This window comes from Vombatus ursinus, unplaced genomic scaffold, assembly GCF_900497805.2.
Source record: "Vombatus ursinus unplaced genomic scaffold, bare-nosed wombat genome assembly UNPS02014818.1, whole genome shotgun sequence".
NCBI classification, from domain to species: Eukaryota; Metazoa; Chordata; class Mammalia; order Diprotodontia; family Vombatidae; genus Vombatus; species Vombatus ursinus.
The window spans coordinates 24,608,883-24,680,971 of record NW_020954596.1 but is presented as its reverse complement, the minus strand read 5'-3'; the positions used below and the strand labels follow the sequence as shown (position 1 = coordinate 24,680,971).

Sequence of the window (72,089 nt, the reverse complement as noted above, 5' to 3'; positions counted from 1 at the left end):
GGATATATGAGAATCTGGGTTTGTGTGTAGGGAGAGCAGGATAGATGGATACATATAGGTACAGTGTAGCTAGGTGGCGCCATAGTGCAGAGCACCAAGCCTGAGGCAGGAAGATTTATCCTGACTTCAAATCTGTCCTCAGACACTTAATAGCTGTGTGACCCTTGTCAAGTGACGTAACCCTGTTTGCCTCAGTTTCCTCATCCATAAAACAAGCTGGAGGAGGAAATGGCAAGCCACTCCAGTATCTCTGCCAAGAAAACCACCCCAAAGGGAGTCACGAAGAGTTGGACACAACTGAAAAATGATTGTATATGTCTATGTAATGCCTATAGTATTATAAATGGAAAACACAAAAAATTGAAACTAAATGTTATGTTATAATATAGACCATGCTTGGCCCTGGAGGAGAGTTGAAACAAGGCACCTCCCTTCCTCCCTTAGCAATGGCATGGTTCTATGGGTGTGGGAAATGGCATAAATTCAGATTTAGTTGATATGCTTATTTTAGTGACCTGCTCTTTCCCCTTTATTTTTTTTTTTTTCGTAGCAAGGGATAGCTCTCAGGTTAGAGGAAACGTTCAAATGATGTAAAATAAATTGATATCAGTATTAAAAAAAAAAAGACTTCATGGTCTAATATAGGGGTGGGGAACCTACGGCCTCAAGGCCACATGTGGCCCTCTAGGTCCTCAAGTGTGGCCCTTTGATTGAATCCAAACTTAACAGAACAAATCCCCTTAATAAAAGGATTTGTTCTGCAAAACCTGGACTCAGTAAAAAGGCAGGACCCGAGGACCTAGAAGGCCATACGTGGCCTCGAGACCATAGGTTCCCCACTCTTGGTCTAATACAAACCTAATATGAAAAGATGCTTTGCTAGAGCCCTTACTGAGCACAGCACATAGTTGGAGCACAACTGAATAGCTCTGTTCTCATCTTGTTTTGTTTTACTTTAGCTCTCTTATTCCTTTTGGATCATCCTTAATGTTTTCTCTAGATCTATTTTTTCTCCTGTCTAGTCATCACTTTAGACTGGACCTAACTGGTGCTGCCAGCCTCCTACTCCTATAATATTCATTCTTATGGCAACTCTCCTCTCCAGTTCTGACTCTTGGTATCATCGATTGATACGCACTTCATTTATCTCTTCCTGCCTTCCAACACAAACTTCCTTTTTTTTTTTGCATGTAGAATGAACAGTTGACTGCTCTGAACTGCCAGCATCTTGGCTCCTAACTCTAGCCCTGATAACACCAACTGTCTGGATAGGGTAGCAGCTACTTGCCAAATAAGTGTACGTGTGAGATGGGAAGGTAATGCCTTTAAATACTTAAGTGATCACACATGTAACTTGAGCAATATTTCCTGTAAAAAAAAAAGGAAGCAATGAAATACAAGGAAAAAGACTTTAAATATGTATTTCTTTTATATCCAATACAGTGATTCAATCATACACGGTTGGTTGGGTTTAAAACCTCTATCCAGTCCAGAATCAGTATTCCCACAACCATTGTATTCTGTTGTTCTCTTGTGTAAGGTATAACCATAAGGAAATGAATGACCAGGAAAGTTTTGCCACAATCAGGAAGGCCCCAAAATCGAACTGTGGGGTACAAAGGCAACATTCCTAATTAGGGCACCATTCCTATAGAATCAAATGACTATAATTGGAATTTATACAGGACTTTAAATGTTATCTCATTTGGTTCTCTCAAGAATTTATAGGTGCTTTTATCTGCATTTTACAGATGAGCAAATTGCTTTTGAGAGAGGTTATGTGACCCAAGGTCATGCAACTAGTGTAAATGCTTGTTTTATTCCACAAATTAAAAAGAAAAGAAATTTAAAAAGAAATTTGAACTCAAGTCTTCCTGATTCCAAGTCCAACACTAAGCACTGTGCCAACTGGCTTCCTCCAATATAAATCTAAACTCTAGTTTGACTTTCTAAAAATGTATTTTATTTTCAATTCATGGAACAAAACAAGCATTTCCATAACAGTACAATAAAAACGGTGATTGCACATGAAACTACAAATCTACCATGTACAACTTACTATTCCCTCCAAATATACAACAATGTTTTTGTGTAAATTTCTTTTTTTTTCCTTTTTTTCTTCTTTCTCTCCTCCTACCCTAGAGATGGCTACCGTTAGACACAAATAAGAATACATCTGTAGAGATAGATAGACATAGATATGTAAAATTATTCTATATATAGTTCTATTTATCAGTTCTTCATCTGTATGCAGATAGGGTCTTCATATGTTCTTTATTTTTTAAATTAATTTGTAGTTTTCAACATTCACTTTTATAAGATTTTGAATTCTAAATTTTTCCCCTTCCCCCCTCCCTAAGATTGCATGCAATCTGATATAGGTTATACATGTACAATCATATTAAACATATTTCCACATTAGTCATGTTGTAATGAAGAATTGGAAACAAAGGGAAAAACCATGAGAAAGAAAGCAAAAAAAAAAAAAAAGAGAGAGAAAATATTATGCTTTAATCTGCATTCAGACTCCATTGTTCTTTCTCTGAATGTGGATAGCATTTTCCATCATGAGTCTTTTGTAATTGTCTTAGATTGTCGTGTTGTTGAGAAGAGCTAAGTTTATCAAAGTTGATCATCGTACAATGTTGTTGTTACTGTGTACAATGTTCTCCTGGTTCTGCTCACTTCATTCAGCATCAGTTCATGTAAGTGTTTCCAGGTTTTTCAGAAATCTGCCTTTTCATCATTTCTTATGGAATAATAGTATTCCATTATATTCATATACCACAACTTGTTCAGCCATTCCCCAATTGAGGGGCATCCCCTCAATTTCCAATTCTTGGCCATCACAAAAAGAGCTGCTATAAAGATTTTTGTACATATGGGTCCTTTTCCCATTTGTATGATCTCTTTGGGATACAGACCTAGAAGTGGTATTGCTGGGTCAAAGAGTATGCACAGTTTTATATAGGCATAGTTTATTTGGGCATAGTTCCAAATCGCTCTCCAGAATGATTGGATCAGTTCACAACTCCACCAACAATGCACTAGTGTTCCAATTTTCCCACATCTCCAACATTTGTCATTTTCCTGTTTTGTCATGTTAGCAAATTTGATAGGTGTGAGGTGATACTTCTTAGTTGTTTTGATTCACATTTCTCTAATCAGCAGTGAGGTAGAGAATTTTTTCATATGACTATAGATAGCTTTAATTTATTCCTATGAAAACTACCTGTTCATATCCTTTCACCATTTATCAATTGGAGAATGACTTGTATTTTTATACATTTGATATGTCCTTTATTTTTAATTTGTATTTATAATAGTCAAAAATATTGCTGTTACTGTTTGGTATTTAAGGTCTTTCACAACCTACTTTTCTAGACTCTGACATATTATACTCTTCACCATATACTAAAATCCTGCCAAAATTGCCTCACTATTCCTCACACATGGCATTCCATCTTGTCTCAGCCTTTGCACTGTCTGTCCTCCCATACCTAAAATGCCTAAGGTCTTTATTACAGAACCACCAAAGTTATAAACAGTATTAATTGTATGTCACAAGGTCAATCACAAATATGACCTTGAAAACACCTCTAGATTCTCAGAGAAACTTTCATTATGACACCCTGACACAAAATACACTGTACAATATTTATAAATAAGATAATGGGAAGTATTTTTAAGCAGATATACCAGACCTTATATTTCCAAATGAGTTGTCCATTTTATAGGAGTGACTTCTGCCTAGTCAGTGTGATGTAGTAGAAAGAGGGTCCTGGACCTGAAGTCAGAATACCTGGACAACTTCCTAACTAGCAGATGATCACCAGCAAGTCCCTTAACTCTTCTGAGCATCGTGTTCTTCATCTGTAAAATGGGTCAATAATCTTTGCACTATCTACTTCAAAAGACAGTGTAATAAAAATATTTTAGAATCCTTAAAGTGCTACATAAATGTGTGTCATCATTTAAAAAGTCCGGAGGGGTTTTTTTTTTGTTTGTTTGTTTTTTCCTAGAGGATACAACATGTGCCCAAATGAGTGTGCTACACAATACAATGTGATGAGGACAAAGAAAAGATCTAAATAAAGTAGTTGAGAAAAAATAGAGGAGGCTATCAAGGAGGACATCTGAGCTGGACTTTCAACCAGAGAAGAAGGCTTTCACCCCCAGAAGATGTAGAGCTCTCAGGGACCTTCAAAGATCATTGAGGTCAACCCTTCATTTTATGGATGAAGAAACTGAGGAGTCCTAGAAAAGTTAAATGATTCAACCAAGGTCACAGAGAGGTAGTAAGTAGAAGAGCTCCTACTATTCAAATTCAGATTCTGTTATGCCAAATCTTGGCCACTCTTGCTGTTGAAGTTTAGGGGTTTAGGGGTGCTGGGACCCCAAAATCACAACACAGGTCCTGCCTGAAAGAATTTGACCCAAGCCTTCTTTTGGCCAAAGATAAGGTTTATTAGAACATCCACCATATTGGGAAGACTCTTAAGGAATCTGAACATTAGTGAGCTATTGGCTAGATTGTAAGAATCTAAGCAGTGGTTAGATTTTAAGAATCTAAGCATCTTAATGGAGACATACAGAAAGACTGTGGGAAAGATCTAGGAGTGGCCAAGTAGTTTGCAGGGACCTGGACCACTGTGGCTAAGGGAGAATGGAGCCTAGCTAGGATTAAGGGAGGGAAGTGGCCCGGGGCCATAGGGAGGCAAGACAATGGAGGGGTAGTCTAGGGTAAGGGTAACAGAGAATTGGGAGATCGGGTTTAGCCACAATGAAAGGCCAGTTGATGGGATTGTAATCTCAGGCAACCACCAGAGATTTGGCCATGTGGGAAAGTCCAGGGTTTTTCCTTTTTGGGGTCCAGATCCCAACCTTATCACTGCCATTATACTATCAGAAGAGGAGGGAATGCATCTGGCATTGGCGTGTAGAAGGGCTATCCTCTCTTCCCAGGATTATCTATTTCATAAAATGGCTGTGAGGACTAAATGGAAGAATTTTGTGATCGTAAAAGAGCTCTATAAACATGAACGATTTCTAGTAAACTAGTCACTGTTATATTATCTTTTGTTGGCTACTGATTCTCTAAAGGGGCCTACACAGGGTGTGAATATGTGCATAGCTAATGCAAATTATGCTTAATTATCTACACAGCCTGTTACTGAGCACACCAGTCTACGGAGTTTGTTAATATTCCAAAACCGCAATTTAAGAAGGGGAGATTTGAGGAGTTATGGTGCTCACAAGGGTGTGTGGTTCCCAGGATTTACTACTGCCAATATCCTCAGATCAAATTGGAACTGCTAAGAATCCCCTGTGTGCTCACACATGCTGCATGTAGGATATGGGAACTTAGGGTGTGGTAGAAGTAAAGTCTCCTCCATGAGATTCCCAAACTATTCCCCTCCACCTATCTTGCCATGTACATTAGATCTGTGTACTTGCATTTGTTTGACTGGAAATTTCTTCATTATGTGATGCTCTATTAAATATGAACTCTTTTCTAGAGCTTTCTAGAAACCCACTAGAGCAATTTCCTGTATTTCCTATCTGTCCTCTTTGTTTCCCCTGATTCTTCCCAATGAGAGCAGTCATGTGGTGCCAAAGGAACAGATGGCCAAAGCAAGGGGTCAGGATTTACAGCACTAAGTCAGCTGGAAAATGACCCTGACACAGCCATGGGAAATGTCCAACATGGCCTCCATATCTTCCGTAGTCCAAATGCTAGGCACAGGAGGCATGGGTTGAGGTAATCCCAGTTCAAAAACATACGCTTCTCTTGGTTTAAAAGAAAGTAATTGGCAATGTGGAATCTCTTCCAGATGGGCACTCTTCCAGAGTGGAAGGGCCATCCTGGGTCATAAGAGGCCATGCATGATGCCGCACTGGGAAGCTATTTGAACAAACTACCTACATCTCAGGAGATTGTAAGACTACGGTTTGCAGTCGTGTGAAGCTCACATGTGAGTCCTACAATCCAACGCTGACTGGGAAACATGGAACAAATGAGAAATGGGACTTCAGAGGGGAAAAAATAACTTAGAGGAATGGAACCTAAATTTCCTAGGTCGTATCCAAAAGGCAGAAATGTCTCCTCTAGGTGTTTGGGGTTCAAAGGCGTCTCTTGTTTTTGCCCTTAATCTTGTCTTGCTAAATGTTTTGTTCCGATATCTTTCTCAACTTCATTCATTTATTAGTTTTTAGATTTTTAGTTCAGTAGGATGGTTGATCACTACAAACCTCTGAATCCAGTTCCATGCTTTGCAGAATGAGAGGGTTGGATGACATGATTTCTAGAGTCCTTTCCAGTTCTAAATCCTGGGATCCTAAGTTAAGTAACTTGCTCAAGCTTACTCAGATAGCTCTCGACAGCATCAGGTCTACAGCCAAAGTCTTCGTCTCCAAGTCCAGGGTTCAGTCTATATAATAAGCAGATTTTATTGAGTACCAATTTTGTAGCACTATAGGTTACTATATGCTCATTCAGGTTTTTTTTTTAATAGGTTGTTAAAATATTGTTAGAAAGAATCTCTGATTCACAGGAGCTTACAGTGTCATTGAGGACCAAGATATCAACAGTGGAAGGCACTCTATTATTTATAAACCAAATGGGTGCTCCAGTCAAGGTCTGAGGGTCAGAGAAGGAGGACATGACTGTGGACTAGGGAAGCTGGGGTGGGGCTCATGGAGCCGAGAGATAGCTAGGATTTGCATAAGGTAAAGAGAGAGGCAATCAAATATTGGTGATTTGAACAAACTCCACTTTTCCTTGGGTTCCAAAGGAAATCAATATTGGCAGATCTTTGTGCTTTCTGCAACCACATCTGGTTGTCCAAGCTCAGTAGTGTTGGGTTTCCACAACAGAGGACCTAACAATCCAATAAGTTGGTGTTTTAGCAAATTGGACTGAGATGCTAGCAGCTTCTAAGAAATCAACTGCAACTTCCTTGGTCCTTTCCAAGGATCCTATGTTTCTTAGTCAAAAGAATGGGATTCCAGGGCAGGTAGGTAGCACAATCGATAGAGCACTGGCCCTGGAGTCAGGAGGACCTGAGTTCTAATCCGGCCTCAGACACATAACACTCACTAGGTGTGTGACTCTGGGCAAGTCATTTAACCCCAATTGCCTCATATGAAAAAAAAAGAAAGAAAGAAAGAAAGAAGAATGGGATTCCTAGACCTGCTTCTTAAAATAAAGCCCCATTGGTATAGGTTATCAGTGGAAACAAAAATCTGGTGAAATTCTGCTCAACAAAGAAAATGACAGAAATTCTATATTCTCATTTATTATGAGGTTCAGAAGTCCCCTATGTGAGCTAATGACTGGCCATTACTCCAATCTTATACTGGAGATGGTCGGCTGACCTTGACTAATTAGATGGCTAGAGGAAGAAGGAGAAAGGTGTAATGGGGACATGAAATTTTTGTGACTATTACTATATGCTCATTCAGGGTTTTTTTTAATAGGTTGTTAAAATATATGGTCTGCAGTTTTCAACACAAGGGGAAGAGTCAATGACTGAGGGGATGGAATGACTGAAAAGGAAAAGTGGTTGGAGATATAGCTAAGAATCAGGAAAACTGTACTATGCTCATTGGCCTTAGGGTACATTTGTTGAATTAGCTCTGCCAATAAGTAAAGAGCTAATGTGCACTTTCCAAGGAGGCACAGGTTTTTAGCTAAAAAGCAATTTAGTCTGGAAGGAGAATTCATGCCACAAATGTGGAGTCTGGCCTTTAAGAGGTTATAGACAAGGTAGAGAAGGGTGGGGTAGAAAGAAAGTTTCAGAATAGATGAAAAGATCCATCTTGCTGAACCTGTTTCTAATGGACCAGACAGAATGGAGGTATGGTTCAATGTAAGAGCAGTCTCTGGGAATCTAGGTGGTACAGTGGTTAGAGTATTAGGCCTAGAGTCAGGAAGACTCATCTTCCTGACTTCAAATCTGGCCTCAGATACTTGTTAGCTATGTGACCCTGGGCAAGTCACTTAACCTTGCTTGTCTCAGTTTCTTCTTCTGTAAAACAAACTAGAAAAGGAAATGACAAACCACTGCAGTGTCTTTGCCAAGAAAACCCCAAATAGGGTCATGAAAAGTTGGACACAATTGAGAACAACAACTACAAGAGCAGTCTCCAGGGCTAAAGTAGTGACCTTCAGAAGGACAAGGTGGCGAAGGTTGAAATCTGAAGAAAAGAGCTTTATGGGCCTGGTAGTGAATCCTATTGGGATTCTATGAGGGGACAGGAAACAAAGCGTGCTTTCTGAATCAATGGCATAACAGAATCACAGGATTTCAGAGTCATCTAATCTAATCCCTCATACCTGCTAAATGGTCATCCAGCCTTTGCTTGAGGTCTCCGGGGAGGGGGAATTGACCACCTCCCAAAACAGGCCATTCCATGTTGGATTCTCTTTTAGGAAGTTTTTCCTATTGTAATAATCAAGCATTGGCCTCTGTCAATACATGGACATTGTGTCCTGGCTTTGCAGCCCAGTTTGCATATCAAGATTTCTTCCTCTTGAATGATCTAAGACAATTTCCAGACTCATAATGGAAAATGCTATCCACATCCAGGGAAAGAACTATGGAGTCTGAATGCAGATCGAAGCATACTATTTTCTCTTTTGTTTTCTTTCTCTTGGTTTTTTCCTTTTGTTCTTATTCTTCTTTCACAACATGACTAATGTGGAAATATGTTTAATATGATTGTACATGTATAACCTCTATTAGATTGCGTGCCATCTTGGGGAGGAGAAAGGGAGGAGGAAATTTTTAGAACTCAAAATCTTATAAAAGTGAATGTTGAAAACTAAAAATAAATAAATTTAAAAAAAAAGATTTTTTGCCCTTGAAGGGTCAGCTGGTGGAAGGATAATGGTAACAGAAGAGGAAAGGCTCCAAGTCTGAAGGTGAAAAAGAAAGAAGGAGCTGAGTGGCACCTAATCTACAGCAGCTCCTCCTCATTGTGCATGCATTGTGCATTATGCCCTTCAGTAGGTATAGCCTGGAGCCTTTGTCTTGTACCTGGAGGTTGCAGGGACAAAGCAAAGCTGAAAGGAGTTACAGATCCTGAGGAAATAGCCTCCAATGAAGCTCAGCAGAAAGCGTGGTGTGGGACCTCGGTTCTTGTCATCCTAGAACCACGAAAGGAAAATCTAACTTCAGGTGCTAAAAACTGTATCAGTGGAAAACAACTCAGTTTCCCATGGGGGCAGAGCTGAGAATCAAACTTCCACTGCCATCAGAGGACCAGGAAATAGACCTCAAAGAATGGTCACCTAAGGGGCTAAGAAAAGGACAAGGACCCATTTAAGTAACTGGAGAGATGTATCTGTTAGAAGTTAGAGAAACCAGAAAGAGTAGTGTCTTTGAGACCAAGGGAGGAGATAATATCTAACAGAAGAGGGTAATCAATGGTGTCAAATGCTGTAGAGGAACAGGAGGACTGAACCAAAGACCATTAGATATGCCAACCAAGAAGCCATTGGTGACTTTTGAAAAAAGAATTTCTGTAGATTGCTGGAGTTGTAAGTAGGATTATAGGGTCTCAAGGAGAGAAGGTTTGGCGAGGAAGAAGGCAGAGACATCAAGAAGAGGCAACTTATTCAAGCTTTGCAGTAAAGGGGGGAGGAGAGAGAGAGAGAGAGAGACAGAGAGTAAGAGAAGGGATGAATGGCATCTAATTGACCCAGTGGATAATGCTGGACTTGGAATGAGAAAAACCCGAGTATGAAATTACGTGACCCTGGGTAAGTCACTTAACCTCTTTCACTCTCAATTTCCCTATCTGTAAAGTGGGGATAATAACAGCAAGTACCTCCCAGAGTTGTTATGAGGCTCAAATGAAATTATATTTGTAAAGCATCTTCCAGACCTTAAAAGACCATGTAAATGTTGGGTGTTATTATTTTGAAATGAATGAAAAGCATTTATTGAATGCCAAGCACTGTACTAATTGCTGGGGATACAAATTTTAAAATTGCAATAGTCTCCCCACCCCCGGAAGCTCACACTCTGATTGGGAGAAACAACACATGTATGAATGGGTTTGATTGGAGGATGTATAGAATGTCCCGGAAGTCCAAAGGGCATATATGTACAAATGGATGATTTGCCTTCTATAAATTGGAAGGACAAGAGAAAGGCTATTTAGGACTGGAGAAATCTGAACATATTTATAGGTGGATTAGAAGGAGCCAGTGACAAAGGAGAGGTTGAAGATGTTTGAGAGAGAGAAGAAATGATTGCTGAAGCAAGATGGGTGAAGAAATGGAGGACAAAGGTAGATGGATTAGCCTTAAAAAACTGGCACCTTATTTACATACGTGTCTCATTAGAATGTAAGCTTCTCGAGGGCAGTTGCTTAGCTCAATGCCTAGCCCAGAGTAAAAGAAAATGGAAAGAGTGAATGATGAAGTTGAAACACGTAGAGGAAGGAAGGAGAAGAGCTAGGGGAGCTCCTAGGAGATGCTCTTAATCTTCTTAGTGACACAAGACGCTGAGTCATCTGCTATATATCTGGGGATAAGGAATGAAAGAAGGAAAGAAGGAAAAGAAAGAAAGAGGAAAAATATGGAACAACAATTGTGGGGAGGGAGGTGAAGAATCAATAAGAATAGACAGAGGAGTAGGATTGTCCAACAGCTAGGAAAGCCTGAGACTATGAACCATAAACCTGGATTGGGTAAGATTAGCTAGTTGTTAAAATCTTTTCTTTAGTGCTATTCACTATCTTGGCAATGGGAACAGAAAAATTGCATGATGGGAGTTACTCAGGAATGAGGATTAGGAAGTTTGGAAGGGAAGAAAGTTGGGGACAGGGTAGGGGTGTGAGTACAGAACAGAGTGTGGAGATTCTAGAGTAGCGGCATTCAGATAGAAGATCATGGGGTCAAGCCTGCATCTGGACACAATGGAAGTCAGAAGAGGAGAGAGAATTGGAGACAATAAGATGTATCAGGGTTATAGGAATAAATTTATTCAGAGTGATATATGATTTAGTGTGAGTTGGAGGAAACACTGTAATCAAAATGTTGATGGATTTGAAATCAGAGGACCTGGGTTTGAATTCTAATTCTGTTACATATTATCTCCTGACTTTGGGAGAGTGGCTTAATTTTTCTGGGCACCAGTTTTCTCTGGAAAATATGGAAATTGAATTAGATGGCCTCTAAGTCTCTTAAAGCTCTGGATCTTTAATCCTATGAGAGAGAGAGACAGAGACAGAGACAGAGACAGAGAGACAGAGCAGTGGGAAGGTAACTGGTTGTGACAAGAGAATGGAATTTCAAAGTTCCTGCTCTTTTGCGGTCTAAGGTGTGAGTATGCCAGTGTGAGTCAGAGGCAAGAGATGGAAGGAGGTTATGAGAGTGGAGGAATTATGTGGTCAAGTTGTTAGGAGTAACATCAGTATGAATATTAACATTCTTGAGGATGATGGCAGAATATTGAGTGGAGAGAAGGATCAGAAATAACCTGGAGAACCATAGATGACAGCAACAAGGATGTGGTACAAATGAATTGTGTGGCTTTCCATTCCAGCAGCACCCACCACTGTGCCAAGCTCCAATAAATATGCTCTAATTCCTGGATGGATTAAAATAGATTTTTACCAAAACTACCAAAAAAAAATACCAAGGTCCAGCATAAATCAAGCTGCCTTTCCCAAGGATGCTTTGACAAACTCCTGGCTCATCTCAAAACACTGGACATGCAGAATCACGGAATCTCTGAGTTGGCTGCTTGAACCCCAAGCCCACTTGCAGCAAGAAATGCTCTTCTCTGGTTCTTTTTGCTTCAGTAACTCATGGGCCTAGAGGAAACCTCCTTTATTCTCCTGGGAGGACAGAGGAGGAGAGCCCTGGTGGGCAACAAGGAGCTCACCTGCACAAATTGGGAAACTGAGTCAGAACTGAGTGTGCTGCGGCTGCTATGGTGGAGGGTGGACAGGAGTTCACGCCCATCTGGGGAGAAATGCCTATGATTGATTGTTCGGCACAGCCAGCAATGGGAGCAGGCAGGAGGAAGGGCAATAGGAGAGGCGGGCTAACCACTGTGCTATTATTTTTATTCTTCTTCTTACATAACATCAGGATCATCTTATGTACCCTCTGGGATGTGTCCGCCTCGGTTTAAATACCTGAGACCCAGAAGCCAACTAAGAAAAAAGGCTAAAAGTAACTCAGAAGGGGAAAACATTCCATCCCTTCACCCCAATATTGATATAGCTAGCGTGTGTGTGCGTGTGTGTGTGTGTGTGCGTGTGTGTGTGTGTGTGTGTGTGTGTGTGTTTTAGACACATAGGCACCGCTGAGTTACACCATCCTGGATATACTTAGAAAAGTGTCTCTCCTCCTTCCAGTGAAGGAGCTCAGTTGGCTGTTTGACACTCTCTCAGACTTAGCACTACAGACACAGTTGGCTTTTTCATCGAAGATTCAGCCCATCAGGAAGGAGAAAGAGGTCTTTGTCCAGCCTCCCTTTAAGTTGGGGCTGGCCCGACTTTCTGGTTCCTTCACTGCTTGGAGCTGAACTGTAGAAGGTCTGTGTTGAGGTTGAAGCCTCACCATGCCATCCAGGGCCTGCTTTCTGTTAGTGGTGCTATGTTCTCTTGGAGTTTTGGGACAGACCCCGAGGCAGAAGAAAATCTATCACGGGGAAGAGATTCACTTTCAGACAAAGGGCAAAGATGCTTGTACTATGCGGATCAGCAATCAGGGTGAAATCCACCTGAGGCTCGAGTGCAGGAACCAGGGCCGGGCCTCCTGGTGTGAGTACAGTGGGAAACCCGGGCTGTGTGGGGCCTTCGTCAGCAACCCGACTCTCTACTGGAGCCAGGTGGTGCTGGGCTTGAGGAGGCTGAGTGAGCCCTGCCTGGCAGCCCCAGTGCTGAAACCTGCAGTGTGTCAGGGTGCCGGACCCGAGGCGCAGCTCAAACAGGAGGCTTCTAGCCTGAAGAGTGCTCACCTCTCCAGCCAGCAGTCTGAAGCTTCTAGGCCTTCAAAACTAAGTCCCAGGTCCGAGGGACCACTCCACAAAGACTCCCAGGAAGCCCAGATGGGCAAAAGGTCTACTAGGAAGGTTGGGAAAGCCAAGCCCACTGCCCCACCTCCAGCGAAGCCAACCCAACAAGGGCAGCACACCCGGAAGGAGGAGGAGGCCATGAGGATGGCAAAAGAATACTGTTGGGAACCCTTGCACAAGATCTGCTCTTATATCATTGGCATATTTCTGGGCTAAGGACCAAGTCCTGCAGGTAAATCTTTTGTCTCTCAGGATGTAGAATAACCAGAGTGCTTCATGCTTTGCAGAATGCTTTCTTAATACTCATCTCCCTTAATCCTCACAACAACCCAAGCAGGTAAGTGGGGCAAGCGTCCCTGGATCTATTTGATGAGTGAGGAGATTAAGGCAGGTTTCCACGGTATCTCACAAGTGGCCAGTGAAGGAGCAGTGAATCATAGGCTTAGGGCTACCAAGTCACCTTAGAGGCTGGTTAATCCAATGCCTTCATTTTACAGATGAGAAAACTGAGACCCAGATGATTATTAACTTGGCCCAAGTTAATATTCAGGCAACAAGGATTTATTAAGGGTTTATATGCATGAAACATTGTGCTAAATGTTGGACATCTGGGTGGATTTGGAATCAGGAAGACCACTGTTCAAATCTTGTCTCAGACACTTATTAGTGTGACCCTTGACAAATTTCTTAATTTCTCTAAGTCTTAGGTTCCATATCTAGAAAGTGGAAAAAATAATAGTCCCTACCTCACAGGTCCTCTTGTGAGGACCAAAATGAGATGACATATGAAAAGAGGTACTTTGCAAACCTTAGAATGCTCTATAAATGCTAACTTTCGTTATTATTAGTAACATAATCCCTGCTCTGTAGGAGCTCACATTCAAATGGGGGAGACAACTTGAGGAAAAAATTCATGCGCAAAGCCAATGGAAAAGTAAAACCTCTAAGAGAAGGCACTAGCAGCTGGGGCTGGGGAAGGGGAGACCAGGAAAGGTCTCCTGCAGAAGGTAAGAGATGAGCTGAGTCTTGGGGAAGCCAGGAGGCAGAGGTGAATGAGGAAGAGCGTTACAGGTGTGGGAAAAGAGAGCAGATAGCAGAAACAAGATTTGAACCCTGAGTCCTCAGACTTCAGATTTAGCACTATCCATTACATTACATAATTTGTGATTGTAATGTAGGTATTTTGACTCAGTCCAACTCTTTCCATTACCCTCACTTTTGTGTAGAAATTTTAAAGGCCAGGCGACAGATTTAAAACTCTGGGAGTTTTGCATTCACCCAAACTGGAGAGCCTGTAGGGGCTGGAGTCTAATCCATTCCTTGTTTCACTGATGGGTAAAGTCTCTTTCCTTTGATTAAGAAATTGAGATCCGGAAATGGGAATGTCTTGAAGCCAGAGCTCTAGAATCCTACTTCTGAATTTCAGAATCAGAGGGTCCTCACCCCAATTCCCAGAGCTACTCACTGTCCCACACTACCTCTCCAGACAGTGCCCAGAAAAGGAAATGTAGGCATTGTGAACCAGAAACCTAATCACCACTGAGTGTTGTTCTGAGATTCAAAAAGCAGTTAAATGGGTTAAACTGGAAATGAATGACACCGACTGTTTTTTCTCTCTCTCTCTTTTAGGTTTTCTTTTTCAGAGACCTCAAACAGCTGGAGAAGGATCCCTCCTTTCTATAGGGTGCAGTGTCTTTTAAGCCCCTGTCAATCCTCAGAATGAATAAACTAGTTGCCTATAGCCAACTGAATGACATTTCAGCTACTGAGTTTTGATTGTTTGTTTTGTTTTTTGTTTTTGCTTTTTGGTATGTTGTGAAGGAAACACTCCCTTTATGAGTTTATAGTTCAAAGTAATAAACTTTATGTGAGATTGAAGGGTTAGCTCAGGGGCTTGAGGCCCAAATGTAGTTTTACAGTTTGTTTTCAAATCTTAGAAGCACTATAGGGAAACAGATATATTAAACATTATTCGGTAGTTCTTGGATTAGCTTTTCTAACAAGGTCTGTACTTTGCAATGTTCTGTATATACAATGTTGAATGAATGAGTGCCTGGAGATAGGATTCAGTCCTGTACACTCTGCCCCTTGCGTGCCAACAATAAAAGAATGGCTTCAGAAGCCCACATCAGAGAATCTGTGTCCTGCCATTTTAATGGAAAGCATCAACTGGTTCCCTTGGCTGGCCATTAGGTCCCATTGTGGCCATAGTTCATTTCCAAGAGGATCAGAGAAAGAGCTTGAAGGAAATCTTTACTGGGTGATACATACACGCACGCGCGCACGCACACACACACACACACACACACACACAAACACACTTCACATGCAGAAATGAGCAAGAGGAGGCCAATATCAATGGTCAAGTAAGGAAGCAGGATGAAATGCCCGATAAGGCATGAACAAATAGCAATTCCATATCCTCCTAGCTTATCTCTATTCAAAAGAAGCTTGTGATTGACCACATCTGTATATTAACTCACTACTTTAGTGATCTTAAAGTAACAGTTCCCTTTAAAAGGCGCTTCATTTTATTAATATTAATAATAACTGACATTCTCATAGAACAGTAAGGTTTGCCAAACACTTTACCTATATTATTTCATTCGCTCTTCCTGTCAGGTAGATGCCATTATTATCTCCATCTTATAGATGAGAAAGAGCAGCATTAAGTGACTTGTCCAGGGTTACAAAGTACTGTCTTCATGACAATCCTATGAAAGGAGGGTACGGTAAGAATTATCATCCCCATTTTATGGATGAGGTAACTAACGTTGAGAAGGGAAGTGATTTTCCCGAGGTCACACAGAACCCAACTCATACTCTAAGACTAGACTTCCATATACTCCATCACACTGCCTCTCCTACAATATGATGACACTGAACCTGATTTCCAAGACATTCCCTTTTCTACCTACATTTCAAGCTGCCAAAAGCAATTTTATAAATAAATGATGCTATGAACAAATCACCGTATGACTGTTAATGGTAACAGCCTAATGTTATCCTCCCAGAGAGACTGGTATTTAAAAAGTAGCTTCTTGGAGAGGCAAAGCTGCATCCCCAAAGGAAATGAATCTCTACTAATGGAATTTCAGGCCCTTTCCCAGGTGAGCGGGGGAGATAATTTGGGAGCAGGAGGCTCATCATTTTTGTTTTGTCCGAACCTATGATTTCATTGATGTTGGGAAGCTGTGGCAGATTGACAAGACCTCTGTAACTTACAGTCTAGTTGCTTGGCGACATTAGGAAGTTAAATGGTCTGCTTATGGTCGCACTGTCCAGCTAGTATATGTCAGAGGCAAGGCTTGAACCCAGATCTTCCTGTCTCTAGATACTGGGCTCTTATCCCACAGCTCATGCTGACTCTCAGGGAGATAAGTGCGTTTAAATCCCATCACTTACCAGATGTGAAATCAACGATGATAATAACATCTGACATGTAGGGACGTATCATTTGGGGTTTTACAAAGAGTTTGACATAGGTTATCTCATTTAATCTTGCGACAATCCTAGAAGATTGGTGCTGCAGATATCATTATCCTCTTTTTATAAGTGAGGAACTGTAGCTTCAAGACTTTAAGTGACTTAACCAGATTCATACAGGAGTTATAGGTGTTATGATTAAGGCTAAGCCTAAATCAGATCATAGGTTATACCTATTGTTTCTACATAAATATGAACTCATTCATTCATGTATTCACTTAACAAATTATGGAATTATAGAAACTGTTGGAAGCAGCACGCAAGTGGTGTAATTAATAGAATACTGGACCTGGAATTAGGAAGACCTGAGTGCAAATCCAGCCTCAGACTGTGTGACCTTGGGCAAGTCACTTAACCTCTTTGCCCCAGTTATCTCATCTGTAAAAAAGTGATAATAACAGCATCTACCTCCTAGGGTGGTTGTGAGTCTCAGTTTCCTCACCTATAAAATATTAATAACAATAACATCTACCTCTTGGGTTGTTTTGAAGATCAAGAATGAAATAACAATGTAAAGCACTTAGCATAACACCTGACACATAGTAGGTGCTTTATAAATGTTAGCTATTATTTTTGTAATTAAGTGTTCAATAAAAAAAAAATTCTTTCAGCACTCATTCAGCAAACATTGAAGAAAGGAAGAGACTTGAGAAAAAGAAAATTTCAAAGGCTGTCCTATGGGCAGATTGGACTTGTTAAGCAAGGCTCCAAATGGCAGACCTACAGATGATGTGTTGAAGCTACAAGCAAAAATATTTTAGCCCAACATAAGATTTCAATCTTGTGTCTAACAGTGAAATAGGCTGCCTTGTGAAGTAGTGAGCTCCCTTTGAAGGGGCTCAAGCAGAGGCTATTTGACCCTCTATGAGCTGAAACAACTCAACAACAACAAAAACAGAGAAGGTAAATTGTAGAAGGAATTCCTACCCCAGAAAGTGAGGTGATTGATTAAATGACCTCTCAAGTCCCTTCTACTCCTAAGATTCTATTGCTTGAAGACTAGGCTTTACACAAGGTACTTCAGGGCACATAGGTTCTGGTCTGTGCCCTCCAGGGGCCTCTACCTCATCTAAGTGGGGCAGTATAGTAGAGTGGGAAAATGTTGGATTTGGAATCAAGAGCCTGGTTCAAATTCCAGCTTACAACCTCTATATCCTTGAGCAGATCACTTCTCCCCACAAGGCTTCAGAAGTTTCTCCATCAGTAAAATGGAGAGGTTGGACCTGACCTCTAAGAAGATCCCTTTTAGCTCTTAATCTATTATCCCACGGACATTAGCACACAAAGAATCAATCATCTCTCTGTATGCTCCAAAAAACCCGGTCCAAATATCAGCCTCAATTCACATTCTTGGTCTCCTCCTTTGTTACCTGAGAAGTTAACAGATTCTAAGGGGTCTGGCTCCCACTTTTCAGGTCCCACTTTTAGCTTCAGTGGATCATAAATGTAGTGCTACAAAGGACTTTTGAAGTCATAGAGTTAAACTCCCCCATTTTACAGATGAGGAAACCCGAGGCCCAGAGAGATTAAACTAGTAAATGTTTGAAGCTAGTTTTAAATCTCAGTCTTCCTATCTACTACATAACACTGGTGTCTCCTCATCTGTAAAATGGCGGGAGTGAGAGGTGGAAAAGGGGTTGGATTGGATCATCTCTAAGGTCCTTTGACACCCAGGAGTCAAGGAGACTGAGCTCAAGTCTCTACTTAACCATTTACTATCTCTATGACCTTGGACGGGACAGGTTACTTCCTTGGGCCCCATTTTCCTCATGTATAAAATGGAGGTCATAAAGACACCTTCCCTCCATCCCTCTCTGGGCTGTTGTGATGAACAAATGAGAGATTGTATGTGAAAAAGTAAAAAAATACCAGTCAGATTATACAGGATTACTGTTGCCTAGGGCTATAAAGTTTTCCAGCTATAAAGTTTTATGATGCTATGAAACTGAACCTTTTATTGCTGAGGTGATGGGCAACAGTGGAGAGATCCCTGTCAATGGCATCTATCAGAGAAGAGTTTCTCTCTCTATGGGCCCAAGAGGCAGATCCTTCTAAAAACAACAAATAGGACTGAAGTGACTTTTAAAACCAAAAAGCAGAGGTGTTTAGGCCACAAGTCCCTGCCAAAACAGGCTGGGAGTGGATTGCTAGGAGGATATGGGCCAGAAGACTTTCAGGAAGCCTTCCTTCATCAGTTAGAAGCTGAGACTTTTCAATGACTTGATTTCAGGCTACCTTGAAAGGAAACACAGTTTGCAAAGAATCATCCATTAAATGGGGCTTTTCTGTTCATTTTTTTTAACAACTTGTCTTCTTTAAATCACCTCTCTCCTCATGAACTTACTGCCAGTTGCAAAGTAAATTTGAATGCATATTTTTTTTAACCTATGTAAGTACACATCCTTTGAGCCTTCCTGTTGGGAAAGAGGTAACCTGGACTCTAGCCAGCCAGTGAGGCTAATTCAAGACCTGGAGAGGTGCTGGGCATGGAGTAGGAACTTGGTTGGTCTGCTTAAGTCTGAGAGAGTTCTTTATGCCGTGGATGACAGGAAGAGGTGTTGAGCTTCTGGGAGGGCAGGCGGGCAGAAGGCTGCTGAGGAAGTGTGCCTCCCACGTCTTGGCAGAGAGGAGATTTTCAGACATGGCTACTGTGTTGATTTTTGCTTGACTATACATATTTGTTACAAAGGGGGGTTTCTATTTGGGTGAGTGAGGGTGAGGAATTAGTGGGGAAAAAGCCAAAAAAAGAAAGCATAAAAACACACAGAAGAAGATTTAAAATTTAAAAAGGTCAGAAAGGGACAAAAACAGGACAATTTTGTTACTCTCTTATGAAATCTAATATATACTTAAAAACAGACTATATATATAAGACAAATTCATGGTTTCAAATACAGCCTCAAAATGTCCTCAGCATTTCTCTTGGTCTTGTTATGGATGGTGACATCTGTCACTATCGCTCTTGAGGTGCTGCTACCAACTTCAGTGACAACCCCATATCTTTTAAACTTTGACATTTCATAGAGTTATCAACTGGTCATGGGAGTGGGAAGGGTCTGGGGAGTTTCTCCTCTCCCAGGGGCAATTTCTTTTCAGGATTCTTTCACTCCTGGATTCAACCCGCTGTTGCTGGCATGCATGATTTCAAATTTGCTTGCTGTGTCATACACAGACCCAGAGTTGCACCTTATTCTTTCAAACAGTCATGAGCTGTTTCCTGTGTGGATCATATTGAGGTTGAGTTGTTTCAGTTGTGTCTGCCTCTTCGTAGCTAACTTTGAGTCCTCATCTGCAAAATGGGGATGATAAAACTTGTACTATCCATCTCTCAGAGTTGTTGGGAGGAAAGTACTTTGTAAAATTCACAGGGTTATAGAAATATAAGTTATGTGAGCTCTCTGTACATCCATTTTCTTATCTGTAAAATAACCAAATAAACGATGTTATTTTAGATAATCTCCAAGTTCCCTTTTAGCATTAAAATCCTACAATTCTACAACTTTTACAGTATGAATAGCTGAATCTCAGGGTTGTAGGGGAACTTCAGAAGACAAGCACCTGAACAGAAATTCTCTCTACAATACTGCTCTTCCTGACTCTATTTGAATACCTCACTGCTTCTCAAAGTATTTCATTCCAATTTTGGACACTCTGTGTGTTAGAAAGGAACACTTTGTGTCCTATTAAAGAAGTTAAAAGTAATCAGGTGGTTGTTTTGCTTTGTTTTTATTGCAGAGGGAAGACATTCCTGGTGCCCCTAAAATCACATGGAGGTGACCCTCCATAGGTCACCTAAGCCCCAGTTATTTGCGGGGGGGGGGGGGCATAATCATAAGCGACTTTCAGCATATCCTCAAAATGTTTCTCCTGCACTCATTCTGTGAAGTAAGTCCATTTCAGCTCACCGTGGTCCCAAGAAGTATATTTTAATGCTATTCATTATTTACGTGGTCAGCCCAAGCAGACAACCATATGCATTTTTATGAGATTGCTGGAATCAGAGCTTGAAAGACCCTTAGAATTCATCTTGTCCATCTGTCTATTTACAGTTGAGGTGATGGGCTTACTAGAGGTAAGTAATTACAAGATCACACAGATAATAGGTAACAGAGATGAGATTTGAACTCAAGTCTTCTGACTCCAAATCCAGAGCTGGTTTTGTTTTGTTTGTTATTGCTTTCTCTACTCTAGGCTGCCTCTTCTCTGTTGGAGAACAAGTGGTGCCAGAGGACCTCATTGTTGGTGATCCTGTCTCCCTCAATCTGTAGGGGGAGGGGGGGATATCAACTAATCAGATATTTCTTAAATGAGTACTATGGACTAAGAACCATTTTAGGCACTTTAGAAGATAAAACTCACTCCACAGTGTATATACCTTCACATGGTAATCATAATAGCTAACATTTATAGAGTGCTTTACAATTTGCAAAGTCTTTTATGAATATTATCTCATTTGACCCTCATGACAACCCAGGGAGGTAGGTGCTAATTATTATACCCATTTTGCAGATGAGGAAATTGAGGCAGACAGTGGTTAAATGACTTGCCTGGAATCACACAGCTAATAAGTGTCTGAGGTCAGATTTCAACTCAAGTCTTCCTGACTCCATGCCCAGTGCTCTAGCCACTGCACCACCTACCTGCTACATTTTGCCCTTAGTGATCATCTTGTCTTTGACAAATAAATGTATGGAAGTGGCAAAAAGGAAAAGGTAGCCCATTAGAGAAAGCAGCATGATATAGTGGAAACAACACTAAACTGTGGGGTCCAACAGCCTAGATCGTGTCCCCAGCTGGGCCACTAACTAACTCTATGTGAGTCACTTGCCTCCTCTGGGCCTTGGTTTCCTTATCATTCAAATGAGAGGTTGGGTTGGATAACCACTAAGGTCCCTCTTGAGCTCCATCTTTCAGTGGTTCCAAGTTTATGAAGCTAGGCTTAGCCACCAGTTATCAGCCTTTCCTGAGAGACATCCCATGGTGTGTGTATAAAGGAGCCAAGACACGCCAAAGAGCCCTGTAAATGATGGCCGGGGCCCAGATCCCCGGGGTTCATCAATTCTGAGCATAACAAAGTCCTTGCTGTGTCCACCCCTGTGAATGCCTCCCATTCTGTTAGACCTACATTGATGAGAGTCAATAATCAGCATAAAGAAGGCTTTTAAGGAGTGTGTGGTCTGTCTGCCACCTTAGGCCTGGGGGCATCCTGGGGACAGCCAGGAGGGAGGTCCTGTGGTATTACTTTAATGACAGTTTTAAAAATATGCAGCTAAAATCATCTTATTTGTTTTATAGAATCTGACAGATTTGAGATGGAGACCTGTGGCCTGCTCTGGAATGGAGACCCTCTTTGTAGGAAGCGTGCTACATCTGCCAGGCCTGTGAAATGTTAACAGAGCTACCAACTGTTTACCTGTTTTCCTTCGCATCCGCACTTCCTAGCAATGAGGTTCCAGGTGGCAGCAGTCCCTGAAAGAAGTCATGGAGGCTGTACTTTTCCACCTTCATTCATTTTTTGTGTCTGTTCTGAGCTCATATGTACTTCATCTGATTTCTCTCAGGCTTTTTGAAAATATGTAAATGTGACTCACCATGGCTAACACCTGCCCTGGGGAAGGACAAATGAGTTCTATATTTCTTATATGCCACGAGGTCCATTTTTCCCTGAGTCTACTCACCCTTACCTTAATCTAGTGCCAGATTAATGATTCTTGGCTTTTCTCAACTCTTTATTAAAGGGCAGATCCACAATTGTATTCTAAACATAGAATCAAAGAATATTAGAAATGGTAAAGAACTTCGAGATCTAGTTCAACTTGTCCATTTTATAGTTAAGGAAACAGGTCCATAGATGGGAAGTGTTTTTCCTAAGATCACAAAAGTAGTTAGTGGCAGAGCCAAGACTGGCAATGTGGTGTGATCTGGGATGCTGTAGTAAATGTTTAATAACCAGCTTTGGGTGGGGAGGGTGTTGAAGGATGCAGAAATGCATCCTGGACGCCCTTGGGGTATTAAACAAAACATTTTCTCCACGACTTTCTTAATTCTAAAAATCAATTAAGCCCTGATTTTAGCATTTGCCCATTTCTGAGATATAAATGCTCACCTCAGAAATTTAACAACTGGCTGGAGAGAGTCTATATGAAGGAGCTGGTTCCAGAATACTCCTGGAAAAATCACTGGTTCTGGAACCAGAGGACCTGGGTTCTAGCACTGCCTCTGATGCTTAGACCTCAGCAAGTCCTTAGCAAGCACTTAGCTTCCCAGGACCCTGGTTTCCTCATATAATAAAAGAGGAGACTGGGTTGGTTGGCCTCTAGCTCTATCAGCCTATGAATCTAGGTCTCCTGACTCCTCACTCAAGGTCTTTTCTATTATAATTCCATCACACAGTCTCTCTTTTGGCCTGTTTCCTCTGATTTAGTCTTCCCTAGAGTGAAAGGACAGGCAGCTGGTTACCTCGGTTGGGTTATGCAGATGTACACAACTAACTCCTATATAGCAATAATTTAACAGCTATGTACTTAACCACTTCATTTATTGCCAAGGAATGAGCTGTTTTGTTTAAGTTGAGTTTTTCCAGATAACTGGAGGTTTTATCCTTTTATCTAGGAAATATGTATATATATATATGTATATATTTTAACCATTTTGAATGAAAATCTTTCTAGAATTATTTCGTATACCCTTGCCATATACAGCAGAAAATACCAAGCATAATTTAATCCAGAGGCAATCTAAGGTAGGGGAAGGAGCACAGGACTAGCTCAAATCAGTCAGTCAGTCAACAAACATTTATTAAACACTTATAGTAAGTCAGGTCCACTCTGCCCAAGGTCACATATAGACAGTAGGTGACAAAGTCAGAATTCAAAAGATGGGCTTCTGAATCCAGCACCCTTTCCATTCTGCCATGTTTTATCTCAAGAAGAAAGGCTAATGGTTCTTTTGCCTGGAGAAGAGGCAGAAATAAAATTGCTTTTGCTGTTATTATCAAGTTCATAAGACTAGTTGTATGACTTTAAGCAAGTTACTTTCTGAGCTTTTATTTCCTTATTTATGAGATGGAGATAATATTAATTATACTTCCTTCTACATAGAATCATTATAGGGTGGAAATTAGACCATGTATGTAAAGATAGGCAACTCTTAAGTAGTTAGTTGGGTGCTTGAGAAGACCTGGGTTCAAGTTCTGCTTTTGACAGATATTTAAGTCCCTACACTGAGCAAGTTACTTAATTTCTTAGTGCCCTAGGTACCTAACTGCTAAGTCATAGATAACTGCCCAGGTATCATGGGTGGAAGAAGTTTCTACATAAGGAGTTCTCTCTGTTGATGAAACACCAGATGTAGACCCGCCAGTCAATAAACATTTATTAAGCCAGTTCAGTTCCAGGCACTGTGCTAAGTACTGGGGATATAAAGAAAAGAAAAAAACAGGTCTGCTCTCAAAGAGTTTTGTAAACTTTGTAAACCTTATATAAATGTGAGCTTGGGGTGGCAGTGGGGAGGAAATTTCAGATTTAAGCTTAACTTGGTCAAGGTCATTTGTTATGTGGAAACCAAGTAGTTACATCCAGACAATGATTTGTTTAGCAATGTGTGCAGTTGCAGAAACAAACCGGGACCAAGGTTCTTGGTAACCAAGGCCCAGAACCTTGGTTTTTCTATGCAGTTAACATACAATTTGGAGGAAGTGCAAAAAAGGAAAAACAGAATTATAAGGATTGAGATACCTGATTTCTTATTGGTGGAAGGGATCAGGAGACAGTGAGGTGAGAGGGAGAGGGGTAGTTTTAGAACATTCCTTAAATCAAGTGACCTTTTGTAATGGGTAATTAATAATAACTAGTGAAACAATTTGAGCATAGATGATTTATTGGCTAGGCATTCAAAAGAATGAGTCAGTGGACTCCCCAGTTAGTCCAAGCACCCTGAATACAATAAAACAGAATTTTATACTCAAAAACAATTAATCAAGTAAGTCCAAAAAGTTCAATTAATCATAACAAAAAAATTTTAATAATATTTTATTTTTCAAATTACCTGTAAAAACAATGTTAACATTCACTGCAAAATATTTGAGTTCCAGATTTTTTCCATCCTTCCCTCCCTTTTCCCATCCCTAAAAAGGTAAGCAACTTGATATAGGTTATATATGTACATCATGTGAAACATATTTCCATATTAGTCATGCATAACAAAAACAATTAACTAGGATGCAAACTTAGGTAATCTGATTTCTAATTGGAGGAAAGTTTAGGGCCTTTCCAAGTTGGGAGGGGGAAAGAGTAGGTTTTGGTCCACTTGGGAGGGGAGCTTCATAAAATTAAAAGATGTTGATTAATTACACCCACCTGCATGTAAGATACAATAGGTGGCTTATATAATCTAGTTTCCCTTGGATGAATACCAGAAAACCTTGAAAAACAGAAAAAATAGGGGAGAATACATGTGGCAGCACAAGATGCAGTCAGTGCTCAAAGACAGAATATGATTGGTCCTTCTGATTTTCATGCTAAACTAACAGCATTTCGTACATGGTCTTCATTTTATCTTATCACTTTGGAAGGGAGAGTAATCTTGTGATTTATCCAAAATCAGGTGATATATAAGTAGCTGAAACTTAGCTTCACAAAATGGTGGCTAAAGGCAAAATATAGTCACTAAAGTTATTTTTCTTTAATTTATTTATTTTTCATTTCCAACATTCACTTCCATAAGGTTTTGAGTTCCAAATTTTCTCCCCATCTCTCCTCTCCCCCCACCCCAAGATGGCATGCAATTTGATATAGGCTCTACATATACATTCATATTAAACCTATTTTCACATTAGTCATGTTGTAAAGAAGAATAAGAACCAATTGGAGAAACCACAAGAAGAAACAAAAAAAAAAGAGAGAGAGAAAGAGCAAATAATATGTTTTGATCTGCATTCAGACTCCATAGTTCTTTTCTGGATATGGATAGCATTTTCCATCATGAGTCTTTTGGAGTTGTCTTAGATCCTTGCCTTGCTAAGGGGAGATAAGTCTAAGTTAGTCGTTGAACAATGTGGCTGTTATTGTGTACAATGATTTCCTGGTTCTGCTCACTTTACTCAGCATCAGTTCTTAAGTTCATATAAGTCTTTCCAGGTTTTTTTGAAGTCTGCCTGTTCATCGCTTTTTATAGCACAATAGTATTCCATTACATTCATGTATCACAACTTGTTCAGCCATTCCCCAACCGATGGGAATCCTCTCAATTTCCAATTCTTGGCCACCACAAAAAGATCTGCTAGAAATAGTTTTGTACATGTGGGTCCTTTTCCCATTTGTATGATCTCTTTGGGATACAGACCTAGAAGTGGTATTGCTGGGTCAAAGAGTATGCCCAGTTTTATAGCCCTTTGGGTATAGTTTCAAATTGCTCTCCAGAATGCTTGCATCAGTTCACAATGCTACCAATAATGAATTAGTGTTCCAATTTTCCCACATCTTCTCCAACATTTATCATTTTCCTGTTCTGTCATGTTAGCCAATCTGATAGGGATGATGTGGTACCTCAGAGTTGTTTTGATTTGCATTTCTCTAATCAATAGTGATCTAGAGAATTTTTCATATGACTATAGATAGTTTTAATTTCTTCATCTGAAATTGCCTATTCATATTCTTTGACCATTTATCAATTGGGGACACTAAAGTTATTTTTAATGAAACACACTATCCTTAACTGTTATAGTTGGACTGTAATACAGTGATGCTCACAGTGGCTGTTAGCAATGTGAATTAATTCCTCTACAATAAATAGCCCTGGATGAAGTTCTTGCATCTACTTTTCTTCCCTCTCCCTTGCTGTGTTTCTGTTTCTATCATTCCAGAACTTTGCCCTTTGACACCCCTTCCCCAAACACACAAATCTTTAATCTGCTGCTTCTCAGCTACCCCTAGATTGGTAAATACGACAGCCATGTTTGTTAGCATTGTATCTGAGGGCCAGAAGAGCTGTCTAATAGTGAATATAACCACATGAGTGCTTGTGCATGGACTTTATGCCATCTATTTTAGCTGTTCACAGACCTTTTTAGCTTCTTTTCTGGTCCCTGCCTAAGTAGCCATCAATAAACACTTATTAAGTGCCTGCTATATGCCAGGTAATGTGTTAAACATTAAGGATACAAAAAGAGACAAATTACAATCCCTACTCTCAAGGAATTTACAACCTAATGGGGGAAATGACATCAGGACAAGTGTGATTTATTATACTGAGCTTTCTTTTTCTCTTTTGTTCTTGTCCAACCTCTCGCACACACTGGCTGGGTGAGTCTGGCCAAGCCACTGAATCTTTTAGTCCCCCAAGAAGCTATCTCTGACTGTACGTGCATAGAAAGTGCCCTCCTGCATTGCTTCCTCAGGAAGATGAAATCACAAACTGGTTAAACAAACACACAAACAAACTACCACCAAATATCTCTCAGCTTTGTCTTCTCCAGGCAAAAGGACCATAGCTCCATCAGCCTTTCTTCTTGAAGTAAAACATGGCAGAATGGTATAAGAAGAGGACGCCAGCCTGGGTGTGGGAAGACATGAGTATAAATCCTGGCTTTGCCACTTACTGGCTGGGACTTTGGGCACGTCCCCTCTCTGGGCTTATTTTTTCACTTTTGTAAAAATAATAATAGCTAACCCACTAAGTTTGTATTGAACCCACTAAGTTCTAGACTCTGTGCTGAGTGCTTTACCATTATTATCTCACTTGATCCTTACAACAACCCTGGGAGGTAGATGCCATCATTCGTCCTTATTTTATAGTTGAGGAAACTGAGGCAAGCAGAGGTGAAGCGACTTGTCCAAGAGCACAGCTAGTAAGGGTCTGAGGCCGGACGAAAGTATAAAATGAAGAGGTTGAACTCAAGGAGAGAGGGGGCGTGATGTAGTTGACTTGCAGTCAAGAACTCAGACCCTCTCTCCCTTGTGACTATGGGCGAGTCACTTAATTTCTCTGTGTCTCAGTTACCTTATCTATAGAACAAAGGGATGAGACTTGATGACTTCTAAATTCACTTCCCTTTCTAAACCTACCCTAGGTTGTCTGAAGGCCCATCTAACTCTGCTCGTGTGTGAAAATATGCGACGTGCCTCTGGGCATTGTAATGGAAAGCAGTGGACTTGGATAGAATTAGGGTCTTTGGATCTAGAAAGCCCCTTAGAGGTCATTGCAGCATTATAGATAAAGAAGTAGAAAAGACCTCAGAGCCATATAGTCTAACCCCCTCATAATCCCATAATCCCCTATGAGTCCCACAGAGAGGAAATGACTGACCCAAGACAACACAGGCAGTTAGTAGCAAAGCTAGGATTCAAAGCCTGGGTTTATGCCTTGGACGCATCTGTTATACTGCAAAGGTTCATCCTTGAGCATAAGTACTTACTTCTCTGGGTTTTATTGCTGGACATAAAACTGAGTGCCTGCCTGGCCCAGGAGCAGTTGTATTTCTGCTGTGTGAGCCATTAACCTGGTGGGGCCTTCCTCCTCATTTTCCTTCCCTCCCAGGGAGCTCCTAAATTGTTAGTACTGTCTGTTTTGTGTCTTGCAAAAACGTACTTTAATGGCTAGTGGTTTTGTAGGGAAAGTGTGCATTTGGGACTCCAAATGTTGATACAGCAGATGGTGGCCGGTAATCTCCACCTGGCGAAGCCAATCCCCATGATTCTGTGTGGCAAGTGCTTTCCCAGTCTGCCTAGGGGAGAGCAGCGGAAGGGTTGATGGCAGGCCAAGGGGGGGGGGGGGGGGGGGGGGAACTCTAACCTGGATGTGAGATGCTTTATCCAAGAGAGAGATGGTTTGCCTGAGGCATTTAACATACTGGATTAGAGTGGTCAGAAGGCCTAAATTCCTTTTCCAGTTCTGCCATGGATTTGCCAAGAGACCCGGATTGTTTTCTTCTCTGTAAAATATGGGAGTGGGCCAAATGATGTCTAAAATCCCTCCAATAACTTCTAGAGAGATGACACCCATATTTATCTATCCAACCCTAGTCTCTAGTCATGCATTTCCAACTGTGAATTGGGTATTTCCAACTGGATGTCCGATAAGCATCACAAAACTGTTCAAAAATTTTTTTCCAAAAACAAAAAAAATCTGTTCAAAACAGGATCCATTATCTCCCTGTCCCCCACCCCCACCCCACCAATCTACCTGTCTTCTAAATTTCCCTATTTCTGTCCAGGGTAGCACCATCCTTTCATCACCCAGACCCATAGCCTCAGGGTCATATATCCAATATCCAATCAGTCTCCAAATCTCGTACTTTTTACCTCCACAACATCTCTTACATCCATTCTCATGATAGCCACCTAACTTCAAACCCTCCCTTCCTCTCCCCTGTGTCCTAATGGACCTCCTTGTCTCTACTCTGTCCCCTCCCTCCCTTCCTAAGATGCTACCAGGATTTTTCTGAAGAACCTATCCTATCATGTTGCTCCACTACTCAGGAAAATCCCTGCTGCCTTTAGGATCATATACAAACTCCTGTTTGACTTTCAAAGGCCTTCACAACCTGGCTGTAAATTAGCTTTCCAAACTTGCTACACATTACTCCATGTCACTTACGCCGTAAGCCAGCCCCACATACATCACTTCATCTTTTCTCTCTGCGCCTTCAAATTGTCTGTACCCTGCACTTGGAAGGCACCCCACCTCATGTCTGCCTCGGAAAATCCCTTGTTGCTTTTACTCATGTTGTTTCTATATAAATAATGCTCTGGAGCAGGCCTGCACAACCCGTGACCAGCAGGCCACTTGTGGCAGGCCAAAGAACTTCTACATTTCTCTACATTTTTCATGGGCCTCCCGAAATCTTTTGGCATGTGGCAAGCAGCTCAAAGGCCACAGGTTGTGCAGGCCTGTTCTAGAGAAAGTCTCTCCTGATCTCTCCAGCCCTCTCTTCAAAAATTATCTTATATTTATTTTATAGCTAATTCATATATAATTATATATGCACATGCAATCTCCCTGGGTAGAATGTTGTAAGCTCTTTAAGGGGTATGCCCAGCACATTGCACAGCACAGGTGCAAGGCACCTATGTGCATAGGCACTAATGAATAAATGTTAATTAAATTAATAGATAGACGGATTAAAGTTTAAAGGAAGGGCATCCTTTCCCCCGTTTTGGTGATAGAAAGCAGTGTTCAGAGGGGTGACTGGCAGAACAAATATTGCCCTCTTCATGCTATGAGTTCCAGGGCTTTTGATTTGGACAACAATCCACAATAATGAGAGCTACATGTCAAAGGGAATTTTTATTGCCACATGTGTGTGTGGGAGGAAGGGTGGAGAGAACTGTAGATGGTGATAAGTAAATCATTGTCATAAAGTAGCTAAAGGTTGATGCTGGGATTAGGAATTCCCTACTCCCTCTATTCCCCTTGCCCCAACAAAGGACCTCTTGGAAATATTCTTCATAGAACACGTGGGAAAGAAAAATCGGACACTACAAGCTTTGGGATACTTCGACCTCCCTACAGCTAACAGGCTTGACATAACGGCTGTCCAATACTATTACTATTATAACTATTACTACTACTGTTACTTTTAGTACAATTAATACTACCACTTCTATTATCACCACCACCACTACTATCTTTATCACCACCACCACCACCACTACTATCTTTATCACCACCACCACCACCACTGCTAGCTTCACTATTGCTAACACTACTACTACTACTATTACTACTACTACTACTACTACTACTACTACCACATCTATTGCTACCTCTATTCCTACTATTACTACATTGACTACTGTACTAACTCCACTACTATACCCACTATTACCTCTGTTACTGGTACTCCATCTCTACCTCTACGACTAATGCCACTGCTACCTCTACCATTATTGCTACTATTACCTCTTCTACGACCACTTCTACTAGTACTACTACTTCTACTACTAACTTTACTACTATTTACTCTACTACCTTTATTATTACCTCTATTACTACTATCACCTCCACTACTACTACTGCTACTTCAACTACTACTACTAATGCTAATACTACTAATACTACCACTTCTACTATTACTACCCCCACTACTACCTCTACCACCTCTACCAGAGCCTCTACCTACTACTACCACATCTTCTGCTCCTCTGCTTCTACTATTAGTACATTGACTACTATTAACTCCACTACTATTCCTACTACTACTTCTGCTACTGATACTACCTCTTTTACTAACACCACTACTCAAAGAAGGATTCCACTAATACTACCTTTACTACTACCACTAGTACTATTACTACTTCTATTATCTCCTCTACTAGTACTCTATTTCCTTTATTATTGGCTTTATTATTAACTCTATTACTACTATCACCTCTGTTACTACTACTTCTCCTACTGCTACCACCACCACTACTACTACCACCTTCACTGCTACTTTTGTTGTTGCTAGTCAGTCATTTCACTTGTATCCAACTCTTTGTGACCCCAGTTTTGGAGTTTTCTTGGCAAGATACTGGAGTAGTTTGCCATTTCCTTCTCCAGCTCATTTTATAAATGAGGAACTAAGGCAAACAGGGTTAAATGACTTGCCCGGGGTCACACAGCTAGTAAGTATCTGAGGCTGGATTTAAGCTCATGAAGATGAGTCTTCGAGATTCCAACCCCAGTACTCTATCCACTGCACCACCTACCTGCTCCCTCACTACAACTATCATTACTAACACCACTACCACCACCACACTACTACTAGGATTATTAATACTGCTTATATGTACTAGTACTACTTCTATGAAGGAAAAAGAGAGGAAGTGGAAGAAGAAGAAGGAGGAGGAGAAAGAAGAGGAGAAAAGAAAGAGAGGGATTTCAATAGCACTTTTCAGTTTTACAAAGCACTTTCTTCAACAACCCAGTGAGCGTGCAGATGAGAAAATAGTCTTGGAGAAGGACTCCCCAACCTTTAGATGTCAAAGCAGAGGTTCATACATGAGTCTACTGCTCCCGATGCACCCTTCTCTTCCCCTCCATGCTCTTCATTGTGGCTTCTGCACTCCCACCTGTTGTTCACACCAATACATGTACAAAACATAAATATCTCTCCTTCTCTACCTCTCGTCATGTTGTTTTCTCATCTTACCCCTGACACCTACTGGCTGTAGGGAAGTCAATTCCCTCCTGTGGATCTCAGTTTCTACTGTTGGAAATAAGAAAGTTGAACTATATCATCTCTGCAGTCCCTTCTCCCTCTAAATCCTACAATTCTGAAAAATTCTCTCTGATTTTTTCTACCTATATGATAATACTAGTCAGCATTACATAGCATTTTAAAGTTTGCAAAGTATTTTATATATCTTATCTTATTTGGGTTTCACAACAACCTTGTGGTAGATGATTATTATTATCCCCATTTTACAGATGAGGAAACTGAAGGGGAGAGTTTAAATGACTTATCTAGGGGTCCACAGCTACAAGTATCTGATGAAGGATTTGAACTTAGGACTTCCCAATTCCAAGTTCATCATTCTATCTCTTTCAAAGCCCAGCTCAAAATCCCCACTTCCTCCATGAAACCTTCTCCAAATGTTCCCATACCTATAGATTATTCCTACAATCCCTAAACCACTCTTCTCAGAGTGTGTACCATGCCGTTGTGTTACTTGATTGCATATTGTCTCATATTGTTTATTAATTCATTTATATGTCTTTTCTCCTAGACTATATTGTAAGCATCTTGAGGGCATTGACCACAAGTTATACTTTAATGTTTCTATCTAATGCAGTGTCATTTCTTGACTACTTCAAGGATCTATAATTTCTTCAATGTGGATGCTTCTTTGCAAGATCTATCAACACAGATAGCCCTAGGTTTATAAATTAACATAAAATATAAAGACAGCTAGGTAATACAGAGGATAGAGCTCTGGACCTGGAGTCAGGAAGACCTGAGTTCAAATACTACCACAGATGCTTACTAGCTGTGTTATTCTGGGCAAGTCACTTAACCCTTGTCTCAGTTTCTTTATCTGCAAAATGGTGATAATAGTACCTACCTAATGGGATGGTAGTGAGGAAAAATGAGATTTGTAAAGCACTTTAAAAATCTTAAACTGCTATATAAATGCTAGCTTGGTACTATTAGCAATGGTCTTAGAGATTTGTTGTGGCCAAAAATCCATCATCCTACAGCCAAGCTGGGCATAAACTAAACACTTAATAAGTACATAAATCACAGCATTATAGAAGCTTTTGTATGAGGGCCATTAGAGTTCATCTTTCCCAACCTTCCTCTCAATCCAGGAATTCCAACTACATCATTCCCTGACAAATGGTTATGTAGACTCTCCCTGAATTTCCAGCGCCAAGGGTTCTCTGCACTTTTAAAAGCAGTCCATTTATAGGACAATAGGCTTTATAACTGGAAGGAACCTTAAAGATCATGTGGCCCAACCCTTTCCTATTTTTAAAAACTTTAAAAATTATAATCTAAGGGGGAAAGTTCCTAAAATCTTTGTGCCTAGGGGCTGATAAGAGTCCATCACCCAATGGGTATGTCTCTTGGAGTCAGCTTCATTGGTTTAGAATAACAGGCTCACTAAAGCTGTAACTCAGGCTTTGCTCCAGGGCACTAAAATTTAGAGATCACTCATAGTCCTTAAGCAACCTAGAAACAACTAAACTTAGTACTTAGTTAGCAAGAAAAACTAATTAAAACAGGAAGCTAGCTGATGAGCGTCTTCCCTTTCCCTCAAACCTGTTTCCTAACCCCAGCCCCCTACTATAGGCCTCCCCAGAAGTAGCCTCACAGAATCTCAGTTTTACCCTCATAATGAGACCTAGGCTTCCCCTTCACACTCACATCTATGAGTTATCCTGGATAAGTCACATAATATCTCTAGAACTCATTTCCTTCAATGGTGGGATGGGGTGGGTGCAGGTTGATGGAGGTGGGGTATGAGGCCAGAGGGCCTCTCAGGTCTCTTCTAGCTTGAAATCTATGATCCTGTGAATGTATCTTAAAAGGTCAGTTTGAGGCAACTCCAGAGGGTCAATGATGAAGTATGATACCCAATTCCAAGATGCAGAATGAGACAAATGTTTTTGGACATGGCAAATGCATGTATTTGTTGTGCTTGAGTAGGCATTAATGGTGATGATGATGATGATAGTAGTGGTGATGATGATGATGGTGATGATGATGATGATGGTAGTGGTGATGATGATGGTGATGATGATGATGATGGTGGTGGTGGTGGTGATGATGATGATGGTAATGATGATAATAATTTTAAAAGTGAGAGCTGTAAGAGACTTCAAAGATCATTTAAGCTGAGTGAGCCTTGCCTGATGAAGAAGAGGGAGAAAGCCAAACTCTACTCCCAGGCCCCCACTGAGGACTCTCTTTTTGGAATCCACAGTCAATTTCATAAAATATTAGTTTTTAGAGAAGCAAACAGTGAATGGCCTTGTCAACATCTGATTATGTTGTTCTTTTTTCTATAGATATGTTTCTTTCCAAAACAAAAACAAAAAGATATAGGATCTGCTTTAAAAATTAAGGTGTCTGGGGATATTTTTAGATCTTGTAACAGATTTGTGGACAAGAGAGTTCCAGAGACGTGTGAGATAAATCACAGTTAAATTAAAGATACTTTAACAGTTTTATTACACAAAGAAAAGCACTCAAAACCACTGGGGTGACTGATTGCATTTGCCAACATCTGAAATTAAAAAAAGTGGATAGAATTTAGCTACAGAGGTGCAATATAAAATTGGGGGAAAACAGACAATTCCAGTCTGATCTTTCAGTGACTGGCTTCCACAGGGAGGAGCTGTGGAGTTGCAAATGTTTCTAGAGGGGGAAATACATACACACACACACACACACACACACACACACACACACACACACACTTATTTCTGTATACATACATACAGTTATATATGAGTATATATACGTGTATATCTACGTGTGTATATATGTACTTATTTATATATACACATATACAAATACACATATATGTGTATATATACATGTTTGTATGCACACACACACACACACACACACTAGTAAAGAGAAAACAACAGGAGTCAAATCATTATTGAATCAAGGCTTCAGGTCCTGACACTTGCTGTCATGACAATCTCCCTCTTACCTGGGAAAACTGGTTAAAAAACTTAACTTTGACCTTGAATTCAGGAAAAACCAAAATGAAAACTTTGAATTTATTAGAACACTTGTTTTTCAGAAAGGATGGAAAAGTTTTTTGATTTGGAATGTTAGAGATGAAAGGGACGGGGGGTTTAAAAAGTGGAATGACTTACTCGAAGCATCTGTGTACTGGTAAATGCTCTCTAGAGGGAAATGTACTACACAACATATTTTAAAATTTATTCTGTATTATTAACACTTTCTCCATCACTTTCTTAATTATAGACAGTCAACAAAACAAAAAATCAATCCCTGATTTGTAACATTTGCTGATTTCTGAGACTCACACTAAAAATTTTACAACTGGCTCTCTGGAGCCAATTTTACCTGGCTCCAGCATGCCCTTGGCTCCAGATCACTTGTCTAATTACTGATAGCTGTAGGACTAAAACCCCGTTGTCCTGACTCCCTGTCCTGTACTCTTTCTACTAGCCCATACTGCCTGTCCATAAGGACTTAGAGTGTAAGGGACCTTGGAGGTTTCCTACCAGAGGTTCTGAACCTGAGGTCCCTGAACTTTTTTTTTTTTAATTTGATAACTATTTTAATAAAACTGGTTTCCAGTATAATCCTATATATTTTATTTTATGCATTTAAAAACATGATTCTGAGAAGCTTCCCCAGACTACCAGAAGGGTCCATGACACAGAAAAGGTTAAGAGTCCTTGTTCTAATTTAACCTTTTCATTTAAAGATGAAGAAATTAAGACCAAGAAAGGTTAAGTGACTTGCCCAAAGATACACAGATTGGAAATAAGAGAGGTAAGATTTGAACTCAGGCCCTTGTACTCTAAATCTGGTACATTTCTATGCACCTTCACTATCGCCTGCACTTAGCACAAAAGGAAAATAAGCACGGACTTACAAAAAATTAACACAGAATGGTAGATTCCCTTTTTTTCCCTCTGCATTCGAAGATGACACTAGCTTAACTTTCCCATATTTTAAAGGGTGTGTATATTTGCATTTTATTCAGGATAGGGACTGGCCCTATGATTTCACTGATACAGGGAACGCCCCAAGTAAGGAAACTCCCTCAATCAATGCAGGTTGGCACCTTCTCTGCAGTGTCATAGTGGGAAGATGTAGGGGTTGGGGGAGGAGGAGGGCTGGGGTGGAGAAGGCAAGAACAATGCACATAAACCACTGGAAATGTTCTCTCCAAATGTACCAACCATTACTGAATGGCCAAATCTGATGGTCTTTTTCCAATCGTCATCCCTTTGAACCTATCTCCTATATTTGACCACCTTTTCCTCCTGGATACTTTCACCACTTTCGGTTTTTGTGATACTGCTCCCTCCTGTTTCTTCTTCTACCTGTCACACCTTCCCAACTCCCTTTGTTGATTCATTCTCCATATCATGCCCCCTAACTTGAGTTCTGTTCAAGGTCCTATTCCTTTCTCCCTCTATGTTGCTCTCTTGCTAACTTCATCAGCTCTATGCAGATGACCCACAGATCTATATTTCCAGCCTCAATCTCTCTCCTGAGCTTCAGGAGAGCTTCAAAATGACTGTCACAGAGGCATTTCAAACACAATACGTCCAAAACTGAATTCATTATCTTTTCACCAAAAACCTCTCTTCTTCCAAACTTCTCTGTTTCTCTCAAAGGTATCACCATACTTCCAGGTTAGTCATTTTAGCATATTCCTTACTCTCTGTCATCTCACAGACTCTAGTTGCCAAATCTGGCTGCTTCTGCCTCCACATCCTTTGCATCTGACCTCTTCTCTCCATTCACACACATAAATGTAGCACCTTAGTTCAGGCCCTCATTACCTCTCCCCTAGATTACTGCAAAAGCCTCTTAATTGGTCTCCCTGCCTTACATCTCTTCCCACTCTAGTCTGTCTTCCACACAGAAAAGTCATTTTCTTTAAGAGCAGATTTGACCTTGAGAGGATGCCCATCAATTGGGGAATGTTTGAACAAGTTGTGGTATATGAATGTAATGGAATACTATTGTGCTGTAAGAAATGATGAGCAGGCAAACTTCAGAAAAACCTGGAAAGACTTGTATGGACTGATGCTGAGCGAAGTGAGCAGAACCAGGAGAATGTTGTACATGGTAACAGCCATGTTGTGCAATGACTAATATTGATAGACTTAATCCTTCTCAGCAATACAAGGATCTAAGACATCTCTAAAGGCCTCATGATGGAAAATGCTATCCACATCCAAAGAATGAACTATGGAGTTTGAATGCAGATCGAAGCATACTATCTGCTATTTTTTTCTTCTGTTGTGTTTTGTTTCCTCTTTCTGGTGGTTCCTCCTATTAGTTCTAATTCTTACTTGTAACATCACTGAAGTGAAAATATGTTTAATAGGAATGTATATGTATGGCCTATTTCAGATTGCCGTCTTGGGGAGGGAGGTGGAGAGGAAAGGGGATAAAAATTTGAAACTCAAAAGCTTATGGAAGTGATTGTTGATAAATCATAATAAATTAATTTTAAAAAAGAACAGATTTGACCATGTTACTCCCCTGCTCAACCAACTCCTATGACTCCCTATTATTTATTGGATAAAATATAAACTCCTGTTTAGCTTTTAAAGTTCTCTTCTGGCCCCAATCTATCTTCCCAGATTCATTGAACATTATTCCCTCTTTCTCACTCTGCAATTCAGCTAAACTGACTTTTTCTCTGTTCCTCACACATGACATTCCATGTCTTTTCATTGGCCAAACCACATTCCTGAAATACATTCCCTCCTTACTACTACCTCATACAATCTTTTTCTTCTTTTGAAACACAGCTCATCCCCTGAACTGCTAGTACCCACCCTCCCAAACTACCTTGTGTTTAACTTTATTGTAGATTTGTATTTATTTCATTTATATTCATGCTGCATATTTTTATGTGTGTACTTGTCTTCCTCATTAGAATGTAAGCTCATTGATAGTGGGAATTATGTCATTCTTTGTATCTGTATCCCTGATGCCCAGTGCAATACTTGGCACATGGCAAGGACTTAAGAAATGGTTATTGATCGATTAAGTGATTTGCCTTGGATCATATAGCTAAAAAAGTCTCTGAGGTGGGATTTGAACACAACTCTGTCTAATTCCAAGTCCAGTACAAAACTATACAACACTGCTTCAAGGGACCTTGAATGAATGAATGAATGAGTAAACAAATTAATGAATGAATCACATAGAATAATCATAGAATTAAAAAGCTAGATGAGATCTTTGAAGTCATTTAGGATAATCACCCCTATGTGTAATGGATGCATACCTTGAATGATACCCCCTACAAATGGTCCTCCATCCTTTATTTGAACGTCATCTATGATGAGGAACTAAATATCACATGGAAGGTCCAGACAACCTGAAAAGGTCTAAGTGTGGGCTAATCACACCCTGTGTCTATCTGTGGAGGACTTCTCTGGTGCCCTAACTTGGTTCAGAAAGACTCATCAGCAAAGGGTTGGTTACCAGATCATGAATTGATGAGGAGAGGGGAGGGAGCAGGCACAGAAAATCATGAAACCATCTACTAAGGTATAAAAAGGTTGTGTTTTGCAGAGGTAGAAGGAATACTGATGAAATCATGAAAATCTTGAAATATTAAAATGGGTCATTTGTATGTATAAAACCAACCTCTCCTTTCTAGCCTTTCCCTGGTCAGGTTAATATAATTAGTCCAGCATTCTTCTTGGTTGATTGGTTGACCAATATATCTCTTCATTCAGTTACAGCTTTTTCTCTCTGGATCTCCAATAAAATGTTCCAGGTCTCTATATTCCTCAGGCTGCTTTTTGGCCAGTGATGTTTCTCTGATTCTGCCAAGAGCTCAAGGTCATTTGTCCATAGGTTTGTTTTTGTACTCTCAGGACACTGTCAATAAGACATAATTCTTAAGTAATTGTCTTTGGTCAGTCCTTCAAAAACCATTCACTGAGTATCAAGAGGGTGTGAAATCATTGTACTCCACCTAGTAAGTCACTGGAGACTTCCACAGTGCTGAGCTGGAAGAGTTTTGGGGGGAGTCTAAAGCACTTTCTAATGAATATTTCTAAGTGTCATGTTCAGCTATATCTGAATAAAGCACAAAGTAAATTGGTTGTGTTACATTATTTGCCTCCTATCTTTTTGAATTCTCCTTTGTTCATGGGAGTCAAGGACATGGTGTCAACAGCCATATTGCAATAGTCATATCACATGACCTTAGACTGGTTCTTAGAAAGAGAGAGGTAACGATGGACTTGGGGTCAGGAGATCTGAGTGTGAATTCTGACTTTGACATGTCACATCACCACAGACAAATCACTCCTTCTCTCTGAAATTCAGCTTCCTGGAACGCAGAATGAGGACAATAATACTTGCCTCATGGGGTTATTGTGAATAAAGCACATTGTAAACCTTAAAGCACAATAAAAATGTGTTGTTATTATTGGTCATAAAAATTAATAATGTAGAGATAGTAATTACACCTATGATCTTCTTGGTATAAGGAATAACTCTCTATATTCATGAAGGTCAGCAACTTCTCTACAACTTACAGAGTTACCTAGAATATTGAGACTTTTAGGTGACTTTCCCAGGGGTCACATGGCCAGTATAGTCAGAGGCAGAATTTGAACTCAATTCTTCCCAAGTTCAGTCAAAGCCAATTCTTAATCCACTATGTCACACATTCTCTCTCAATAATAGCATATGATACATAGTCACTTATTTTATGAAAATTAAAATTACTTTTATATTCTGAATTCCAAAATGTATGAGAGTTCTTTGAGATCAGCAAATATATGTGGTTCTTGACATGACAGTCAAAAGAGTAACGGTCTTGGAGTAAGAAGACCCATATTCAAAGGCCATCTTACTATCTCGGGCAGGTTATAACCTCCCTGAGCTTCAGTGTCTTCATCTGTAGAAGGAGGGGGTTGGACTCATTGGCCTCCTAGGTCCCTTCCAGCTCTCAACCCATGATTCCATGACTCAATGTTTTTTATCTGATGCTGTTGAACCATGTTGTAGCCTACACCCACCTTCTATCTCTGGGAGCACATGGTTGATAAGAGACATTGGGCTATGGAATGTTGTTCTTTTAAAAAAAAATTTCAACAAACATTTATTGAGGAAATATTCTATGACAGAAAGAGCTCTGAAATTGTGGTAAGAAGACCTTGGTTCAAGTTCCATATCAGTTCAATTTCATTTAACATCATTTTCTCAACACCAATGATTTCAAAGCCACTTTGATAAGGACAGGGAATGCTGATTGTTTGACCCTGAGCAAATCCCTCACCCTTTGCCAGTCTGTTTCCTCATATGTGAAACAGACATGGTAATACTTGTGATGTCCTTGGCCTTGAAATATGGGCAGCTATCTGGGAAATGGCTAGTAAACTGGAACATTACTTACTTCCACAGTTTTATTTTGACGCTCAAATGAGATAATAACTTGTATTTGTCTAATGCTTTAAAGTTTAACAAATATTTTCCTTGGAACAACCTTGTGAAGTAGATAGCAGTATTTCCTTCAATGAATTCATGATCTCATTAATGTGGGTATTTCCTCCATATGCAGAGATCACAACACGTTCATAGATTCTCATCCTATACAAATTGTGTTCATTTAAAAATCACGAATGTCATATCTTTCTAAAAAATTAAACAGATCGGCCAAAGACCTACTCAGCATTCTGACTTTCTTCTTTTAGGTCTTTATCCACTTCATGGCTATTACGGTAGCACTGGTGTTAGCCTTTTGTTAGCCATTACTCTTGGTAAATGACTGGCCCACTTTCTTTTTTAATCATGCAGTAGAATATGAGCTCCTTGAGGGTAAGAACTGTTTCGTTATTATTTTGTCACAATGCCTTTTCATAGCAGATGCCTAGTGTAGTGCCTGGCATATAATAGCTACTTATTAAATATTTTAAAATCTTTTTTAAAATCTTTTAAAACATTTTTCAATATTTTAAAATATTTCTTTCATTATATCCTTTAAGCTACTTCTTGCATGTGAGTAATCTTAGAAATCTGTCTATGGCCACCATGTTCTCTTCATCGACTTTTCAGGCCACCCATAATTTTTGGTTCTTTGGAGCTTGTGAACTGTTAAGATTGACAGCCAGATAGCTTCCCAATAAGAATATTTGTGTTAAAAAAATATATAAGGTTTGTCTTGGAAATCAGCTTGGGACTATTGAAGTCGCATTTCAATTCCCCAAATGCAATCCAGTCTTATCATATTTCAATGGACCAACCTCTTTCCTGTGTGTAGTACCTACCTTGGATTTGTACACTAACCAAAAGGACTGGCTACCTAATCACATGTCATAGTTTGAGATAAGTGTGTTCTTGTCCTTTTTTTTTTCTTATATAAATTGTTTGGCTAATCTTTTTGGGGGTACTCAGGGATCTCACTGAGGAGGGGCTATAATGTTCTGGGGTTTGATGCAGTGCTAGCACAATGTTGTCTGAAAATAGGAGCATCTGGATAACCTCAACATTGATGGGGAATCCTTCTTTGTCACATCCCTGATAGAACATCATCTGTAACAGTGGCAAATATTTGTACTAAGCCAACATAGCTTTTCCTTCTCTGTGGCTGCCTTGAGGTTAATAATTGGAAGGTAGTTGAACAGAATTATCCTTATGGTTGTATCTCTTAAAGGATCGTGTAAGATTTCAACTTGTATATTAGAAATTCTCTGTTGCCCAAAAGTCTGTAATCCTGTGTTTTGCTTTCTACTGAGTTAAATACTTGAGGTTTGTGAGCCCTGAGTCTTTGGAGGGGCCCATAGGTTATACCTCTTTGCATTTTCCATACCTAGTAAAATAAATTACACATAGTAAGCCCTCAGCAATTTTGTAATATGATAATGATAATTTCTTCTCTTCTTAAAAAAATGAAAATAGTAAAAGGCAGAAATTACTCTACGAGACTATTGATCTTCCTGGCCTCCTTTAAGTCCCAACTAAAATCCAGCCCCCTATAGGAAGCCTCCCTAAAGCCCTCTTAATTCTTGTGCTTTCTCTGTATTTTTTTCCTATTTATCCTATCAGTATAGCTTACTTTGTATATATGTGTTTGCATGTTCTCTCCCCCTTTAAGAATGTAAGTTCCTTGAGGACAGTGACTGGTTTTTGCTTCTTTTGTGTTCCCTGGCACATAGTAGGCACTTAATAAGTTTTTATTGAATTGAATTGAATATATGACATGGTAAAAAGCTTGCTGGTTGAACTTACTTCCTTTTAGCTGATGACTAGGGAATACTTTTCAAACAGTCTTGCAGAGCAGTGGAAAGTGGACTGAATTTAGAGCCAGAGGTCTTGGGTTGGAATATTAGTTCTCCCATTTGCTAGTCATATGATCTTCAGCAAGTCATTTAAATTTTCTGGGATTCATTTTCCTCATCTGTAAAATAAAGGGGGTTGGACTAAATGATCATTAAAGGTCTCTCTTCTAACCCTTAATCTGTGACCCTCCAACACTGGTGTTTATTCAGTCAATAAATTAACAAACATTTATTGAACACTTACTCTATGCAAGGCATGTTCTTAATAAGCACAATTAACGTACTACCTTAATCTTGCCGCTTAAGAGGAATCTGATTTCCTTCTGAGACTCTAGTTGAATTTCTTGTTTTGCCAGACCACCCTGATCAATATCTCAGTTGTCTTACGAAGCACCTTTTTTTTTTTTTTGCATATGTCCAAATGTTGGTGGAAGTTTGAGGGCAGGAGAAGGCTGGTGTGAGACATGAAGGGAAGCAGGGAGGCATTCCAGTTGGACAGCGTTTGCAAGAAAATGGGAGTTTGATGAATGAAGGCTCAATCTCTGAAAGGTAGACACGTTCATCTCAAATGGAATTCCCATATTAGTTCCCAAACTGTTTGGCTCCTTTAACCAGACTCATTTTAGAAGGACATTCTTTATCATTGATCACCTTTTGGGAAAGTCTTCTTAGCAGGATATCTGATAACCCTTCCCTCCAACCCCTGGTTGATCACGACCTTCCCTTTAGGACTTCACATAGCACTTTGTTTTGCCAGCTAACATAATGTGAGATGTATTATGGACATCAGCATTCCCCTTCTATATTGTCAGCTCCATGACCTTGTCTTGCCTAAATTTTTTATATGCCCAGGTACCTAGTACAGGACACTCCATAAAATAGGCATTTAATAAATGTTTATTATTCTGAACACAGCAGTTCTGTATAGAATGAAATTTAAGGGGTTAAAATTGTAACTAAAAGAATCTGAAAATGAATTCATGCTTTGCACAAAGCATTTGTCAGCTTAACCTTCTGTGTGAAACAGTGACATCTGTTATGTATATGAAGTATGACTGTTATTGACCCAGAGGAAGGATCAATTGGCCTTCATTATTTTTCATGGTTTAATATACTTTCTTATAGTTTATACTTTCTGGAGTGTATACATTCACTGAACAAATATTAATTGAGTGTGAACTATTTGTTGGACCCTGTAAGGGACAGAGGGATATATGTGACACGTCTTTGCTCTCCAAGAGCTGAAGGCTCTAGCAATTTGGGACAAGCCACTGAGTGCCCTGCTTTAGCCCTCACTGTGAATCAACAGTGGCCATGACAATTTCAACTGCTACTTGAACTAAATCCCAAAGAAGAAAAGAGCCCAAGTGTACAAAAATATTTATAGCAGCTTCTTCATTGTAGTTGTAGTGAAGAATTGGAAAGTAATGGAGTATCCATCAATTGGGGAATTTGTTGTTCAGTCATTTTCAGTCATGTCCAACTCTTCACGACCCTATATGGGGTTTTTCTTGGCGAACATACTGGAATAGTTAGCCACTTCTTTCTCCAGCTTGTTTTTACAGATGAAGAAACTGAGACAAAAAAGGTTAAGTGACTTGTCCAGGTTCACACAGCTAGTAAGTGTCTGAAGGCAGATTTGAACTCAGGAATATAAGTCTTCCGGATTCCAGGCTTATCACTCTATCCACTGTGCCACCAAGCTGCCCTCCATTGGGGAATAGCTAAACAAATTATGACAGATGCATATGTTCTTTAAATACAATTTTACTTAAAGAAATCATGAAAAGGACAGTTTCAGAGAAACCTGGGAAGACTTAAATGAACTGATACAGAATGAGGGAAGGAGAAATAGAAGAACAATTTATACAATCACAATAACATTGCAAAGAAAAATGACTTTGAAAGACCAACCAACTGAGAATTCCGGAGAACTGATAATGCACCATGTTAACTCTCCCCTTGACAGGAAAGAGATGAACTCAGTTCACAGGATGAGGAATATGTTTTCAGTCATGGCCAATATATGTGTTTGTTTTGCTTAACTATACTTATGGTTACAAGAATTTTCTTTTTCTTTCTTTTTTTTCTTTAACCAGATGGAAAGGGCAGGAAACAGGGAAGCTAATAAGAATGTTGCTGAAAAGAAGAGAAAAGAAAAGAAAAAAAGGAAAAGAGAAAAAGCCTTTGAAGCATTTAAAGAAATGCACAGAAGAGAGCAGAAAGAAGTTCAAAAAGAAATACTATCAGAATAGCTTTGAAAGTAACATCTTGAATTTACTTATTTGGGTTTGTTTTTTTTTTTTAAGTAAGCTGTACCTAGTAGAGATTTGTGGCTTCATACATAATACTCTTTTTCTGTTCTATTTTGTATATAGAAATGTCCATCTTTTTGACGTTTTGAAATAAAAAATTTGAAAGTTTATGATAAAAAATATAAAGTTACAAAAAGAATTGTAGGAATAGGTTTGGAGTAGCAAAACTGTAAAGCTAGAAAGGTAGTCATTACCTAGCTTCCCCCTACCCCAACACACAGCCTTTTTTTGCCAGGGCATGGTGGTATTGTCCGGATTATTCCTGGAGGCCACCTTCTTTGCCAGGTAACTACTTCAAGCCCATTCCTCCAAGTGGACATATCCACCTAAAAAAAAAAAAAACCTGGAAAAATCCATCTGGCCACAGTCTAGTATAGAATCAGAAAAACAGTCATATTTAACACTGAGTAAGAAGCATTTTTCATATAAGTTGTTCTTGAAATGTTCAAGAAAAAAACCACATTTATAATGGATTAACCTTTTTTTCTTACTTATCTGGGCAAAGGAAATCATGTTTTATGCAAAAAAGCATTGGCTAAGAAAAGTACTCTCTCTTAGCTCAGAACCTGCTCTCTCTTAAAGTTTTAATGAGATTCTGCCTGCAATCACTGTTTCTGTTTCAAAGTGTAAAAAAAGAATATTGGTCTGGGTAGGATATTACATAGAGAAAACAGTTTTTTTTAACATTTGCTTCTCAAAATAGGGGAAGGGATATCCAAGAGAGAAAATTAAAGTTAAAAGCACCCACTAGTGGTTGTTGTCCTTCATGCTCAAAGAGGACCAAAATGACATCATTATGTTGGGGTTAAGATACACAGTGTGTGCAACCGTAGCTCATCAGACCAATACAAACTCCCAAGGCTCCACCATAGGTTGGGTTCAAATAGTCCACATGAACATTTGGAGTGGAGAAGTCTTGAAATTTGCACATCTCACATTTCCTTTGAGCTACTGTAATTCTGTTTAGTTCATAGAGCATAGCTCCTTCTTTGATGTGGGCATGCCACGCTCAGTACCTGCTATGTCTAAGGTGAAGTAGTGGGAAGAGAGAAAACCTGAGAGCTAGGAAGACCTGGTTTCAAGTCCCACCTATGATATCTGTTGCTTGTGTGACCCTGGACAAATCACTTAACCTCTCTCTCAATGTCTCAGGAAACTCTCTAAACTTCTATCTTGTACTGTAGGTGGCCTTTGGCAAAGGAAGTTTCCTCACAGGGAATTCACTATACCAATGACATCACAAGTCTGGTCTAAAAAGAAAAATGTGCAAGGTATTAGGTTGGATATTTGGGATACAAAAATGAAACAGTCCCTGCTCTCCAGAAGCTTACATTCTATTCCATTATAAGTAAATAGGGGAGAGAGAGGCAGACTCTTAGACTCCAGCTGAAACACTGGTCACTACCAGCAAAGGGCAAGAGGCTAAGTAGACATCATTTTCCTCTTGTTTAAATACTCTCATGCAGTGTGTGACCTGGGGCAAATCACTTCCCCTCTCTGGGCCTCAGTTTTCTTTTCTGTAAAAAGAAGGAGTTGATTTCCAAGGTCCTTTCTAATTTTGATATTCCACAATCCTTAAGATCTGGAATCTACGTGCGCAATGTGCAAAGATACCCTAGAACATTATACACACCACAAAAAAATTAAGACAAAAAAATAAGTCTCTTTGCCATTGAGTCTGGTGCTTATGAGTAATGAACTATCTGGGGATGGGGGTGATTGCCCAGAAGCCCCAGAGATAGTTCAGCAGAGGTACTTATTGCTGATAAGAACTTTCGGGAGGACAGCTCGTTAACTGAATGCCAATCTTCGCCAAGGTCGAAAACGGAAGGGCTTGGCTAATGCAATATCTCATTTAGGCAGCCACACCTCTGTCACTCTGTGGCAAGGCAGGCAATGGGCTTTTACACGTTACAATCCAGGGCTGGCATCCTCTCAAGTGGGCGTGGCCAAGAGAAGAAATTAATGAAGTCCTAATGGTATTTTTTTTTTTCCTGCAGTATCATGTTGTAAGAGCTTGTGATTGGGCTGTGGGCGTGCCCTGGCTGTATAAGTAACACATTGACTTACCAGTGGCATATAGGTCTTCTGAAAGAGTACAGAGCAGTCCTGAATTGCACTGGAGTCTGAGCCAGGTAAGGTAAATGACTTTCAATTTTCTACTTCTATTCTGCTTTCAATGGGAGGCTGGGACCATGTGACCAAAGCCAAGACTGTCTCCCCAAGTAAAAGAGGAGTAAGTTTGAAATCTCCTTTCCTGGGTTTGAGTCCCATCCATGTGCCACTTACTGGGTGACCATGGACAAGGCACTTAACCTTGCTAAGTCTTGGTCTCTAGCTCTGTAAAGAGAGGGAATCAGACTGAACGATGCCTAAGATTCCTTCCAAATCTAACAGTTCATGATTCTGTGATTGATTCCTATAACTTTTTGAGTGGTTTTAGCTAAAAAGCCTGGGGAACTTCTAAGGCTGTGCCATGTTTAAAGATGAATAACACTTGAAGTGTCCTATTTGCCCTCACTTTTCTTCCTTCCTTCCTTCCTTTGTTCCTTCCTCCCTTCCCTTCTTTTTATCTTTTCCTTTGTCTCTCTCCTTTTCTTTCCTTCCTTCCTTTCTTTTTTCTTTTTCCTTATCTCTCTTCCTTTTTCTTCCTTCCTTTTTTCCTTCCTTTTTTCCTTCTTCCTTCCTTCCTTTGTCCTTTCTCCCTTCATTTCTCTCTTTTTTCTCTCTCTTTTTTTTTTTTGCAAAATTCTGAAAGTTGTGTAAATTACTCCCTTTCTCTATAAATAGTGCTCATAGATTTGGAGTTTCTTTAGCTGTAGAGATGAACAGAATATTGAGGTTGGACTGGCTTTACAGATCAACTAGCTTAACTTCCTCAGTTTACAAATGATGAAACTGAGGACCAAAAAGGGCAGGTAATTTAGCCAAGGTCACAAAGCTTATTAGTGGCAAAGCCCTAACTAGACCATGTCTCCATGGGAGAGAATCCTTTATTTTCATGTATAGTTCACATTCGCTTCCTCACATTTGTTGCAAACAGCAGTGAAGTAAGGAATTAATAAATTAATCTAAGCGGTGGCATTATGAAAAGAGCTACTTATGTATTTTGAATGAGAAGATCTGGAATCAGGTGCTGCCTCTGTTTTTTAATACTTGTATAATCCTGGCCAAGTCATCACCTTTCTCTGAGCCTTTGTTTCCTCATCTGTACAATTAGAGAATTGGGCTAAAATTTCTAAAGTTCCTTCCAGCTCAAAATCTGTGAACCTAGGATTCTGCTACTTACCCAGCTTTAAGCAAAGCTCTGGGGAGAAGCATTTGCAAAAGCATTTTTTAAAAAGTACATTGGAGATCCCTCCCACAGTCTTTCTATATATAAGGTCCATCTTGTCTCCAGTAAAGTGCTCAGATTCTTAAAATCTAGCCACTGCTCAGATTCTTAAGATCTGGCCCATTTGCATTAGTGATACAAATGCTTAGATTCCTTAAGAGTCTGCTCAATAAGATGGATGTTCTAATAAACCTTGTCTTTGGCTGAAAAAAATTTTTTTTAAATTTTAAAAGTGTATTGGACTGGTAAAGGTCCCCAGCATAAAGAGGGTGGCTCCTTCAGCATGAGATGCTGTGACTCTCATAATTCCAGGAGCCAGAGATCCTCACCCTGCATGTTACTCCATATATGGGCCATTCAGGTGGTATGTTACTGAGAAAGTTGTCATCAGCGGCAGTGGGACAAAGAGGAAGGAGGAGCTTCTGAGAGGAAAGGCCCTTTGACTAATCTGACTTTGTAAAACAGGTTTCACATTCAAGTTGGAAGCATGAAGATAAAGTGCATTGCTCTGCTCTCCGTCCTGCTCCTGGTCTCACAGCTGCTCTGGGTGAATTGTGAAAAACAAGAGAGAGATGGTAAAGGAGAATGGAAACAGCTTGGCTCTCCTGACAAGAGAGAGAGAGGCCAGAAAGCTAAAGGAGGAAAAAACCTCCCTCGGGGCAGGTTTTCCACTCAAGAGAATGTCCCCTGTACTTGGGCAGTGACTGAGAAGGAGAATGTCACCTTGAAAGTTCAATGTAAAGGACAGGAAACCCAATTTGAGTGTACCTTTGCAGGAAATCCTTCCTCCTGCCCCCATTTTGCAGGCAATGAGAAGGCCTACTGGAAACAGATTGGCCGTGCCCTGCGGAAACAAAAGAACCTTTGTGCGGACCCAAAGAGTGTCCTCAAGTCCCGAGTGTGCAAGAATGGTGCCAAGGAAGCCCATCTCAAAATGATGGACTCCACCATTAAGAACAGGAGCCAGGACAAGAAGGGGAGAAAGGATCCCCAAATATCAGCTTCCACTGTCAGACCAGCTGCTCCGACTATCCAGCCAACTGGTCAGCAAGCAACTACTCAGAAGTGCGTGGAGGACGTTGATGTGATCAACCAGAGGAAGATGGCAGAAGAGTTCTGTGGAGATTCCTGGAGCTCATTATGCACCTTTCTGCTCACTATGCTACAGGACAAAAAGTGCTAGTGAACTCTAAGGAGACTCAGGCCCATTTTCAGTCCCTGCCCTGAATTGGAGCCTCTCTCTCTCTCTCTCTTCATGTGCTGCAGAAATTCATTCATGCTTCCCTCTATGGCATGAACTTCCATAGTGCCAGAAGGGAGGAAAGTACAGCTATGTATTTAAATGTGTTTTGTAATTTTTTTCTTGTTTTATATTTTGAAATTTATACTTCATTAGATTTTATTTTCATAGAGGCTGCTAACAGTTACCAGCAGATGTCACAAAGGCTGTAAAGAGGTCTTGTGTGTATACAAATAAATATATATGCACATACATGTAGGTGCATATATATGCATATACATGTGTGTATATATGCAAATGTGCGTAGGTGCATGCATATATACATATATAAATACACACACACATATATATACTTACAAACATACACACACAGCAAGTTCTCTTCATTTTCTCTTTGAGTTCAGCAAGACAAAAAGACAGTTTTAGTGCAATGCACTCCCTGGCAATCGTATAGTGCTCCTCATCTGGTCAGACACCCCGGTTTTGGCCAAGATAATAAAGTTTTGCAAATATGTTTAGCCAATGTTTGGTTTCTCTATATCTGTTACTATATGACCAGGACCTGAGGGGTAGATAGAGCAAACAACCCTCTCTTTGTGGGTTGTGATTTCAGGGATCTAGGAAGACTCTTCTCTAGAGCCATAACTAGTGACATTAGTGTCTCAGGCCAAACAGCACTAATGTTACATTAGAATTGGCCAAGAGGTAGGGCAGAATCTGGTATACTTTCCCATAGATGAGTGATCGAGGCCCCAGGACATCTCGAGCTTATTGTGTGCGGGGAAGGTTACTCTATGGGAAGTAAAATGGTGGGACTGAGCAAGACTGGGCCCGAGAGAAGTTCATAGAGTGGGGCAGAGATGAGAAGTATCTCTCCACACACACACACACACACACACACACACACACACACACTCACACACACCATTTCCTAATTCACCAGTTGCCCTTGTAACTAGTTCCTATAGAGAGGCAGCATGAAATAGTGATCAGAGAGCTGACCTAGGAGTCAGGAAGACCTGAGTTCAGATTCCAGATGTTACACATATTGCCTATGTGCCCCTGGGCAAGTCACTTAATAGCATTACAGCTATTAGCATTGTCTGACCAGCCTTATCATTGTAACTTTGAAGTTTCATCCATTTAGCTTCAAGTTTTGATAATTATTGAGATGCAAATCTTTGAGCCAGGCCCACTTTTAAAGTCATTCACAATCATCAGTTGCTTGGTGTTAATCTGATACAGGCTTTTGATACAGGGATGGGGGAATAATAATATTTATCTAGTACTTTATATAAATTTTCTCTTTGGATATTCATAATAATTCTGTGGAGTAGGCCAGGTAGACATTAGTATCCTATTTATAGATGGAGAGTGGAAGTATAGAGGAATGAATCCTTTTTCCCAAAGTCATATAGTTAGTAAAGGGAAGGAAGTGAGGATAGGCTCTCAGGACTAGAACTCAGGTCTCTCTAGATGGCAAATCAAGTGCTTTTTATTACATCCTATCATCCTTCCAAGTGTAAAATAACACTGATACTCAGTTTTGTTTAATTCACACTTTGAGCCCTGTCTAATGATGTTAATCTAATAAATCTCTTGAGGAATTATCCCTCATGTCTATCTGGGGGATGGGTAAGAAGAGTTATGAAGAAGTACCAGTCAGGAATCAAAGTTTCCCAAGAGCAGTCCCTATTCCAGGTGCAGGCTGAGGAAAGGGCTAGAGGAAGAGAGAAGAGCTGGAGGAGCTTGTATACTAACAGTCGAAGGCCCTAAAATCAAATCCCATCTCTACCATTTGCTACCTGTCACCTTGTCCAATCTGTTTTCCCTCCTTAAGTCTCAGTTTCCTCATCTGTAAAATGAAGGGGTTCGACTAGATGATCTCCAAGGTCTTGTTTAGTCTTACTGACTTATGACTTAAGATTATTTGAGCATCAATGTCTAAGACTTGACATTATGTCATTGCTGTCATAATATCTGGCATTTATATGATAACAATGATAATAGTTAGCATTTTCATAGTGCTTTAAAGTTTACAAAACATAAATTGGCCAGTGAGGTGGTGAGGTGGATAGACTGCTGGGCCTGGAGTCAGGAAGACTCATCTTCCTGAGTTAAAATCCACCCTCAGACACTCACTAGCTATGTGACCTTGGGCAGATCACTTCACCCTGTTTGCCTCAGTTTCCTCATCTGTAAGATGAGCTGGAGAAGGGAAAGGCAAACCACTCCAGGATCTTTGTCAAGAAAACCCCAAATAGGGTCAGAAGGAGTTGGACGTGACTGAAAATGACTGAACAACAACAAAACGCATCATGTCATTTGATTTCCACAACAACCCTTTGAATTATCTCCTTTTTTGCAGATGATGAAGCTAAGGGTCAGTGAGTAGGGTTAACAACAGAAGGGAAAAGTCTACCAATTGACCCAATTTTTTTTTACTTCAAAATAAAAAATTTTATCTTACCATCTCTATTTTCTTTGTGGATTAAAAAAGCATGCACTTAATGCAGCTTGGTCTCAAATTCCAGTCATTCTAGTCACTTAGGGAGTAAATATCAGAAGTGGGACATGAGCCCTGGTATCTCCTAATTCCAAGTCTAGAACCCTTACTGGCATTTATATGATAACAATCCTAATAACTAGCATTTTCACACTCTACCACTACCTCTCAATCACTCTTCATGGTATCAAAATGTCAGCATCAACCACATCCAGACGTTTCTCGCACGTCGTAGGCACTCAATAAATATTTGGTGTATAAATTAATGAATGAATGAATTTTCTTTGCTTGGTAAAAAGTTACCAAATACAACTTTAGGCCTTAATTAAACTAGGGTATGACTATAGGTTCTTTGGAGTGACCTTAAATCACCTGGGAAGGGGACAGGCCTTTCCTTTCTCTGAGCCTCGGTTTCCTCAATCATAAAACAAGTGGGTTGAACTAAATAATCTCTAAGATCCCTTCCTGTTTTAATGTTCTGTGAATTTATGGATCTCCTTCTAGCTTATACATGAAGAGGATGTGCGATCTGAATGACAACACCCGCTATTTCACGCCATAGCCCATCCAGAGGAAAATCCTTGCAGTCAGATATTGAGAATTATTTTTTTAATGTGCCTATTACATTGTCACCCTCCTCAGTTGAGCTCCCTTTGCCTCCACTGAGCTTCCTTCCAGGGTCAAAGCCATGTGAAAGGATTAGAAGAGATTGCTTCCAAATGAATACAAAAATACAAAGGTTTAAAAGCAATATCACTAGCTAAGCATGGGCTAACCTCAGGGGACATGGGGTTTAGAAGTCCTCAAATAAGAGTGTCACTTGCAACATTTCTATAGAACCTCTGTTCTCCTTTCTGTATTGATTTATCCATTACCAAGGGATTTCCTTCCAATTGCTCTAAGGGGCAAGTAAGAAAGGTTTTCTTTTTCCCCATTTCACAGACGAGGAAATTGAAGTCCCAAAATGTGAGGTAAATGTCTTGCCTGTGGTCCCATAGCTAATTGTAGGCAAACAGAGGTGTGGAGGGGGAGAGAAAATTCCCATGAAGGTATGGGGTGGGCCAGATGACCTCCAAGGTTTCCTCCAAACCCAAGATGATATGAGTCAGCAGCAAAGTAAGGGTAGAATTGAGATTGAGAATGAATGTATGAAATCATGAAATGAGGGAAGGCACACCTGGTTCTTTGGTACTCACTGGGAAAGACCATGATGGCAGTGGGAAATGGGACTGTAATCATCCTTTGATAAAGCATAGAAGGCACGGAGACAAACAGCACAAAAAATAGAGACAAATGGTGAAAAGCGTCCAGAGGCCGACAGCGTGGAGATGGGGATGGGAATGGGGAGGTGGAGGTAGGCAGGCAGTGATGGGCAAAAGGAGGAGCAGGGACAGATAATCAATCCGGTAACCACAGATTAGAGTTGCCAGCACTTGGCGGCAGGGACCCCTGGAGACAGAAGAGGACTCAAGGGACAGGCGTTTGATATCCCATTTTTATAGAGTTTTCTAGAACAGACTGACTCTTATCTGGGCCACTAGGGGGTTAGTTCACTAACTATCATTTCAGAGTTGTCAACAAAACTTTACAAAGTTAACAAAAGTTAACGTGTCTGCATCATCTCAAAATTATCGGCACCATTTGGGGATCTGCTATGAAATGACTGCAGATGGCTGAGATTTAGATATTATAGGACCAAAAGCCCCTGACAGCAGAACTTAGATGGCTTCTGTGACTCAGCACACATTACCAGGATGTGATTTTTGGTTAATATAGGATACAATTTATAAATTATGCTTCTTTGATCTTTGGGATGGCTTGTACGTGACTTCTAGGCTCGCCTTTACAATCTTAATGCCCGTTATTGCCACTTTAAATTGGCTACTTATAAACTTAATATACTGATTAGAAGGGAATGGGGGAAGGGTGGTCAGGACCACCAGAATAAAATGTGGTTTTAATACAGCCTCCATCCATGGTGTAGGGCAAAGGAAAAAGGGGTGGAGGAGCAAGAGGAAAGAGAATACAATCACCCCAGACTGCCAATAAGTGTTTTGATCATTATCAGTGCCCAAGACTTGATATTGTATTATGATGATGTTATAGGGCAGCTGGTGGTGCAGGGCTTGGAGTCAGGGAGACCAGAATTCAAACCTGGCCTCAGGCACTTACTGATTGTGTGTCCCTGGGCAAGTCATTTAACCTCTGTATGCCTCAATTTCCTCAACTGTAAAATGAGGATAATAATAAGTACCTACCTTGCAGAGGGCTTGGGAGAATCAAATGAGATTATATTTGAAAAAGATAAAAGCACTTAGCACAGTGCCTAGCTCATAGTAGGCACTCTAAAAAATGCTCATTCCCTTCTCCTTCTCTTCCTTTCCCTTTTCAGGTTTTCTTCCTCTGAGGCCAGAATGTTCTGTCACCCTACACTGCCATAGAAGTAAGATATTTGTAGTCTGGTGGAATGAATTCCTCTTGGAAAGAAGGTTTTCCCTTGAGCTTTCCTTGTTCTTTCTCTGCATAGCCACAAACCAGTACTGACTTGAATGACTGGAATCTGTCACAGTTCCCTCACAACCCCTGGGGCTCCTCTCTTGAAGTTTTTTGGCAAAAGTAGTAAAGAGAGTCAGTGACTGAAGTAGCCATCCTAAAAACGTTTAACACAGCATTTCACTAAGGGACACTAAATACTCATGTAGCAACAAGCTCTGGCTCAATCTCCTAGAGTAAGGCCAGGCACATCACCCTATCAGGGTTCCAGGGGGCACCTTGAGGGGTTTGGGCATCTCTTCCCTAGCACCATTGCCCGAGTCCCCATTCTAGGTGTCTTCCCTGCACTGTTAGCTCCCTGGTGACTAGTGCTCCAGTTCTATTTAAACACAACATCAATTAGCTTTTACAAAGGGATATGTATTTCAAATGGGCAGCTAGGTGACACAGTGGATAGAGCACTGGGCTTGGAGTCAGAAAGACTCATCTACATGAGTTTAAATCTGGCCTTAGACATTTACTAGCTTGTGAGACCCTGGAGAAGTCACTTAACCCTGTTTGCCTCAGTTTCCTCATTTGTAAGATGAGCTAGAGAAGGAGATGGCAAACCACTCCAGTATCTTTGCCAAGAAAACCCCAAAATGGAGTCACAAAAAGTTGGATACTACTGAAACAACTCAACAGCAACAAAAATGTACTTTGAAGATATAAAAGAACAAAAGTAGAAATCATTTCCCCCCTGCTCCTTGGTGGCACGTTATTCCCTGCGCCACCAGGTTCCTGTCCAGATGTTACATACTACTAGATGAGTTCTCTTTTTTTTTTCTTTTTGAGCCTGGGTTTCCCTATCTTGCCTAGGATGAGAGCACAGCAGCCATACAGGGCTTGATCTCACTGCTGGTCAGCATGGAAGCTTTAGTCTGCTCCATTTTTCCAGACACGTGCTTGTTTGTCCTTTGTTAAGTAACCTGGTGGCCCCATTCTCAGAAGCTCACCTTGTTGGTGTCAGACTTAGCAATCACCTTTGTCACCCGCACTTCAGAACTTCCTAATTCATGTGATCCACCAGCCTCTGCCTTCACTAGTAGCAGGGACCGCACATGGGTACCATCACTCCTCCTGGATGAGTTCTTGTCTCAGTTACGCTGGCCTGGGTCTTGAAGGATCTTGGGACATCGGTCCTGGGCTGGTAGCAAAGCCTAGCATGAACTACAACTTCTGGACTATCAGATTGGATTTCTGGATTCTCCTAACCTTTTGAATCTTATTAATTTAGAGACTTTAGATTAATCTCCTTAACCCAAAACAAAAGAACAAAGGAGAGCGAGGGAAGGAACTGAGGCCCATTTTCATGTGGCCACATATTGGCTTTGGAGAAAGAGGACCAGCCCCTCTTCCCTTCCAGCATTGCTTCTTACTAGACACTGTCAGCAAAGAAGTCAGACCAAGCACGGAGATCACCAATCAAGTAGCAAAGGAAAAGGGCTGAGGCTCTGGTAAGACACGTCTTGGGCACCCTCCAGTTAGGGCTATGTAGGCAAAGAGCATATCATTCATCATGTGCTTAGCAGATTGTAACCAGTTACAAAATCTGAATACATGATTCAAAGTCTCGCCAAGGCACTTCCATTACATGCCATCCTGATTCTTCTCAAAGTATGCTCCCCAGTATCTTCCAAATGGGGATTAGCATTAGAAGCGCTCTAGGCACAGACACGTACCAGTCCTCCATCACACCAGTAATAATTTTATCTACCTGCTCAGTAGTGTGCAGAACACTGAGTATGTAACAGTAATAGCAGGATAGCAATTTATCCTTGGGCCATTTCCATCTGAACTCTATCCAAAAAGGTAAGAAAAGGAGATAACTATGATAATAACAATAATAATAAAAATAACCCACATTTTTATAGTACTCTAAGACAAATATTTTCCATATGTTTTCATTTGATCCTCAGACACTCTAAGAATGAGTGTCATATCACTGTGTCTCTAGAACATTGCAAAGCATGGTAGAGCACAAAGAAGACTGAATTTGGGTCAAGGGACCTGGGTCCCCTCTGTCTCTACCTGTATGACCCTGGGCAAATCACAAGATAGTAGCTTTGGAGCTGGAAGGGAACTCTGAGTCTATCTTATCCAGTCCCCTTATTTTATAGATGAGGAAAGTGAGACGCCGAGAAGTTCAGTGACTTGACTGGTCACATATAGGCTGCAAGTGCCAGAGTTAAAATTTGAACTCAGACCTCATCCAGTACCACCTCAGTTTCCTCCTCTGTAAAGTGAGGGCACTGGACAGTCTCTTTCAGCTCTAGAATTATGATCTTATAATACATGTTAGCTTTCATACAGCTCTGTGTCTCTATGAGCCTCAAAATCATAGTATGTTAGGGTTGGAAAGCCCTTGAGAGATCTTTGGCTCTCAATCCCTTTTTGATAGAAGCAATTTCATGGACCGCACCCTCACACACATGATAGTAGTACTATTATTATCTACTCATTCAGATGTGGTTTTGTAAGGCCCTTATAATAACTCCACAGTGTGTGTGTACACATACACACACACACACACACACATACACTCACACACCCACAGAGGATCCATGGGTCATAAATTAGGAACCTAGTTCAACAACTTCTTCCTCTTCTTTTTCTACAAAATATGAATCAATAGGATCACAGAGTGGGAAGCAACTTTTCCAAGGTCACAGAGTTAATAAAAGGCAGAATTGGTCATAACATGAAGGTCTTCTGATTGTGGATCCAGTGCTCTCTCTAATTCCTCATTTGTAACCAACAAGTCTGAATAAACAAGATGATGGGCTTGGTCCCAACAATGTTTGGGGCTGGATTTACAAATGCAGGGTGGTAGCCATTCTTTCTCAATTACTTTTAAGCCTACTCCTCTATCAAGGAATCTGTGTCTTGTCCCTGAAATTTCATTGCTTCTGCCTAGACTATTGCTTTTATTTACAAGGTATAGAGGGCAAAGAGATCCATATTCCTTGGATTGAGCATGGGGAAATAGTCATTGCCTACCTTTGCATCTGGATGAAACTTCTTCTACAAGGAAAAAAGGAGTGGGATGGTGTCATAGAATCTTAGATTTACAGAGGGTTCACCTTCTGAAACCTTCTAATGCAGTCAAACCAGCCTACTTGGCTTCCCTCAAACATGACTTACATTTTCCCATCTCTGCATTTTTGCCATTGTCCCAGACTAATACTCTATTCTTTTTTTCCATATATAAAAATTTTACCCAGCCTTCAAGACCCATCCAGCTCATATTTCTTCTCCTCTGGCAAAAACATTGCAGTGATCTCTTCATCTTCTAAAGTCCTAGAGTACTCATTGCCTGTATTATTTCATGAGGATTAACCACACACAACTTTTACTCTGTTACAAGTTCTGATTGTATTGAACCATTGATCAGCTCTCAAATTTTTAAAAAATTTTTCACATACTTGTCTTGTCTCCCTAACTAGATTGTGAGGTCCTTGAAGGCAAAGCCTATGTCTTGTAGATTTTTACATTCTCCGTGGCACTTTGGATAATGCTTTACCTAGATTTAATACGTTTATGGATCTGTAAATCTTACTGGTCTTAGGATCTTGGGTGTAAAGCTAGAAGGGATCTCAGAGGCCATTTATTCAAGCTTATCATTTTACAGATGGGCATAACAAAATCAAGTGACTTGCCCAAGGGGGCACAGGTAGTAAGCCTCAGAGATTTGAACCCAGAACCTTTCTGATTCCAGAACCTGGGTTCTTTCCCCCATGTTCCACTGTTTCCATTGAAGATCACACACCATCCATTCCTTCTCTTCAGAGGTCATTATCATGACCTATTTTCCATGATCTCCCATAAATCCCCTGAAGAGCCCACCCAAGGTGCTGGCAGCCTTCCTCTTCTTTTCATGGCTCCAATATAGTCATGTAATTAGTCCTAGGCTGTCCGAGCACTTCTCGGATCCTAGGGCTTTGATTCCATTTCTCTCACAGAAGTCATTGTGTTTAATATGGCCTTGAATATGGCAAGTACTTAATAAATGTTATTGACTTGATTGGTAGAGTTAGGGGAATTGAATGTGTTATTTCCATGTTGCACCACCTAGCATAGCACCTGGCACAAAGTAGGTAGTGGTGCACATAGTAGGTGCTTAATAAATGCTTGTTGACTGCCTGACTTCACTGATACTGTGACATCACAGACATTTCACTAGTCCAATGCTAAAAATACCAATGCTCAAATGCACATATATGCAATTGTGAACAACCTTTGTGTGAAGAGATCCTTCCAGCATAAGGATTATTTCAATTTTGCAAGTGATTTGCACATGAATTGAACCTCAGTTTCTTCCTCTGTACAATGGGGATACTATTACCTACCATATCCAATTTACAATATATAGGAAAGTGCTAAGCAACCACACAGCTCATTATGTACATCAAAGGTTATTATTATTATTGAATAATAATATTGAAGATTAATTGCACATTTCCTTTGTGTGATAGACAGATCCATAGGCAATCCCCAAAGTTGCCAACAAATAATTCCCTAGGGCCCCGGAAAGTGTCCAAAGCCACCTTCCAGGTGCTCCAAATAAATTATATCTTGTTCAGCCTCACCCAGGAGCAAGGCAAAGATATATATGTGCAATGGCAACCCATCCTGAGTGTTGGAGAGAAACAGCTTTGCTTAGCCTTGAAGTTCATCTATAACAGTCTGTCCTTCCTGTTGGCAAGTTTCCAGGGAGCCTCTACTCTGTGACCATTTGTCCCACTAGGAGTATTCTCCTTATCAGGTGGTGATAAGATATAGAGTCTGATATAGAGTCTGACTATTCCACAAACCACCCTTGGGTCTGCCCCTAGTCCAAAGCAACCCTAAAGAAAGTTCTCTCTGTTAAAAGTGGCTTTATGGAACCAGAAGAACATTGTACATAGTAACAGCAACATTGTGCAATGATCAACTTTGATAGACTTAGCTCTTCTCAGCAATATAGCAATCTAAGACAATTCCAAAAGACTCATGATGGAAAATGCTATCCACATCCAGAAAAAGAATGATGGAGTCTGAATACATACTATTTTCTCTTTTGTTTGTTTGTTTTTTTCTTTCTTGTGGTTTTCCCTTTTGTTCTGATTCTTCTTTCACAACATGACTAATGTGGAAATATGTTTAATATGATTGTACATATATAACCTATATCAGGCTGTTGCCATCTTGGGGAGGGGGAAGGCAAGGGAGGGAGAAAAAAAATTTGGAACTCAGAATCTTATAAAAGTGAATGTTGAAAACTGTCTTTACATGTAATTGGAAAAAATATTATTAAGTGGGAAAAACATAGACAGACAGACAGACAGATAGATAGATAGATAATGGTGGCTCAAAACTGAACATTCTAGTGAGTGCCTTGAGATTAGGGACATCTTAGATTTTTAGATTTTTATCTGGACTTCTTAAGTTTTTAGATTTTTGTCTTTGATGCTTAACCCAGTGCTTGACACAGTGAGCACTTAATCAATGCTTTTTCATTCATTCATTCATTCAAAGTGAAGTTCCATTGGGTTTGAGAATACTCTATTCAATAAGTAAGTAAGGTGGTTCTTCCATGGTTTACACCTGGGTATTGGTATATGGTAGGGGGAGGGCAGATTGTGGGGTAAAGTTAGCTCAAGCTGCTTGCAGATCTTCAGAATGTCCTGGCCCACAACATCCACACTATAGAAAGTAGGCTTGTGGCCTTGAAGCCAGGGGAGACCTGAGTTCAAATCCTTGCTCCAAAACTTATCAATTATTTTACCCTAGACAAGTCACTTTTTTCACTGCCCCAGCCTCAGTTTCCTCATCTGTAGAATCATAGTGAAGATACTTTGTGCTGCCTACTACCTCATAGGATTTTTGTAAGGAAAGCATTTTGTAATCTCATCTGCTATTGAAATGTGAGTTATTAAGGACCAAGTGTGCTCAATGATTTGGCTTGTCAGATTTCGGGGTGCACCCTGGACATTCTTGCTAGTCTGAGCCAGAAATACCCTCTCATCTCTCTTTCCAAGAAGCCCAAGTTCTTTGCTGCTCAAAGATCAGAAAATCAGTTGAAGACTTAACAGCTGGAACTCTTTGAAGAAGACCCTTCTAAAATGGTTCAAGGATCTGGTCATTGCCAAGAAAAAACAAGCATCCTGTTTAGTGCAGGCATGAAAGCCTGAAAGCAGTGAAAATGGAATGCAGGAACCACTCACCTGAGGAATTCCTCAAGCTTCATACTTGCCTCCAGCTAAGAAACTACGTATTTCCACATTAGTCCTGTTGCGAAAGAAAAATCAAAACAAAAGGAATAAACATAAGAAAGGAGAAAAAAAGAGAAAATAGTATGCTTTGATCTGCATTCAGACTCCATACTTCTTTCTCTGGATTTGTATAGCATTTTCCATCATGAGTCTTTTGGAATTGTTAGATCATTGCATTGCTGAGAAGAGCTAAGTCTATCAAAGTTGATCATCGCACAGTTGCTGTTACTGTGTACCATGTTCTCCTAGTTCTGCCTGGTATCAGTTCATGTAAGTCTTTCTAGGTTTTTCTGAAATTTGCCTGCTCACCATTTCTTATGGAACAAAAGTATTTCATTACATTCATAAACTGCAATTTGTTCAATCATTGCCCAATTGACGGGTATCTCCTCAATTTCCAATTCTTTGCCACCACAAAAAGAGCTGCCATAAATATTTTTATACATGTAGGTCCTTTTCCCCTTTTTATAATCTCTTTGGGATCCCAGTAGAGGTATTTCTAGATCAAAGAGCATACATAATTTTATAGCCATTTGGGCATAGTCCCAAATTGCTCTCCAGAATGGTTGGATCAGTTCACAACTCCACCAACAATGCATTGGTGTTGCAATTCTCCCTCATCTCCAATATTTATCATTTTCCTGTTATGTCAAGTTAGCCAATCTGATAGGCATGATGTGGTATTGGGTGAACAATTGTAATAGATGACTTATTTGGTCCCTCTTAATTCTGTGATTCCATGTAAGTACATGTCCAGATTAGATAGTATATACTAGAGAGAGAGTTCTGGTCAGCATAAGCTGGAATGATTACAGAAGGTTTCATTGAAGGAAATGGGGTTGATATAGACCTGGAAGGGTGAGTTAGATGGGAGGCATTATATCAAGGAACCAAGTTTCAGACGTAGGAAAGAGCAGGTTATGTTCATGAGACAGTAGAGATAAAAGTCTGGCTGAATAAAGGGGTTCCAATTGGGGAGTAATAGTTGTAAAGCTGGAAAGTTGGGTTGGAGCCAGGTTGTAAAGGACTTCAAATGTACTTTTTCCTGTAATAATATCAGATTTTTTTAGCTCTTTAAAACTTACAAATCACCTACCTCACAAGAAACCAAGGTACTGCAAGTAATAATAATAACTGACATTTTTATTGTTGTCCCACATGATCTCATTTGAGCTTCCCAACAACAAGAAATATTATTAACTCATTTTAGAGATGAGACAAATGAGGTTCAAAAAAACTGAAGTTACTTGGCTCTGTCATATAACCAGTAAATGTCTCAGACAGGATTTGAATATAGGTCTCACATAAATCACAAACCACTACTCCTTTCATTATACCACACTGCCTCTGGTAGTATTTTGTTGTTGTTGTTGTCTGCAGTTATTTCACTTCATTTTATTTTTAAAAGTATTTTTCCCAATTATATGTCAAGACAATTTTTAGCTTTCATTTTAATAAGATTTTGAGTTCTAAATTTTTCTTCCTCCCTCGAGGGAGGGGAGGCCCTCCCCTCTTCTGAAAATGGTAGACAATTTGATATAGGTTATACATGTACTATGTAAAGCATGTTTTCATATTAGTCACAGTTGTGAAAGAAGAAACAAATCAAAAGAAAAAAACATGAAAAAAATAAAGTAAGTGAAAGAGGTATGCTTCGATCTACAGTTTTATCTGGATGTGGATAGCATTTTCCTTCATGAGTCCTTTGTACTTGTCTTGGAGCATTGTGTTGTTGAGAAGAGCTGAGTCATTCATAGTTGTTCATCACATAATGTTGCTGATACTGTATACAATGTTTTCCTGATTCTGCTCATTTCACTTTGCATCAGTTCATACCAATCTTAACAGGTTTTTCTGAAATCTGCCTATTCATCATTTCTTATTGCACAGCAGTATTCCATTACATTCATTTACCACAACTTGTTCAGCCATTCCCCAACTGATGGGCAATCTCTCAATTTCCAATTCTTTGCCACCACAAAAAGATCTGCTATAAATAGTTTTGTACATGTGGGTCCTTTTCCCATTTGTATGATCTCTTTGGGATATGGCCCTCGAAGTGCTATTGCTGGGTCAAAGGGTATGCACATTTTTATAACCCTTTGGGCATAATTCCAAATTGCTCTCCAAAATGGTTGGATCATTTCACAACTCTACCAACAATGCATCTGTGCCCCAATTTTCCCACATCTTCTCCAACATTTATCATTTTCCTTTTTTGTCATATTAGCCAGTCTGATAGGTATAAGGTGGCACCTCAGAATTGTTTTAATTTGCATTTCTCTAATCAAAAGTCACTAAGAGTACTTCTTCATATGCCTATAGATAACTTTGATTTCTTCATCTGAAAACTGCCTGTTCATATGCTTTGACTATTTATCAATTGGGGAATGGCTTGCATTCTTATAAATTTGTCTCAGTTCTCTATATATTTGAAAAATGAGGCCTTTATCAGGGACACTTGCTGCAAAGATTGTTTCCCAGCTTTCTGCTTTCCTTTTAATCTTGGTTACATTCATTCTGTTTGTACAAAAGCTTTTTATTTTAATATAATCAAAATTACACATTTTACATTTCATAATGCCTGTAACTCATTTAACTTCTCCTTTAAGAATTTGGATGTGATACCTTTTGGATTGGTTCATGTATGTTTAGGATTGATATTGCTTCATTGTCTATGGTACCTTTTAGGAAGATATAGTTTCCTTCCTTAGGTCTTTTTAATTAGGTCTAGTTTTACTTTTACTTTGTCTGAGATCAGGATTGCTACCTCTGCTTTTTTTTTTTACTTCAACTGAATCATAATAGATTCTGCTCTAGTCCGTTATCTTTATTCTGTGTGTGTCTCTCTGTTTCAAGTATGTTTCTTCTAAACAACATATTGTAAGATTCTGGTTTTTGATCCATTCTGCTATCTGCTTCCATTTTATGGGAGAGTTCATCCCATTCACATTCACAGTGATGATTACTGTGTATTTTTCTCTATCCTATTCTTTCTTCTGTTTGTCCTCTCTCTCCTTTCACCCTTTCCCTCCTTGACAGTGTTTTGTTTCTGTCTACCACCTCCCCTGATCTGCCCTCCCTTCTGTCAGTTACTCTCCTCCCCCCTTTACTTAATCTCCTTCCCTCCTACTTCCCTGTCAGCTATACTCAACTGATTGTGTATATTACTCCCTCTTTGAACCAATATTGATGAGCGTAAGGTTCAAGTGACACCAATCACCCACCCTCCCATCTTCCCCTCCACTGTAATAGGTCTTTTGCACCTCTTCATGTGAAAGAATTTGCCCCATTATACCTCTCCTTTCCTTCTGCACCCAGTGTACTCTTTTTTCTCATCCCTTAATTTTTTTATGTCATTCTCTCAAATTCACCTTATACCTGTACCCTCTGTCTATGTATAGTCCTTCTAGCCATACTATTAGTGATATAGATTTTAAGAATTGTATCTTCCTTCTCCGATTGATAAATTGTCAGAGGATATGAACAGAGAGTTCTCAGATGAAGAAATTAAAGCCATCTATAGTCATATGAAAAAATGCTCTAAATCACTACTGATTGGAGAAATCAAAACAACTCTGAGGTACCACATCACACCTATCAGATTGTCCAAGAAGACAAAACAAGAAAATGATAAATGTTGGAGAAGATGTGGGAAAATTGGAACACTAATGCATTGTTGATGGAGTTGTGAAATGTTCCAACCATTTTGGAGAGCAATTTGGAACTATGCCCAAAGGGTTATAAAAATGTGCATACCCTTTGACCCAGCAATAGCACTTCGAGGGCCATATCCCAAAGAGATCATACAAATGGGGAAAGGACCCACATGTACAAAACTATTTATAGCAGCTCTTTTTGTGGTGGCAAAGAATTGGAAATTGAGAGGATGCCCATTAGTTGGGAAATGGCTGAACAAGTTGTGGTATATGAATGTAATGGAATACTATTGTGCTATAAGAAATGATGAACAGGCTGATTTCAGAAAAACCTGGAAAGACTTGTATGGTCTGATGCTGAGTGAAGTGAGCAGAACCAAGAGAACATTGTATACAATAACAGCCACTTCGTGTGATGACTAATATTGATAAACTTAACCCTTCCCTGCAATGCAAGGATCTAAGACATCTCCAGAGGTCTTGTGATGGAAAATGCTACCCACATCCAAAGAAAGAACTATGGAATTTGAATGCAGATCAAAGCATACTATTTGTTATTTTTTTTTCTCTTCTGCTGAGTTTTGTTTCCTCTTTCCGGTGGTTCCTCCTATTGGTTCTAACTCTTCCTTACAACTTCACTAATGTGAAAATATGTTTAATAGGAATGTATACATATAGCCTATATCAGATTGTGCACCATCTTGGGGAAGGTGATGGGGAGGAAGGGCGAGAAAAATGTTAAACTCAAAAGCACATGGAAGTGATTATTGACAAATCAAAATAAATTAATAAAAAAATAAAATGATAATAAAAAAAGTATTGTGTCTTCCCATGTATGGATGTAAACAGTTTAGCTCTATTGAATCCCTTATGTTTTCTTTTCCCTTCTAACTTTTGTAGGCTTCTCTTGGGTCTTGATACTGGAGATCAAATTTTTGGTTTAATTCTGGTCTTCTTATGAAAGCTTGAAATCCTTCTTTTTCATTGAATGACCATTTTTTCCCTTGATGTATTATGCTTAATTTTGCTGGGGAAGTGATCCTTAATTGTAGTCCTAGCTTCTTTGCTTTCCATAATATCATGTTTCAAGACCTCTGATCTTTTAATATTGCAGCTGCTACATCCTGTGTAATCCTGATTGTGGATCCTCAATATTTGAATTGTTTCTTTCTGGCCACTTGCAGTATTTTTTTTCTTGACCTGATAGTTCTGAAATTTGACTACAGTGTTCCTTGGAGTTTTCCTTTAGGGAAAATCCTTTGGGGATTTCTTTCCTGAGGTGATGGGTGGATTCTTTCGATGCTTATTTTGCCCTCTGGTTCTAGGACACCAAGGCAGTTTTCCTCGATAATTTTCTGAAAGAAGCTGTCCAGGTTTTCCTTTTCATTATGGTTTTCAGGTAGTCCAATGATTTTGGTATTGTCTCTCCTGGATCTCTTTTCCAGGTGAGTTGTTTTTCTCATGAGAAATTTTACATTTTCTTCTATTTTTTCATTCATTTGAATTTGTTTGTTTGATTCTTGATGTCTCATAGAGTCATTAGCTTTTACTTGTCCAATTCTAACTTTTAAGGGATTGTTTTCCTCCGTTACCTTTTGTACTTCCTTTTCCATTTGACCAATTCTACTTTTTTTCAAAGCAGTTGTTGATTTTTTTCCCCAAGCTGTTGACTTTTTTCATCATTCTCTTGCATCATTCTCATTTCTTTTCCCAATTTTTCTTCTATCTCTTTTATATGATTTTTAAATTCCTTTTTGAGCTCTTCCATGAGTTCTTTCTGGACTTGTGACCACTTCCCATTTTTCTTTGGGGTTTTGCCCATAGGAGTTGGAGATTGTTGTCCTCTTCTGAGTTTGTATCTTGAGCTTCCCTGTCACCATAATAACTTTCTATGGTCAGATTCTTTTTTTATTTTTTGCTCATCTTTTTTTGAATGTTTTCCTTTCTTTTACATTTGAACTGTGCTCTCAGGGTGGAAGGGGCACTGTCTCAGGCTTCTTGTGCCAGGGGTTGCAGGCCCTGGCTGTTTACCTGGTGCTGAGCTCGGGTCCTAGTGATGGTGTCTGAGTTGTGCTGAGGCTGGTGGAGTATTTTCTGCATTTCCCCAGGGCTATACTGAAGCACATGGAGGTCTGACCACTGGAAATTACCTGTTTGCCCAGGGGCTACATGGAAACATGTGACAAGGACCTGCCGCTGGCAGCTGCCTGTTTGCTTAGGCATCCTTGGGTTGGTGTCTACCTGTTTGCTTGGGGTTACACTGAAGCATGTGGCGGTTCTAGGAGCTGAAGTCTGTCAGTTCCCCTGGCTATGCTGAGGCACAGGGGTGCTGGTGTTGGCATTTACCTGCTCTACCACACTGGGGTTCAGGCTCTCCCCCTGGTTTGCTGAGGTGGGACTTGCTGCTGACTTGCTGGAATATTTCCTGTCCTGGACTGTGCTCCCCTTTTGCCTGAGTAAGACAGACTCTTCTTGTCGATCTTCCAAGTTTCTGGGGCTCAAAGATTGTTTCACCCTATCTTTTTTCTGGTTCTGCTATTCCGGTATTTGTTTTGGAGTACTATTTTATGGTTGTCCGGAGGTGAATATGGGAGAATTACAACAATTTACTGTTTACTCCACCATCTTGGCTCCTGGAAGTTGTCTCTGCACACTCTGGTAATATTTTTATCTCCATTTTCTGTGTGAATAAACTAAGACTCAGAAACCATAAGTGACTAGTTGTGTAGTAGTATCAGATCCTAATCAATTCAATTCAATTAACATTTGTTAAATGTGAAATGTCCAGGTACCATGCTTGGTGCTGTCTATCCCTGCCCTTAGCAATTTCCTAGGAGATGTGGTATATATGCAAATAAGGAGATACCTGGAAATTAGAAACAGAGGTCAATGAAAATCAAAGTGAGTGTGAGATGGGGGGGGCAGGGATTTGAACTGAAAAAGTCTTCAGTCAGCAGGTGACACCAAAGCTAACTCCGGAAGGAAGATGAGGATTCTGAGAAGAAGGAATGAGAAGGGAGAGATTCCAGCACTGTTTAAATGGAGGAATGAGAAAGACTGTAGAGCTAGAGAAACAGAAAGTCCAATTAGGTGGGAGCATAGACTGCGACAAGGGAAGTAATATGAAATAGGTCTGGAAAAGGTCAGTTGGAAATAGATTGTGAAGACCCTTAAATGGCAGAGTGTGGAGTCTGTATTTATCCTAGAAGAAATAGGGAACCAGTTGAAGGCTTCTGAGCAGGGAAATGGCCTGGTTAAATCTGGGCCTTAGGCTGAGTGCACAGGTAACAGGTAATCATTGAAGGTAAAATCCTTGAGGGTAGACACTATGCCTTATCTAAAATGTGCATGCCCCACCCCCAGCACCCAGCACAGTATTCTACACACATTAGTAAATTAATACATTTATCTTATTAACTGACTAATAAATAAATTATTATTTATTTGTTAACTGGACAAATGTTGCAGGAATTACTGATAGCATCTTTCTCCGTACGATTTACAAAGGGATAGGAACTAGACAAGTAGTTCCATTGTATAGTGAACTCCCAAGTAAGGCAACTTCCTCTACTAATTCAGGCAGCCCCTTCTATACAATTTAGAATTTTAAGAGAGTTGCCTAGAGCATTAAGAGGTTAAGTGGCTTGTCCAGGGTCAAACAGGCAGCATGTAGCAGCCTCAAGGCCTGATCTCCATCCACTATGGTACTCTGCCTCTCTGCTTAGCATAAAGACTTGCATTTATTTATATAAGTAGCACCCTTCCTCTCCATACTATTTGGGGTTGTTGAGAGAAGATATCTTCTGGGCCCAGGAGTGAGACTGACCAGAAGAGCACATGATATACAGTCTCATCCATGACTGTTGGAATGCTAGGAATTCTAATTCTCACCCTAGGATGTTTGGGGATGGGGGAGGGTGTGCTAGTAGTTTCTGAGAAAATAATATTAGTAAATAAGAAATTTGCTATTATTTTCAGCTATTGTATCCAGTACACAATTGTTAATTGAGCCTATTTTCTCGTCCCCACAGGCTAGATAGCTGGCTTATGTATCTCTATAGATTTGAGTCCTATAATCAGTGAGTCAGCCACAAAGAAGGTGAAAACTAATGCTTATGCTCTGTAGCCAGACCACACTACTTTATTAAACAGTAACTGTCTCTCACCTCCATTTTCTCTCCACTCCAATCCCACTCATCACAGACTATTTTCCTAAAACCACCACTTTGATCAAGCTGTTTCCCAGCTCAAAAAATCTTTAGTGGCTCCCCATTGCCTCTCCCCCAACTAAAGGCAGGGAGAGTTCAAGGCACAGCTCTAGAGCATGCCAGTTCTCTGTTTAAAAGTCCATTTTTTTTTTTTTGCAAGGCTCTGTTAGGTACAATGGACACAAAACCAAAAATATAACAGTCCCTGCCCTCATGGGGTTACTATGAGGAAAGCACTTTGTGAACCATTTTTCCTCCATTGTTGTTCTTGTTGTTGTGACTATAGGAAGTATTATGCACAGCCAAATGCAATTCTGGTAACTAACTTACATGGCATATAGACCAATTACTTCTCAGAAATAGACATTATTCCTAGCAAGACACACTAACATCACAAACAATTAACCATGCAATACAATCTTTCGTTTGTCCACCATATACTGCTAGTTCCTTCGGTTCAGTGCCAATCTTCTAGACGTAGCTAATACATGTCTAATAGGAGCAATGTAGACTGAGGCAGGCTCAGAAAAATTAGGGCATTACAATTGTGTTAATAAACTAAAGTAGAGAGTTGAAATGGAAAGTCCAACTGACCTAGTCTGTCGGGGGGTTGGGGAAATGTGCAGGCACTGAATTCTACTTCAAAGGCACGAGGGAAATTTTTTGTTTAAAGGCTTCTTACCCTAAATCAATTTATGACAAAATAAATCAAACTTTAATGTATCATTTTAAAAAAAAATCTAGGTACCCCACTGATATATTTGGTTTTCTCAAAACAAGGCACATGGGCAACATGGAAAGAACACAGGAAATTGTCAAAACTTTCATTTTTGATTTGAGACATTTTAGATGAAAATATTTTTATACTAAATCATACACATTCCTGCATTCTTAAACAGAAATAAATTAAACATACTAAACTTTCAGCATTAAACATAAAAATGAAACATATTCACCTTGGATCAGAGTATTAGGTTGGGAATTTTGAAGAACTGGGACAAAGCCTCAGGTAGCTGAGCTAGCCACAAGACCTGAATAACATATAACATGTGGGCATACATATACCACGTGGATTTACTGGGAAAACATTTCACATGTGGACATACATACTACATGTAACAACAGGTGTACATACATAGAAACATGTATATTCTGGTCCATCCCACAGCCTTCTGCAGGCTTCCTATATTTATCTGGTTCCAAGGAAATAAAGGTACACATATATAAATAGCTGCTTTCAGGAAGTCTTTTCTATCCAGACAATAAAATGACCACTGACTATCCTTTCAGGTATTAGGGGTTTTACAGTTTTATGCTGAGGTAGACAAGATGAGTAGGAGCCACTTATCAATGCACTTTGAGAAGAAAAGATAAGGCTAAAGGGAGGTGATGGTAGAATTCCTTGGATGTCAAGAGCTGCAATCATGGACATTCATCAGTCATGGTAAGTGGCACTATCTGCATGTCCCACTCCCACCCTCTTCCTTGCCTGGTCTAACTAGCCTATAGCATTCCCTTCTCCTTTGGATAATATTGCCACCTACCTGCAGACAACATAGGATAGTTCTTCCAGCAAATAACAAAAACTGAAATAAAATAAATAAAAATAAAAATAAAATAAATAATATATGTATATTTAAATAACAAAAACATGACCAAAGACATAACCAAACTAGACGATAGCTTTGAACTCTTTTTTCTGGTGGGAATTATCCTTAGGATGTACCAAAACTAGTGATTCTACCAGTGTCTTCAGCATATTTTTGATTCTATTCTTCTATTTGGGATATTGTTAGAAGTTGCTCTGTTAATTGGGTATTTTACATTGACTAGAATAGAGGTAGGAATTTTTTTTTAAGACAGACACATTGTACGTGGAAAACTTGTTCCTATCTATAAGTGTTGAGAGTCAATTGAATCAATTAATCATGCCACCCCACTTAGTTCTGATGACCTTAACCAAGTTAATAGCACCTCTATTGAATCAGTCAATCACAGGCTTTAGACTAAGTGTAAAAAAGTCTTTGATCAATGCAGAAGTCCTTGAAAGAAATTGAAGTGAAATGAAACCATATAGAAAGTGGGCCTGGATCGATTGAGGGATTTGGTCAGGCCCAATGGAGTGTGTATAAAGCTCCAAACTGGTACCAGGGATCTGAGCATCTAGCAGCTTAGGGTAGGGTCTTCTAGTTAAGCCAGGGGAAGGGAAGGGCAGGGGGAGCAGAGGAGCAGTCTTCACCCTTAGTCTTAGTCTTTTCCCATTTTGTCTTGCTCCTGGTCAGAGGCAGATCTTATGAGCTTTGAAAGATCTGGAGGCGTTTAGATTTTCCATTGGCTTCTCAGCAGCATCCCTCAAAGAACTGATTGCAGTATCTGTACCAGGAGTCAGACAGACTAAATACAGTGAGTGAAGGCAGATTTGGGGCTCTACAACAGGAGTTCTTAACCTGGGATCTATGAACTTAAAAACATTTATTATGACTGCATTTCAACACAGTTGTGATTCTAAGTATTTTATTTTGTGCAATTAAAAACATTTTTCTGAGAAAGGGTCCAAAGGTTTCATCAAGGGGTGAAAGGGGTCCATGATGCAAAAAAAAAGGTTAAGAACCCTTCATTTATGAGTACCGCAGCAGAAAAGCTATGCTATGCCTAAGAAAAACATCTTGAAAACCAATTTAAAAAAAAATTAAGGATCTGTGTATTACCTGCCCCCTTTGCCACACATGCTTTCTAAGCTTGAGCCCTCTTTCTCCTGGCCTTTCTGTGTAATAATGGGAGAGTATCTCACAGACTTTGGAGGGGCAGAGGTTTTCTACCAACTGTTATTACGATACTTCCTCTGTAAAATATTCCTTTCTAAAAACTAATTAAGATTGAATAATTGATATTAATTGATAATTATCAAGGAAGACCCACTGATGTGGGCTATGAGGTACATAGAATTAGAAAAGATATTTCCCCAGACCCTCACTAATACCTTTAGACCCTGAGGGGAAATGTAATACCCACCCTTCTTGGACCCAGACTGTCAGGGCAAATAGAGATTTGGGAGAGTAAATCCTAAGCATGTGTTACATATATACATCAGTCAAAGGTAGACTAGAACAAACTAGTTAACAGGCCCAGACAAGGAGGAGACACAAATACAGAGATAGCTAGAGTGCCGATGAAAATTTATGGATGTAGTCCTGATACCAAGGGAATTTTACCAACTCCTGATCCCCTCAAGATTGGTGTATTTGTAAGAGATCCTTATTCCATTTGTCTACCTAAGTATGCACTACACCATTTCTACCACCTACACGCTGCCTGTCACCTCATTTTCCTGGGGCCAGACAAAAGTAAGGACCCCATAGGTGACAGTGGAGAACACCGGGACATGCATGGCTCTTCATAGCCCTCTTGTATATCTATCGGATTGCACATTATTCAATTAACCCTGTCATCAGATCAAGTGAGAGTGAGGATTCATCTGTTCCTTAGAATTTCAAGCCTGATTAATATGCAGTCATCATGCGGTGATATCCTCAGGGCCAATTGAAGTATGCAGGCCTGCTGGCCCCTGCACTAAATAGCCGTGAATTTCTTGGTTGTTTGAGGTTCGTGTTTTATAGTTCCCTGACGCCTTCCTCACTTTACCTGTCAGCAGATACTTTTTGCTGGACTCAGTATATCTGCCTCTGGTAGGGCAAGCTCCTTTCTAATTTGTTGAACCCTCTGGGGAATCAGATAATCAAGCTTGTTAGAATTCCCTGTGTTGAAACAAAAAGAAGTAGGTCCTGAGGGGATTTCCTATGAGTAAACAATAATAAGAGCTGGGAAGTCTTTAGCATGAGTACCTAAAGCCACTGTTATTCTACCTTCCAAACTGGAAAAACAGAGACCATGGGTGGGAAGAATTAAGGCACTCAGCTTTCCACTTCCTGAGACCTTATCTTGTTCTTTCCTTTCCCCTTCCCTGCCCCTCCTCCGCCCCTTCTCTCCCCTCCCCATACCCTAGCTCTTCTACCTTTCATTCCAAGAACTACGATCATACCAACACCACCATTGT

At 40.0% G+C, this 72,089-nt stretch overlaps 2 protein-coding genes across 3 annotated transcripts; both read left to right on the top strand.

Moving 5' to 3' along the window:
* The first annotated feature begins 12,584 nt into the window (after positions 1–12,584).
* FGFBP2 (fibroblast growth factor binding protein 2) lies at positions 12,585–13,256 on the top strand. The gene has a single exon (XM_027836166.1). The coding sequence runs from the start codon at positions 12,585–12,587 to the stop codon at positions 13,254–13,256; it is 672 nt and encodes a 223-aa protein (XP_027691967.1).
* A 33,087-nt stretch (positions 13,257–46,343) lies between these two features.
* On the top strand, positions 46,344–49,154 carry FGFBP1 (fibroblast growth factor binding protein 1). Of its 2 annotated transcripts, none has more exons than XM_027836037.1 (2): positions 46,344–46,442; positions 48,102–49,154. In XM_027836037.1, exon 2 carries the CDS (start codon positions 48,124–48,126, stop codon positions 48,817–48,819), a length of 696 nt encoding a protein of 231 aa, XP_027691838.1. In that variant the 5' UTR covers positions 46,344–46,442; positions 48,102–48,123; the 3' UTR covers positions 48,820–49,154. The 2 variants fall into 2 exon arrangements, with proteins under 2 accessions (XP_027691838.1, XP_027691839.1); XM_027836038.1 differs by having other exon boundaries at positions 46,354–46,437.
* The last annotated feature ends 22,935 nt before the right edge of the window (positions 49,155–72,089 follow it).

What these genes read in the sequence shown, in the direction of transcription:
- FGFBP2 (XM_027836166.1), top strand. Translation starts at nt 12,585, where the DNA reads ATGCCATCCAGGGCCTGCTTTCTGTTAGTGGTGCTATGTTCTCTTGGA.
- FGFBP1 (XM_027836037.1), top strand. Translation starts at nt 48,124, where the DNA reads ATGAAGATAAAGTGCATTGCTCTGCTCTCCGTCCTGCTCCTGGTCTCA.